At 33.0% G+C, this 72,089-nt stretch overlaps 1 protein-coding gene across 2 annotated transcripts; it reads right to left on the reverse strand.

The window, feature by feature from the left end:
• Positions 1 to 522: 522 nt before the first annotated feature.
• On the reverse strand, positions 523 to 53,328 carry LOC143237421 (transmembrane protein 272-like). Of its 2 annotated transcripts, XM_076476658.1 has the most exons (5): positions 53,262 to 53,312; positions 52,201 to 52,585; positions 11,056 to 11,221; positions 2,196 to 2,255; positions 523 to 1,241 (listed from the first exon to the last, which is right to left on the reverse strand). In XM_076476658.1, the coding sequence occupies exons 2-5, from the start codon at positions 52,564 to 52,566 to the stop codon at positions 799 to 801; spliced, it is 1,035 nt and encodes a 344-aa protein (XP_076332773.1). In that variant the 5' UTR covers positions 52,567 to 52,585; positions 53,262 to 53,312; the 3' UTR covers positions 523 to 798. The 2 variants fall into 2 exon arrangements, with proteins under 2 accessions (XP_076332773.1, XP_076332772.1); XM_076476657.1 differs by having other exon boundaries at positions 52,201 to 53,328.
• Positions 53,329 to 72,089: the final 18,761 nt, after the last annotated feature.

Below are 72,089 nucleotides of genomic sequence, written 5' to 3' on the forward strand. Positions count from 1 at the left end.
AAATATTCGGTTACTATAAAACATCTAAAAAATCCACTGTTGTCTGAGTTGGAAATTAAACCAAAGAGTTTGGGATGAGAGTATAAAAGGGTAGGGGACTGTCCCTAAGACATGTGTCCGGCAAAGGTCAGTTGAAAACTCTCTCTTTGTTAACCTGAAGATGACCCAGGAAGGTCGAAACGTTGTTCTCTGCTTATCAATAAAAATGTTAATATCCATACCAGCCGTTCTGAGATACGTTTTTATTTCAAGTGGGTTTCTTGTTATCAAGAATTTCTTTGTTGTGTTCTTTTAACCTGTTTAACTGTATATATATATATATATGTATACATACATATAAAATAACTTAGCGTGTTCACAAAATATAAGGAATAACATATAGTTATTGCTAGATAAAGGAAACTTTGTGTTGTACATTAAACATAATATAAACACATACCTGTATAAACGAATTAATTAAGTTAAATCAAGTATTTGTGCTTTGGAATATAAAAACTTTTACTTAAAAAATACACATTTTACCAGAGACAAAATGACTTTTTATTAATCTTATTCAATTTACAATGACCAAAAATATTGAAATAATTCTGTTTTTATAGCAGAAAATAGTAAATCGGCTATTTCCATTTGATTTTCGCACGTTAAGTATTAGGATGTTGCATCTTTCTCTCTACTAGGATGTTACTCTTTTCTCTCGATATAAACAAAAAAAAAAACGTAATTTATGTACTTCAACATTATATCCTAGTTGCACAAAATATACTTAAAAAGTTACATCTGCACTTCAAATGTAGAATGTCACACTTTTTGATCACACACACCACAGGTACGTATGCACAGAAACAAAACAGAGAATAATGTGATCAACAGCGCCACCGCACCATACGAGACGTATAAATGAATAACTGAAAATAAATATACGGATTTTGCACACCAGTTGTTGGGATCATGAAGCAAAGGCTCATAACGTGGCTTGTAAATACTAAGGATCCAGTAATTTCCCATAATAAACCAAACCAGAAGAAAAATACTTAGAGCGTAATCAGTGATCTTCAAAGATGTCGTCGGCAAAACCTCGTCTACGTCACCATCAGTTAGCGCTTCGGATGGCGGTTCGAAATGACGCCCCTTTGTTTGTCGCCACCCTGTGGAAATTAGTTTAATCAACCCGAAAGCGCCACCTACTAGTAGATAAACTGGTATGTTGGGTTGTTTTGGACAATCTTGGAGATACTTAATTCCTAAAATATTGACAAAAAAATTGTTTCAAGTTTTATAAAACTCGTAGTTCCAAAAATTTGGTCTAATAAAAATTTAGCTATTTAGTTAATGTCTAAAAATATTTTAAAGACAAGCGGAAATTGTAGGTTAAAAATAGCTTAAAATATTAGGACAAGAAAAAGTGCATTTAAAAACTAAAGTACATAAAGAGCGCATTTAAAAACTAAAGTACATAAAGAGTGCATTTATAAACTAAAGTACATAAAGAGCGCATTTAAAAACTAAAGTACATAAAGAGTGCATTTATAAACTAAAGTACATAAAGCGTACATTTAAAAACTAAAGTACATAAAAAGTGCATTTAAAAACTAAAGTACATAAAGAGTGCATTTAAAAACTAAAGTACGTAAAGAGTGCATTTATAAACTAAAGTAATAAAGAATACATTTAAAAACTAAAGTACATAAAGAGTGCATTTAAAAACTAAAGTACATAAAGAGTGCATTTAAAAACTCAAGTACTCATATAATAAAAAATGAATTTCTATTTAATTTGTAGTGTCTAAAAACAGTATGTATGTTTTATTATGTTTGTCCTGATTTCTGTATTGTACTGGGAAAATAACATTTTTAGTGCATATACGGACAGTTTTAATGTATCATGTAACACCTATAATATCTATTAAACAGTGATATCGTCTTGGTAGGGATATGACTTCCTTACATAGACGGTAAAATGTGTCTATCAAAAAGTATACAATGTTATTTTTAATCTCTATTTTTAACTATATACATCTATAGAAACATCTGTATCTTACGATTATCAATATACCATATAAAGTAATTAATTTTAAAATATCCATGGTGGAATATGATTTGTAATTAAATATACTGACAGTAATTATCGTTTTTAAACAATTTTAAGTAAGAATGTTCATTAAGAACCAGATAAAAACGTGGTTTAAAATATCTTACCAAATATCATCATTAGCACAGGAAGGACCGAGAAACACGCGAGGAACGCTGTGAGAAGAGCTAAAATACATTGAAGAACACAGAAGTTAATTTAAATAATATTAATTATAAGACTACGTGAACCAACAGCAAAAAATAAATATAAAATAATGTGATGAAAGTGAGCATACAGGAGAGTTGATCTCAGGGTTTATTTTTAGTATTATTCTGTATGAATCTGCATCAAACATATTTTTGAATTACGTAATTTAAACGTAGTTGATACTAGCATCTTGCTTACTTATCAGTTTGTTAAAGATATGACGTTTGTATAAAGCAAATATCGCATATTGCTTCTATTAATGTGCCTCGTTTGTAAAACAAACAAAGCCATATTTTGAAATGTAATCGATTCCCACAAGATTATATTAAAACTTCAGTATTTTGATTGTATTATACAGTAAATCTGACGTGCTCTTTTGGGTTTTATATAGTTTGGAAATAGTTGGCCGATAAATAAAAGATGTATAACAAACAGTTTTGAGCACATTTTAAAAAATAAAAACTGATTCATTATAAAGGCAAACTTAATCTTTTTAAAGTAATATAAGTGTTAGGTTTTACATTTTGTTTGTTAAGTATGAAGCTACACGTTGCAATATCTGTACTATGCCCACCACCAATATCGTTGGCCAGATGGTTAAGACACTCGACTCGTTATCCGAGGATCGCTGGTTTGAATCTCCATCACACCAAACACGTTCGCCCTTTCAGCCGTGGGGGCGTTATAATATGAAGGTTAATCCTGTTATTCATTGATAAAAGAGTTGCCCAAGAGTTGGCGGTGGGTGGTGATGAATAGCTGCCTTCCTTTTAGTCTTGCGCTGTAAAATTAGGGACGGCTAACGCAGAAAGCCCTCGAGTAGCTTTGCGCGAAATTCAAAACAAACCAAACCACCAATACAGCAACTCGATCTGAAGTGTTATAAAGTCCCCAGACTTACTACTGGGCAATAAATGCCCAATAAATGTAATGTTATTAAAATAAAATATTATTAAGGTGGGCCTGGCATGACCTAGCGCGTTAAGGCGTGTGCTTCGTAATCTGAGAGTCGCGGGTTCGCGCCCGAGTTGCGCCAAACATGCTCGCCCTCCCAGCCGTGAGGGCGTTATAATGTTCGGTCAATCCCACTTTTCGTTGGTAAAAGAGTATCCCAAGAGTTGGCTGTGGGTGGTGATGACTAGCTGCCTTCCCTCTAGTCTTACACTGCTAAATTAGGGACGGCTAGCACTGATAGCCCTCGAGTAGCTTTGTGCGAAATTCCAAAACAAACAAACAAACAATTATTAAGAATCGTAGTTTTCATGCATTTCGCACATACTGTAACTCTTCACACTCGGAAGCCATTTTCAGATTTGTTCTATTCAACAAAGGCGCTAGTTTGTTTGTTTTTTATACAGATTGTCCACACTGTGTTTCAATATTATTGACTGTTTTGTTTCAAGTCAACAATATTATTAAGGAAATTCAAACATAACTTTACCATGTCAAATATTTCAACAAAAATGGAGAAGAAAAAAAATTATTTTGGAAGGTGAACTCAGATTTAATATTATCTTAGATGTGTATGCATTGACATGTTGCGCTTTTACGGCATGATTCTAACAAGAAGTAAACGTATAAGACAAGAAAGCTATTTCTGTTCTGTGTCTGGTGCAGTAATTACGTAACGTAGGTGCATGATGCGAACACCATTGCAACAAATACAATCCCAGCAATCTATAAGTTATTTTTAGATAGCTAAACATATATGAAGAAATACGATCTGGTAATGCGTACTGCAATGCGTATACTACACAATATAAAACACTATTTTGCACTGGCATTTTGGACTTGAAATATCACGTCACATGTTAAATATAAATATAGTTCTCATAGATTTTACTCACATTCAATGAGAAAAACAAATATATTTCTCTTATTTCTTTCGTTGATTTTCTTGAGATATAAGAAACGATACCACATTATATAAACTAACATAATTCATATGATTCAAAATCTTTGCAATTGTCCTTAATTTTAAAAGGTCTACTCAAAAGGTAAGCCTGTTCTTTGGATTTTGCAAAGAAAGTCTAATCTAATAAAATTGGAAGCAAAACTTTTAACTATAATAATAGCACTGATTTATATATTATTTTTTCTTCTCAATACTGGTAGTTTACTTCATTGTAATATGGAATAATAAACCTGGAACTTCTGGTCTTAGTGGAATGCTCCACAAATGTCGTATGATAACAGAATAATAAAAAAGATCAAATGTAATAACGAAAAGTCTGTCTTGTTCGAACCCTTCTAGAACAGACTAGTGCAGATCGATTTCATGACCAATGACGTCATATTACTACTGTCAGGTTCACACTCTCAAAATACCCACAGGATCATATTGGGATAGAAAACAATATGTGTCGAGAAAACGTCAGAAACTGACTATCGACTCAATACAGGTAATATAATCACTCAAAACCCGGTTCATATACTTAAAGTGTCGTTTGTGAAGTATTTCAACGAAGTAATATAGTTGAATGCACAAACCTCTAAATCAAATAGTTTGAAGAACGCTATATTTTCTTGACGATATTGCTATACTTAAAACTACTTGATTACAGAGATATTCGTATTGTATTATATTTTTTTATGTTATTGAGGTATGCTTCTCTCTCAAACCTGGATTAGGTCGGAAAGATTATGTCGTGCTTTTTAAACATTTTCAGAAAATATTCTAGTGATCGAAATAAAATGGATAAGTATAGGAAGAAAAATATTTCTCTTTATGGTTCTTTGTTGTATTTTTAATTTTAACAAGAGAATACTTTTTTTTTCTTGGGTAGAAATATCAAGATATTGCATGATTATAGGGACTGTTTTGCAGTTAAGTGCGACATATGTTATAAATAGTATGGCTTATAAAGGCTAAGTTGAAAAGGGATGTTAAGGATATCATGTAAATGCAAATGCCACATTTTAAAGATAATGGCAGACGGGCGCTACAATGTCCTATTGTCTGACTAATCATAACATCTGTTCAAAATGTGCTACTTTAAGTCTAGAATGTGTCGCATGCTCTGTGATATTGGACATTATAACATTATAGCATACGTCATCTGATATTTTGGCCAATTCTCACGCAATTGTATCTTTGAGGTATGGAATTGTATGAGACTTTCATAATACATACATGACTTAAGGTACCTCGTATCCAGAAACTGGCTGATGTTAGGTCCGATGAACAAGAGGGCCATTCACATAGAAAACGACGCGAAATTATTATAGTGTAACTTTCCTCCTGCAAAGAGGAAATGTTACAAGTGGATTAGTTTTTAATCAAGTAATGCAGTTGTGCATGTTGAAACTTTCAGGAAGAACGAATGGTGGTTCATACTCCAACAACATTGGCAAGCCATTCGTCATTCGGCTTCTAGTCTTTCCAAGAATGGTAACACAAAATAAACACGTCGGGCTACATACGTCTCCTTCATTTATTTAACACGATGCAGTTTGTACAGAATTATTCGCAAAATATATTGACCAAAGAGCTTTACAAACAATTAAAATTGGCAAAACCAGACACCGGGCAACATACTTTGCACTTATGCTGACTTGTTCTGCTGCGACATACCACATGGGTAACTTACCTGTATGTGGTTAATTACAACTGCAATTTTGTTTCCTCAAATTCCTAAATGTGGGCAAAATAATTTTGTAACAAGTCCCTCTGCATGTGCTGTAAACTTTAAAGTGTTTTCTGACAGCTGGTTAGGCATTGCGTCCTTTAGTGTAAGAACATTTCACTAGTTCACACCTCCATAGAACTTTCAGTTTCATGCTGGTTGAATTAGTTGCAGTGCGATCTACAGGCCTATTTTCCTAAAAAGAAATAGGTAAAGCATAAGACAATTATGGCACCTGCATTTGAATTATATCCTTAACATCTTCCTATTCCATACTAATTGATATGATGCTCTGAGTTGCAAAACTTTAATGACAACCACCCCATATTTGCTTTCAAATTTAAGTTTCAAATATGTAACGTAACCTTTTGGTTACGTTATATATTTGAAACTTAAATTAAGAAAAATCAGTTGTACGTTGTTTACTTTGCTAAATAAAGTTGTGTTGCATTTAAGCTTACCATAGGTTTCCGACACCCTTAGTTAATTAATGTATAAAAGTTTTAAAACTTCTGTTCATATTAATTATGAATTCTTAATATGGCAAGTTAGTCAAGGAAGCCACCAAGTTTCTCTCACCCTACCTACTTATGGAACTAGATTAGCCAACAAAGGTGTTACATGTACTTTCTCGAGAGAAAGTCAGTTGTATTGTCAAACACACTGTATAGAAATCAACAGTGAACTTTTCCACCAACAAGTTGGGTGATGCCTCTAGGATGCAACATCCCTTGCTTGGTAACAAGGATGATTGTCAGTCACGTGGGTAGCGCGTGCGTCCTAAGAAGAATTACATTGTTGTTATTAGCTTAAAATACCTGTTCGCTCAGTTTTTGAGAATAAAAACTAGAACTACAACTAATACATTAAAAATGGCAACACTTCTGAGAACTTCTAAATACTTTTAGTTATAACTCACATTAAAGTAAAGGTGCACACTTTACACACGTTTTTAAATTTGATTATTGTTTTATCATACGCTGAAAAAAACCCATAATTTTACAATGTGCAGCTGGTATATACTTTTTTAGTTCTCTCAATAACTCAGTCAAGTTCAGAGAAAGTTAAGAGTTATGTTCCACAATACATTTTCTGGTGAACCTCCAATTATACTTCAGTTTCTACCTAATTATTCAATGGAAACTCAATGAAACTGAAAACACTACATACTTTTACTTCGAAAACACACATTTTCAGATTAAATTAAGAGGCGAGAGCTAAATAGGTTTAAAGCTACATTACTTATATCCAGTTATAATATAAAACACTGTAATATAAACTACTGTTTTCAGTTATGTTTCGACTCTTTGTTAATGTGGTTATTATTAGGGGGCTACAAGCTTGTTATACAAGCAAAAAACTTGTCATGTAGCATTTTAATGAGCACATGCAACACAAGCGGTTTTTTTGTATTTTGAATAAAAGATCTGATTAACTGTTTGTGGTTACTTAATGTACAATGATTTATATTGTTATTATTGAGTGAGCAGAAAGCATAATACAACTTTGATTAAACAATGTATTTATTTATAATATTTTTATTAAAACGTTCACATTTTTGTTGAGTAATTTGATTATTTTTCCGTGTATTCATCTAGAAAGATGAGACTCACAGTTTTATTTTGTTATTTTGTTTAGAAAAATCACTCACATGAAATGCTGTGTATGATTAAAAAAGCGGGTAAAATGGAATCTAATTAATATTTACAGCTTGATAATAAAAAAGGAAGAAAAACAAGGCATATTGAATAAGTCGTAGCTATGGTTTTAGATTAAAAAGAAAAATGTTTTCTTTATAATTATTGCTACACATTATGTTATACAAATTAATATAGTTCTGAAGTTAAATTTCCTTTGTCCCGGAAGATGCTAATTTATTTATTTTAATGCATACCATTTGCTTTAGCAGTTTCGCTCCCTCTCAGGGCAATTTGTATTTTATAACTAATTCGAATTCGTAACACATCTGTCCCTTTTTTGCCTATGCTGATTTTCCCATTGTTACATTTTTTTTTCTTTATAAAAGAGGAAAATCCAATGGCTAACATATTTATGCAGCTACTGTCATCTCGAAATTCATTCTGTAGGCCCTCACTGGTAGATGTTTCCAAACAAGTATATTTTTTTTAATGTTACCATGGGTACGAGATTGTCTTTTACTGAATACCGTTGAGGAAACAGGTAAAACACAAATCGTGCATTAGTGACACCAAACGATGTGCGCAGATGAAAATCTCGGGCACCTTAAAGATTGAGCAAAGACTTGTTTTATTCAGCTAGACAAACCGCAGGCAGCTAGACGTGTAAATCGATCGATGGTTGGCCAGGTAACGGGAATGAGTAGAAACTCCTGGTCTGAAAAGGAGCAAGTTTTCCTACCATATTTATTTGAGTTACTAACTCAATCAATAATCAGTATTTTGGCCAAGCGATCATTTTATCGTAATTCACTTTCAGGATCATAAATTGTATCATAAAAAACTACAATATCAATAAGTCTGTCGTGTAATGCCAGAAACACTGAGTGCTAAATGAACATGCAAACAATACATTTAAGAACCTGACAAGAGCTAGTTGTTTTTCTGTTAAGAAACGCTCCCTGATTTCTGTATAAAAATGTGTTTATTATTTATGTAATCTATAATTGGAACATTACAGATAATTTGAGAACAATCGCACCAGTGATCGCAACGTCCCAAAAATATTCTTCCGTACAGTAAAAGCTGTAACTTGTGATAAAATAAGAGTTATAATAAATAAATAAAGTGGAAAGGAAACTATTAACTAAAAATACAGTTATATACAAGATATTGTTCTCCAATAGAATGGTAAAATGTATTGTAAAAAAATTTGCTTGTGCTTATTTATATAGAAATATAAGTAGTTTCATATTCATGAGCGTATTTTGGACTTCGTTCCTTGCGAGGCGCAGTATTTGTGTTAATAAATGTTTTCTAATTTAGTTTTAAAATAAAAATAAAGATTAGACGAGCAACATAATAACTTAAATAGCAGTAGTGATTAAGAACATATGTAAATTCATTTTACAAATGAAAACATTTGATAAGTTTCTTTGTCTGCTTTAATACTTCGGTTACTGTTTTAAATCTGATATCACTTTACGTTATCTTAAACATTACAATAGTTGCACTTAAATATATCATTAGTAAGTCTTGATATTTATTATGTTTACTTCAGTTGACATGAGTAATGCAGCAAGAGATAATGTTTTCATTGTAGGTGGGTGTAATTCATGACAAAAATGAAGAAACTGTCGAAGGTTGTTAACGTTTCTAAAATACGACAGCTTTTCCACCAAGCGTTCGATTCTACAGAATTCCCGAGTGCACAGTAAGCATTCAACTAATCAAATCTATCTTGTGCTTAATATTCACAAGATAAACAACCAAGAAGAGATAAATTACTTTTTATATATAAAAAGGACGTTTGACCTTTGAGATCACAGAAGTTGTTAACGTTCTATCAAAAAGTCCATGGAAGTACAAAAGATTTGTTTTCTAAAAATTGAAAGTATGACTGTTTTCAGGTATCCTGCTTGTAAAGTTATAAGAGCACCAGGAAGATTAATTGTTTGAAGTTAGAGAATTGTCAGATTACTAATATTACAACAATACTTATGACTAGAAAAAAAAAGATTTTATCATGCTCGCCAATAAAGATTTTACAACGAAAATCTCTTTTTAGTTGAAATTGTGAAATCGATAAAGAAATTTTCAACAGTTAATTTTACTGTATGAAATATAAGTTAGCCCTTAAGTTACTGACACTATGCGGTAATAAAATCCTTTCGTTTGTGTATTATCTTATAGCAAGTTCCACCGAAGGGAATCGAATCCCTCATTGTAGCGTTGTAAATCCGTATACTTACAGATCTACCAGTGGGAGAACTCTTGGTTTTAAAGTCAAAATGAAAATTATTAATAAAAGTTCGATTCATAACATTCGACATTTTTTACTAGAGTTTCGCTTAAACATATAAAATGTTTGTGTTTCTGGTAATTGAACATGCTCGTTCTTCGATTACCATAACTGAAGAACTTATTTATTCTTGCAGTATAATTTCATGCAAAATATGTTGAAATTATTTCCAAATTTGATTTGCATTAACTAGTTTGATAGGTAGTCCATAAGCTCTAATCTGATTGGTCACCTAAGTAATTTTTCTTTATATGCATACACACCAGTTATTTTATTATAAAATTTCAAGAAACTTATTTTGTTTTTAGTGTCTTAAGTCCCACCGAAGAATAAATTCGTTGTGCATAAAGGTTTAGAGATTCGTACAGAAATTCTGTAAATGTTTAATTTGCAAATGCAAATAATTCCGATCTTAATTATCTTCACATATACATAACCATTACAAGATGCGTAATTACATTTCTTTGGTTTGCTGATTCAGACTTCGTTGGTGTTTTTTGAATAATCGAAACTATAGTCCACAGAAGAAGATGCAGCAAACCAATGAATGCCCTCTACGTCATACTTTATATTTTCAATTTTAATTTTTATGAAAAGGAAAGAAGTATGTATTATAATAATTAAACAGTTGGTCCACTAAATAACATCCAGTAATAAATTAAGAGCAATGCTATAATGTTATTCACATATCTAAATTAAATTATTCACAATATGATGAGTTAAAAAGGCCTAAAAAGCCATATTCCAAGCTCTTTATTGTTGTAATATTATACTGTTCTGAATTTTGTTGCATGTATTTATTTTGCTATAAAACTGCTTTTGCCAAAATAGTCTATCTACTGGCCTTATCTTTGGAAAATGTCATTTTATCGGATATCGAAACGGTATGTTTTTCATGTACCCAAGAAAAAAATCACTTAAAATTAAAGATTCACTTTACATATTTGTCAAGATTGTCTATATATATTATAAAACCAGTGTAAAGAATCTTGGTAATAATTATTATACATTTATAATAATTTTTTTCAGTAATTAATCTCATTCTACACTGTTCTGATGCTGCAACTTGAGGGTTCTACAAAAAGATTTAATTTACAAGTAATATATATATATTTCTTTCAATACAAGTTTAGCTTGTAGAGCAGTTAGAACTGATTGATCGTGGCGAAAAAATATTTAGATTAGATTTTTAAAAATGCAACACAGAACTCACCGGATGAACAAATAACTGTTAGGACTCTGCAGATAAAATCCACAGATCCTGTAGCTTCATGGTTGGCCTCTTGTAGCTGGTAAGATATAGATCCGTAAGAAGTGTATTTCAGGGATTCTTCGTGTACTGACTTTAAGTATAGTCGTCTTCTGTCATCTATCGATATCTGCAGAAAGTTAAAACTGTTTTAAGATGATTAGATGATATTAACCAATTAAGTTTTGTGGTTGTATGTTTGACCATTACTTGACCGGTTATTCAGAAGTTCATTGATAAGCAAGTAATCCAGATATAAAGAAGTATAAGAAAATAACTGTTAATGGTGAAATTAAGAGTTATACGTATACTTTATAATAATATTACTGAAATAATTTAAAGGCAACCTTAAGGCCATGTTCTTCGAAACTTTTATTAATATGCGTCATACGTTAAAAGTGTCAACTGATAATGTGTGGGCAGAAAGACATGACACACTAAAACACCAAAATACGTTAAAATACGAATGTAGATCAGGTAAACGCTCTAACAGTATAATTAAATATGGCAAACAATAAATAGGTTATTTGCAAACAACGAACTTCTGAATCTCTCTCTTTATATAGACACTTCTAGGCAACAAATTTGTTTTATGAAGCCTCAAAAACAATATGATTATGAAATGGGATATAAACTAAGGCTTATGTGAATTTTCAGTTAAAAATATATTGCACAGGGTGTACAGAATCACTGTCCAGGTTGTACAGAATCACTGTCCAGGGTGTACAGAATCACTGTCCAGGTTGTACAGAATCACTGTCCAGGGTGTACAGAATCACTGTCCAGGTTCTACAGAATCACTGTCCAGGTTCTACAGAATCACTGTTCAGGGTGTACAAAATTACTGTCCAGGTTCTACAGAATCACTGTTCAGGGTGTACAGAATTACTGTCCAGGTTCTACAGAATCACTGTTCAGGGTGTACAGAATTACTGTCCAGGTTCTACAGAATCACTGTTCAGGTTGTACAGAATTACTGTCCAGGTTGTACAGAATTACTGTCCAGGTTGTACAGAATAACTGTCCAGGTTGTAAAGCATCACGCGCTCAGTAAACTGATAAAATCAAACCTTATTACAAAAATAAGCTAAACTGTTGGGTTACCACCATAATTAGAAAGTACTTTGATGTTCATTATAAAAACTGTCGCTTGTTCAAGAACAAAGTGAAACAAATGTTACAAGAAAAGAAGTTCAATAAATACGTAACGATACATATACAATTAAATTTCTTTTTGTTAGAGAATATTACGGTGGTCTCTGTTGTGTCAGATTATTAAATTTGACTCTGTGATGTTTCCAAACTTGAAGACTAATTTATGGACATTATTTAAGTATCTTAATAAAATTAAGATTTCATTCGAAGTATATCTCGTTTATCCATCTTGCAAAAGATTACGCCTTCGTTCTACTATATCTGCATTAAATATTAGACCATCACAAATAAAGCGCTCGGGTTATAAGGGTTTCAGTTTCAGTTTTATCAAGACTTTTTGGACCTACATGTTTTTAGCACATCATGAATAATAGAACAAAAGTAAACTAACAATTTTTTATTCGTTTATTGCTGCAATTATAAGTAAACTGCACAAATCTTCTATTTATATTTTAGGCAGAAAGCGAAAGCTGTTTATAAATATAACATCTCTTTTGTAGGCGTAGCTAACACACAATATATGTACACTAACAGAAAAAAATATATGTATTTAAACTTTTCACGACAGTAAACTGTTCTTAAAAATATCATGAAGCTCAATGTTTTAACACCCCCGGAAATTCAGTTTCATCGGTAGAATTCCGTTTTATACCAGGAAGCTAACATCATAAGAGTGACTTTATTTTTTACCTCATGATCATAAGTAATCTTTATGGTCGATATTTCGTGTGAAAATGACGAGAAATTTAAATAGTCTTCCAATAACACTTATTCAAAATAAAACCCCATGACAGATATCCCGAAGAATCTCGTGGGAATAATAACAATACATATACCAATGGTATAGATTTTGTAAAAACAGCTATTCAATTTATCATGGCAAGTAATCCAGGTAACCGAGTCAAGAGGAAAGCCTATGGAATATTTTATTCAAATAAATTCTTACGTTACGTTGCGAGTCTATTTCTTGTAAATAATGTTGTTTTGCAGGATTCATTAGTTTAACGATGAAAAATTCACATGCAAAGTACTTTAATTATTCATAAAATAACATAATATATCTCAAGAAATTTGCCTCAAAGATTAAACACGTATTAAGTGGGAGAAATAAATATTTACTGAGCATAAAGCCGAACCATAGCAGACAATAGAAGAAGAATTAATGAGGCATATTGAATTTAGTCAGGTAGGCCTAACTCTTTTACTCATCGTGACAAACTAATTTACTGGGATTAAGAATTATTAGTTTTTCTTCTTATTCCCCAAACTTCCCAATAATATTCATTATTATTTTTTATAGCCGTTTATCATGAAGTATGAAAGTGAACAATTTCTATGTACAACTCTTACAACATAAAATAAGTTTGAAGACTTTTAACGAAAGAGACAGCAGCGCTACATAGTGGCAAATGTGTTTGATATGACAACTATTTCAAAATATTATTTAAACAGTAGTTTGTTTGTTTTTAAATTTCGCGCGAAGCTACTCGAGAGCTATCTGCTCTAGCCGTTCTTAATTTAGCAGTGTAAGAAAAGAGGGAAGACAGCTAGTCTTCACCGCCCACCGCCAACGGATAGTGGGATGGACTGTAACATTATAACGCCCCCATGGATGAAAGGGCAAAAAAAATATGGTGCGACAGGGATTTGAACCTGCGCTGCTTAGAGTGCTACTCCAGCGCCTTAACTAACCGGCCATGTGTAGCTCAAGTGTTTTTTTTGTTTTGTTTTTGTTTTTTTACAGCAAAGCCACATCGAGCTATCTGCTGAGTCCACCTAGGGTAGTCGAACTCCTGATTTTTACGTTGTATGAGCAGGGTACCAGTAGTTTATTAGGTAACGATTGTTGTCTATAGCATTTTGACTAAAATAGTCAGAAGTTTAATTCATGTTTTTTTTTCTTTGTCAAATAACCATTATGTGAATTATTGGACGTGAGATAAAACTGTCTTAAAAATTCCCTATCGTAAATTTATAAAATATTATTATGATAGATGAGCGACGTCAATCTCACATGAAAATAAACGAATGCTATGTTTAAAACAAGGAAATGGGAATCAGTGGTTTAAATTATTCAGTAAGAATAAATTTTTGTTGTTATACATGCACAGCTGAGGTCAGTGTTATTACTCAAAACACTCAAACGGTTTCCGTATGGCAGCGTTAATGGTACTTCAACATTAATAACTATAATATTATATTCCTTGTGTTTCATCGATACAAAATAAGACTTTCTTTATTATTTTTCGTATAAAATAAACAAAAACCCTACTTTCGTTTCTTTAAAAACAATAAGCAAGACTTATACTTCAGGGCTTCTGATATTTAAATCAGGACAACTTACAAATATGACTTGAAATTATGAAAACAGACTATAACGTAAATAGACTCTTAAACCCTAACTTATTTTTAATTAACGTTATGTCTGCAACTTTCAACGCTGTAAACCGGGTTTCGATATCCATGGTAAAGAAAGCACAGATAGCCAACTGTGTAGGTTTGTGCTTACTTTCAACCAAACAAATCAAATTAATCACGTTTGTTTCTTACACTGGTCCTCAATTATTTTGATTCTTTAAAGGATAAATGTATCCTTAAGCTAGCCATAAATGACAGAAACTACTAAATTATTCTGAGTAACTGTACCATTAAAATATTTTATAAATAATTATTTTTTCCACAAGAACAGCAGTGACAAAGCGATTTCCTTATTTTTCATTTATAAATTCGTCCCAAATCAGTCACAGCTATATAATTGCGTTAACGTTATTTAAAATTAGACTAATTTGTTTTTCGTGTAAAAAGAAAATAATAATAATGTCATTAACCTATAATTACTAGACCTAAAGCTTCTAACTTGAGCTGAATATTCTAAATTTTAAGTAAGGGAAATTAATTCCTTGTTTGCTTTTTTGTTTTGGAGTCTCGCGCAAAGCTACACGAGGGCTATCTGCGCTAGCCGTCCCTAATTTAGCAGTGAGGAACTAGAGGGAAAGCAGCTAGTCATCGCCACCTACCGCCAACTCTTGGGCTACTCTTTTATCAACGAATAGTGGGATTGACCGTCACATTATAACGCCTCCACGGCTGAAAGGAATCTAATTGCATTTCAACTAGTATTCAATGAATTGTGAGCAATAATGTTTTTAAGCATTATTCAGAAATAATTTAAATTGATTAAAAGTCAGAGCGTTGGTATCAGTGAATGATTCTAGTTGAGATTAAGCGTTTGTGGCTTTTTCACGTATTTTAAAGTTATGAAACACTTTACGTTTTTAGCTTACTTGTTTTTAAGGTGTACGATGCTACATCCCTTGCCGAGGATGTATTTCCTGGTAAGAAAATGCATATATATTTTATTTTAGCCAATTACAACCTTTCACAAGCAGAATTTCTTTAAATAACACAAAATGACTGAAAGAACTATTAAACTTTTGGCTTCTGTTCGGGTCGAGCACATATATTTCTCCTGTAGTTCTGTTTACAATACTACATGCAGTCAAATTAAATAAATGGGGCAGTGAGTGAATAAAAATACTAAATATAAAATCTGAGAAGAAGGTTAACCGTATATATCTCATTTTTCAGGTTTCCATTTCTGTTCTATCTATACTGTGCATGAATAATTACATGCAAACATAGACAGACACAGAAATGTACTTTATGAAAGACTTAGGATCTCAAGTGACTACATGTGATTGTGATAAGGAAAGGAAACTGTTTTATTTCAGAAAGAAAAGACAAAAAGACAAGTGGAATCAAAGTATCATAAAGTGGTAAATGTTACGATGTGAAGAAAGAGATAATAAAGAAAAGTTTACCTGAGGTTCGGAATTCAAGTGTCACGAACAGTACTTTATGCGTGAGAGGTTTTTCTTTAGCTTGCATCTAAGGCCAATAATGGCATAATCTTATATAGCTTTGGATTACTTCTGTGAAACGATAGAGAAATCAAAAGGGTAGCTATACGTTTCGTATATCATAGTATGTACAGTGTAATAAATAATATTTCGCATTTATGGAAACTACCTAGCCTATGTTCATTAAGTATAAGTTTATTTTAAATAATTGCACGTTAGTATAGTTTACGTTAGTTGAGAATAAACAATAACTGACTGATTATGAGTGCAACAAATGTTTTTATTTTAACCCTCTTCTGTTTCTAGTCTTACGAAACTCTTAAAGCTTTTTTTTTAATTTCGCACAAAGCTACTCAAGGGTTATCTGCGATAGCCGTCCATAATTTTGCAGTGTAAGCCTAGAGGGAAGGCAGCTAGTCATCACCACCCACCGCCAACTCTTAGGCTACTCTTTTATCAACGAATAGTGGGATTGATCGTACATTATAACGCTCCCATGGCTGAAAGGGCGAGAATGTTTGGTGCGATCAAGATTCAAACCCGCGACCATCAGACTCTTGAAGCTTAACACTTTAATGAAGATTCTGATCTTACCTTAAGAATAAGTAATATATCAATAAGATTTGGAAATTATATAATTTTTCAAAATATACTATAGCATACCGATAACCATGTAGAATACGCACTTGTCTAACATCAGCATAACTTTCTCCTAAAATGCTGGCGAAATTTCCAACGTTGTTCGTGATGAGACCCAAACAAGTCATTGTGTTTTTGCTGTGCTGCAAGAAAATTTCGCGTACAATTTATGCATGCATTGCAACAGTCTTCACAACCGGGCAACATTGGTGCGATCCGTTGATCGACTTTTCAAGGCAACATTTGAAGTGGGTCAGGTCATGTGATGAACTCTCGGCCAAACACGGTAAATAATTCATATTAAGGGTGTATAATAATACTTTTAAAACATGTACATTTTGCTATAGCAGTCTACTTCTTGCGTATTTAGGGCGGCCGTGGTTATTAGTTATCGTGATGTCCAACGTTCGTCATCACTGCTGAGAAACACATTTTCAGCTTTCAGTGTCTTATAAGTATAATCGTCAGTTCCGACAAAGCCGCCAAGCATGGCCAGGTGATTAAGGCACTCGACTCGTAATCTGAGGCTCGCGGGTTTGAATCCCCGTCACACCAAACATGCTCGCCCTTTCAGCCGTGGGGGCGTTATAATGTGATGGTTGATCCAACCATTCGTTGGTAAAAGGTTAGCCCAAGAGTTGGCGGTGGGTGGTGATGACTAGCTGCATTCCCTTTAGTCTTACATTGCAAAATTAGGGACGGCTAGCGCAGATAGCTCTCGTGTAGCTTTGCACGAAATTAAAAACAAACCAAATCGACAAAGCCATTATGGAGGAGAGTACAAGTGGCTGTTTATTCCCCCCATTCAACACCTCAGAATTCAACGGCTATTCCTCAACAGTGAGGATAACTTACCAGAAGAGGGTTTTGTTCAGGTTGCAAGTATTGCTGTCAATAGTTTCATGTTCAAAGCACATAATGTTTCACTTCACTACGTAACGGGCTAAGACTAAACTACATACTGCGTAAAAATTAATGGGTACTCATTAAGTCTTACTTTACACTTGACACTAAACACAAAATGTAAATAACTATTACCTTATTTGTTAAGATTAAATAGTATACAAGCACTGTTTATAACTAATTAACTACTTATTAACTTGCTTGATTTACTAAGTTTCTGCGCACACATCAAACTAATATAGCCTAACAATGTGTTTGTGAGTTTTCTATAATATTGTACTAATTATCTCAGGCCCAATTACATTCTTAAGAGAAAAAAACACACAAAAAAGATGGAAAAACATGACAGAAATACAATATATCGGTCACACTTGTAACATAACAATAAAGTATTACTAAAATCAATAATTTTCATAAAATGAAACATGCTTCTCAGTGGGCTAGTCATAAGTCTTATAACACTAAAAACCAAGCTTAGAAACGTTTTATCAAACGTATTCATAATATCATACTCTCGTATAGTTTGTTTTTGAATTTCGAGCAAAGCCACACGAGGGTTATCTGTGCTAGCCGTCCTACATTTATCAGTAAAAGACTAAAGTGAAGGCAGCTAGTCATCACCACTCACGATCAACTCTTGAACTACTCTTTTATCAACGAATAGTGGGATTGACCGTCACTTTATAACGCCCTCACAGATAAAATGGCGCGCATGTTTGGGGTAACGGGGATTCGAACCCGCGATCCTCAGATCCTGGCCATGTTGGGTTGCTACCATACAGAGATATATGCATCACATATTTTTCATGCAGGTTAATCACTTCATACTTACAAGACTTTCATTTGTATGGTAACTTAGAAACATATTTATGATAGTTTTCTCTAATAAAGGCCCTTAAGCTTAACATTTATTTAAATATACTTATCTATTCACAAGTTCACACACTCAACTATGATAACGATACTTTGCATTCCGTGTGAGAAGAGTAAGTGTTAATGCACATATTTAAGTGATAATGATCAACACGTAGGTACTTCTTTCTGAACTGGATAAAAACTGTTTTAAAAATGTTGTTCATTAAACAAAATGAATAGGAAAATGTATGCAAATAAGTGAGGCATACATGAGAGCTGTTCAAATATTTTAGGATTTAGAGAAAAAGACAACTGAGTTTCAAACAATAAATAGAATTAAGTTTAAGAAAACATAGAACATTGAAATAAGAAACAACAGTGACAGATAAGTATAGTTTTATATAGATATAGGAACTTTCTTCACACGTGTAAAGGTAGTTTATTATTGTCTGCAGTGTTTGTTATCATGCATAATGCCCTCCCCCCCCAGTGGCTCAGCGGTATGTCTGCGGAATTATAACGCTAAAAGCCGGGTTTCGATACCCGTGGTGGGCAGAGTACAGATAGCTCATTGAGTAGCTTAATTCCAAAGAACAACAACATCATGCATAATGATTAAACCTAACATAGAAGACAAACATCTGCAGCTCACTTGGATTTGGAGATAGCAGAAAAGTAGGAGTCATGAAGTTCAACGTTACTTTTATATAGTTCGGTTTTTGTGATCTCTATTTAAGTTGCTGATACATGTATTAAAAAGACTGCTTACACTTAAAAACAAAAACATAACTTAGTGCGGAGTGTACTAAATAAATGAACGTAAGTATTTTCAAATACACGTAGATCTTTGACACTCGTGATCCACAATTGTACAATAACTACTCTTATTTGTGACTATGAAGATAATTTACAGAAGATCAGAACTACAGAAATATGAAACATAATGAATTTTAATGTCATTTCTTTAGTCTGTGTTATAACCGAAAATAAAAATGGATTACAAATGAAAATGATTGGGAATATAAATATTTACTTAATCCATTCTATATAATGATTTCGAATTTTAAAATATTTTTGTTAGTCGTTTATGTTTTGTGGACATTAAAACATATCTTATTTAATGTACTTCGAGTTTCGAATACAAATTATTCATTTTTCATTGTGTTACAGTATTAAGCGTAATTGCAATTATATTTATTTGAACGCATGCGTACACTTGATAAAATACACTGCTTAGCGTGCTAAAGAAGTTTCAAGTGTCAGCTAAATAAAAATGAAAATTGTGAAAATAAAGCGAACGTTATTCATAACAAACCGTATGCAAACGTCGGATTTTATATATTTCCCCAGATGAAAACGATGCCTTACATGAAAAATAAAAATAAAAAAACATATAATATTAAAAATCGAGGACTTTATTTTTCTTTCATACCTTTAACGGATTCAGAATGTTTCTTTTCATATGAATTGTTTGAATATTTCAATTGGAACATTTTAAACAAGGATGTGACGGCACCTCACTTTCATCTTCACTTCAAAAACACGAATTCATGAATGAATGAACTACTAGTTTATTAAGTGGTATCAAATCTTTATCTTCAGAAGTAATAAAAATTATTTGGTTTGTTCAGTAAAGATGCAGTACCTGCTGTTCTTGATATAGTGAAGTTACGGAAACTAATAAAAGTTCGTGTCTCTGATGTTATAGCTGGAAGAATACAACTGTCTGGAAAGAAGAAATTTAAAGCCATGCTTAGTTGCTTAATCATCCAATCAGAATACTTAATTTTATTATAATTACAAGGCTCGGCATGGCCAAGCGTGTCAAGGCGTTCGACTAGGGACTCGGATTCGAATCCCGCTCGCACCAAACATGCTCGTCCTTTCCGCTGTGAGGGCGTTATAATGTGATGGTCAATCCCACTATTCGTTGGTAAAAGAGTAGCCCAAGAGTTGACGGTGGGTGGTGATGACTAGCTACTTTCCCTCTAGTCTTACACTGCTATGTCAGGGACGGCGAGCGCAGATAGCCCTCTAGTAGCTTTGCGCTAAATTCAAAACAAACAATTTTAATTACAACATCTGCACATTTAGGTGCGTAAATCATAAAATGTATACGAAAAATGAAAAGTAAGAAAGTCATTGAAATATTTTTAGCCATTATCAGAAAAATAGACAGTAGACTGAAGTACTTGAGTGAGCAGGAAAATCCGAAACTTTCCAAACAAGACAGAAAAATAACATTTTGACATGAACACGGTTTTCGTTAAAATATTACAAAAAAGTGCAAGAAAGACCCGCCTTAATCAAAAGTGAAGGCGTATAAAAAATCATATAGTTGCCATATAACTATTTAATAACTTTTAATCTAACACGCACTTGCAGAAAAGTGATCGATTTGTAAATCCATCATTTTGATGAGATTTATTATGAAATAAGCATTAAGTATTTATCCACATATTTTGCAGTAGTCCATGTATTTTGGAACAATGAGTAATATAAGGGTAGTTTAATCACAATCACGTTTGAAGTTGGACTAATGTTCGTGAAGCATTTATAATGGCCATGAAAGCCCGAAAGACAGTTTCATATTTATATGCTTCTGTTGAATAAGTATGGGTTGAATTCAACCTTATTAGCAGGCTTTAATAAGCGAGAAGTAAAGCTCACAAGAAGTGAAATTAACAAGTAATTTAATAGCAGTGCAGAGAAATAAGAACAGTACCTTTATGGTAAAGAGGAGGAAACCCCTTGGTCAAGGAGAAGGTTGCTCTTGTCTGAAGGCTTAACCTAGTAGAGAATTTATGGGGTAACGCTAGGGTGGCGAACTGCCATCCCTAAAACCGCTTCTGTCATTTCGAAACCCTCTTCTAGCGAATAAATTAAATAATTCTGTGCTTAAAAAAACGATAAAACAAAAGAAATCACACAGTATATAACTTATGGTGAGTTTCGTTTGCCCTTCTTACTTGGTTGGTTTTCCTGCTTCTTAAGAGTAAGTGATAAAACGAGTAATTGTTAACTCAGTGTAGTAGTTACACATACTACTATTTTCAAGCCAAATATTCGAAACATTTTCTTGCAAAAATGTGAAAAAAAGTGTTCCTGTGTATAAAAAATAGACATTAATTAATTTTTGTAATCCTGAGTTAAGCACCTGACTGAGAAAAGTCATGGTTGACGTGGAATTTTGATTAAATAAATATTAATAAACCAACCGTGATGGTATATTAGTGAAGAATATTATAGAATTTTGCGTAGTGTATCCGATCAAGTTACATAATACGTATGAATTAGAAGATACAGTCTAAAGTAATCAAATGGTTTTTAGTGATACGTAGAATAATATTAGTAATAATTTAGACTTGTTATATCAAAATACATAAAATAGATGCCAGTCTAAATAACATTAAATAACTAGAGTTCTAGGTTACTGCAGTTTAGCCTCAAACTGTTATTTTCTAAATTGAATTTGAGATCATTTTTATTTCCATCTAACCTTTGTGTTTGAGTGAGACTGAAAGTTAGCTTTATTCTAATCCTACTTATTTTGATATACTTTTCCCGTTTTAAAAGTGTAAGAAGTAATGCTACATCAAGCTGCCTGTTCGGAATTATAAGGCCTCATAGAAATAAAATGGTACAAGTTAATTATAGTTATTATTACTTCTGTGACCTATCTCTGAGGCCCGGCATGGCCAGGTGGTTAAGACACTCGTAATCTGAGGATCGCGAGTTCGAATCCCCGTCACACCAAACATGTTCGCCCTTTCATCCGTGAGGGCGTTATAATATGACGAGCAATCCAACTATTGAGTTGGCTGTGGGTGGTGATGGCTAGCTGCCTTCCCTCTAGTCATACACTGCTAAATTAGGGACAGCTATTGAAGATAGCTCTCGTGTAGCTTTGCGCGAAATTCAAAAACAAACAAACAAAACCTATCTCTGAATAACAAACTTTCCTGTTGAAAAATCTAGAAAATAGCAATTACTATTAGTAAAATTCTACGTATAGAGACATTAATGAACATTTGTGAATCATTCAGCAGGTTGAAAGGCAGAAGCCACGTTATAAAACGAGAAATGTAATTTAATATTGCGAGGTATTTTCAAAACGCGATCATAAATTGAGCAAAGTTAGGAAAAAGAATAAACAGCAGTTGAAAAATAACTGTTAAAAATTACTGAAGTATGAAAGAGTAGTTTTGAATAAAGAAAAAACTATTTTGTTATGAGTGACAGCACAAGTTTGGTTTGTTTTGAGTTTCGCGCAAAGCTACAAGAGAGCTGTCTGCACTAGTTGTCCATAATTTAGCAGTATAAGACTAGAAGGAAGGCAGATAGTTATCACCACCAACTGCTAACTTTTAGGCTGCTCTTTTAGAAACGAATAGTGAGATTGACTGTCACATTCTAACGCCCCAACGGCTGAAAGGGCGAACATGTTTGGTGTGACGGAGATTCGAACCTGCGACCTTCGAATTACGAGTCGAGTGTCTTAACCACCTGGCCATGCCGGACCTCGCATAAGTTCCAGAGTAGTTAAACACATTTAAAAGACAGACATATCTTGACTGATATTTATTGAATAGAGCATAACGAAAAATTTTAATAGAAGAGTTCAATGTATTTGCAATGAATTTACAATTAAATATATATTTTCCTAAACATCTCCAGACCAGTATGAAGAAATTTGTCGACGAGGGAAGCTATATAGTAAACCATGTACCCCTAATGCTTTTCGAAATATCAATGTAGTGACTATTCGTGTAAGTTGAAGCACCCAACCGATGTCTCAATGCACACTAGCGTTTATAAAATGTATTTTTCTTGTAGTTTAATGACGTTTATTTCTTCCGAGGGATGGAAGTAATGTTATATATATATATATATACTTTAAATTATCTCGTTCAATTACGAGGGCATCTCAATAGTGCGTGGAGAAAATCTGACATGAAAAAGGATTATGGATTTTTGCTCAACTATTTTTGAAATCTAGTGGTAAAATTAAGAGTGAAATCAAAATTTTATAAATATGTACATTTATATGTTGCAAAAATTAGCAATTAGAGCTATTTTAGAACGATTAGTAGTTTTGGATAGTGGGAAATTAAAACGTTAATATGGCATCTCGAATACTTAACATCTCACTTTATAACGGTCTTACGATCGCCATATTGAAATATAAATACGTTATTATGTCATTTCAAAAATATATTAACATTTTATTTTCGAAAACTAAACCCTCTTCATATATATATATATATATCATTTTTATAGCTTTAATGTATGTGTGGTGTGTTTTCTTATAGCAAAGCCACATCGGGCTATCTGCTGAGCCCACCGAGGGGGATCGAACCTCTGATTTTAGCCTTGTAAATCCGAAGACATACCGCTGCACTAGCAGCGTGCCAGTATAGTTGTAATACCACACCATCCAAAATGAGTCAGCATTTTGAAGTATTTCTTAAGCTAGTTTATTTAATTCGGTTAATAACGAGATCAACTGCTGCTCTTACACAAAAGTAATTGAAATTTCTGCTATTAGATTTCTAAAATAATTGCAGCAACACAAATAGAAGCATTTTGTCTCTGCCACAGTGGTAATTTTTATTGATATATTTCCATGAATGAGTTCGATATTCAAATAGCAATAAGAATAACCTTACATATTTCCAGTTAGTTTTTATACTAGATTGTCTTTATGAAGGTATATGTTATTACCTACATAGTGTTTTCAATTATTTTATCTCAATCTTTATAGTTTGCCAACTTTTAATTACCAATTCTTAATAATCATTAAATTAGTTTTAAAACGTTAAACTAGGTATGTTTATTTCTTTATTTGTTTTCAGAGATTTCAGTTAATTTCTGTTAATAACGACGGTTTCGCACATTTTTGAATAAACCTTTCTTTGAACATGTTGCGTAGTTAACTCACTCTTACTAAAGCGTGGTCTGCATAGACAATCTCATAAATTTTATAAATTACTGGTTTCCAAAAACTATTCCCACACTACTACTCTGTTAATTTCTATTATGTTACCGTTACATATAGCATGTCTGTTTTCCTGTCCTTTAAATGTAATTAGAATGTAAGGTAGAATAATGGTTACTGTGTGAAAAGCTTTGTGTAAGTAAGCCTATTGAGTCTAATGTTGCAGGGATTCATTGAACTAACAGGTATTCAAGAATTCGTCCGCTTAGGAATGATCAAATTGGAAGTTACAAGTCATATAAGTAGATTAGTGAGAAAGAGTGTAATTTCAATAGCAATTATACATTAATTTCTCACATTTTGTTTATAAAATACACTGTGAAATACTTTATTTATTTATTATAAACATATTTCGTTATCTTAGTGTATAATCGTCTTTAAAGAATAAATACAAATGTAAAAAACTTCCTCGTACAACTGAAAATAAGTATTATTTTCATAGCTATAATTCAATTTAATATTAAATATTGTTCTATCATTATTGAGTCGTTAACCTAAGGAAATAAAAAAGACATATTTGTTCCTGCTTTATGAAATTTATCATGCAATTATTAAATCAACATATCAAATTTTATCAAATCTTTATTTCTTAAGGCACTGTAGAACATGCATGTTGCTTACAGCTCAAATTACTAATTTTGTGTGTGAGTGATGCAAAACTGTGTGTTTCCTATTTTACTTAAAGTAAGCACATCAGAAGTTTTATTGAACTTTACTTGTAGCGAAAATAAAGTTTATAAAATTGATTTGCAAATACTGCAATTTAATTCTTCTATAATAATTAAATTGTAAATCATGAAAACTCTCCCCAGTTTTCAAACTTTAGTACAATTTTGTTCTTTTCTGCTTTAAAATTTACTTGTTTTCAATGATTTGCTAATTTTTTTAGAAAAAAAAGGTCGTAAATATAATCATTCAATCCAAAATGCACTACATACTGACATTTTTTTTTATTATTTATTTAATTACATAGTGCCCACCAGTGGCACAGCGGTGTGTCTGTGTACTTACAACGTTAAAACCGGATTTCAATACCTATGGCTAGCAGAACACAAATAGCTCATTGTGTAGCTTTGTGCTTATTTTTAAACAAATGTAATTATTATGAAAAAAATTGTAGAAAATTACAAATGAGAGTGAAAAATAAACATTTTCCAATGTTGCTTCAAATATGACTGACAAATTTAATTTTTAATGTATTATAAAATATGCTTACTGATTTATATTTTTTCTTATAAATTGTTAATGATTTTGAATCTTTTTAAATTTTATTATTATCTCATATGTTATGTGGTAAGTAATTTTTATTCGTTACAGTAAATAAAGTACAGTTCATTTAGTTACTGAGAGATTCTGATATGTTATTCTAAAAATATTTGTTGGTTGCTTTTCTAAGTTCTAAACTTCAAATGTTAGTTTGTAACATCTGACATAATGCATTACCTACTAAGTCTTGCTTAATTTTTCTGTCAATTTGCTTAAAATATATTTCTTTATCCATTTATTTCAAGATTGCAGAAAATGCTCACGTGATTCATTTCAAATTATCCTTTCTTATAATTCAAAATCATATTTACTTTTAACTTTTGTTCCCCTTTGTTTAACGACAATAATGATTAAGGAAGTAATTAGGAACTGTTTATATTTTGATGTGGTATACGTAACAAAATTCTGTCACATCTTTCCCTCCATTCAGTATTCCAAATAACTATGGAAACGGCTAGTGAAAGAAAAACGATTCAAGAGAAAAGCACTATAGGAATGTTATATCTTTACCTCATGTAAAATGAATTACTCCATAATAGAGTCACGTGCTATTAGTTTACACTGTGATTGGTTGTCATTCACCTAATCAGAAAGTGTCATACCAGTGTAAGGCCAATAAAACTACAAAGAACCTCTGCCCACCATTTGCCTTTTCCAACTACGTCTGGATGTTTGACGATTCTTGTGACCGGATCCTCCAATTAGCAACAACTAAAAACCACAGACATTCTAAGCATTAAATCGCCATAGCACATCTGCGTGCGGAGCAAAAGAGGATAACCCTATCCCTGAACACCTTGGTTGGAGAAAGTGAAAAACCACAAAAACTAAATACCTGCCATGTTGTTGTTGTTTTCCACTAACACTTGTGATGTAAATTCAACCATAGCTCCTAGGACTAAAATTTTCATATGAAAAGCGTGTAGAATATAAAGTTTTGTCTGGAGAGGATACTCCATGCAAACAAATTTGTAGTAAGATTCTATATTTCAGTAAGAATGGTATGCAAGATTCTTGCATGCATACTCCATGCAAACAAATTTGTAGTAAGATTCTATATTTCAGTAAGAATGGTATGCACGATTCTTGCATGGATACTCCATGCAAACAAATTTGTAGTAAGATTCTATATTTCAGTAAGAATGGTATGCAAGATTCTGAATACATGATACTAACATTCTTATTAATAGAAGTGATCGAGGTGTAAAAATTGAAATTATACAAAAGTTGTGTTAAGTATCTCAGAGCATTTTCTTTATGAGATAGACAACGGTTTAGTACAGATCCCTCTGACGATCTGTCTGCAAATAAAGGCGTGAATTTTACCTCGGGAACAGTACCATATATTATTACGAAGAATCCTCGATAGAAGTATAGCTCGACAATCTCTACTAGAATAAGATATCCACACTAGAAAAGTGAAATGGGCATCGGTCCACAAATGTTGGAATAATCAGAGCTGATGACTCCAAATTCACACCTTTCGGTGATAATTCGACAGCAGAGATAAGAATGGTATCATAATTAATGTACATCAGAGGAATATGTTTTTTTTTCATTTCACTCTTAAAAGAAATACTAAACAGAAACTACTGGGTTTTGCAAATAGTCGAAAATTAAACAAGATTCAGTCTCTTCAAACAACGTATTATTCATTTAAAGTTTTTCCTTTAAACAGTTTAAAAAAAAATCAACCAGGTCTGGCTAGAAAGCTGAGTTCAAGTCCAAACACAATATTCTAAATATTGAGAGTCAACTCCTTAATGTAGATAGTACATGATAGGGTACTCCTGGTTGACTGCCTTCTCTATAAGCTAAAAATTAGGGATTGAGGCAGGTATCCTAATAGTTTTATCTTAAATACATAATACAAATTATTTTATTATATTTCGCGCAAAACTGCATTTTAAGTAGTATTAACCGATCTTAATTTTTCAAGTGATAAACTAAGTGAAATGTTACTAGTAAATATCGTTCACTGTCAATTCTCAGGTTACTCTTGTTAGACTGAATAGAGAGATTTAATCGTAATTGTTTTATTACACCAAATTAAAACCCCAAATTAAGAGTACGAGTTTAATTGGGTTTACTTTTGATAGGAACAGGAGTGGAGCTGCGAACCTCACCTTCACAGTCTAATATGCTAAGCTAACTGGCTCACATTAGGCCTAAGAAAAAATGAATTAAATTATAAAAAACGTATTAGAAAGCTTGTTTGATTATGATATCTGCAATTCTAATATAAGCAAAACTACTTGGATTATTTCCGTGCAACCGAGTGTGTGTGTAATGGTAGATACAGGTTCATTGACACGTGCTAAATCTTGACTGTTCAAAATTGGACTCTGAGATTTAATCTCTCATTTTCACAACTAAAATGAACAACATCAATGAACCAGCGGGAATACAACTTATACTGACAGATGAATAAGTCACTGTACTGAGTTGGTTTTTACGCAATCTCTCACCTCATTAGATATTTATTCGTGATATAGCACGTTTACTCAAGTTTTCCTTAGTTACTACCGATCACTGAAATAATTCTGAGACAGGTTTATTATTTACAGTTTCTAAAATAATAGCTCAGACAGTGCTACATTTTTTTACTTTGGTAATTTTTATATTGACTGCAAACAAAAAGTTATTCGTACTAAGTATGCATAAAATATATCATGGCAACTTGTAAATAAACTTAAAATATTTTTGTGTTAAAATAATTATTTTAAATAAACGTTTTTGCATGATATGGTCAAAGTATGATTCAGGCATCTAAACGTTAAATGAAGATTGTATTTTATCATGTATTTATATTTTATTATTTAGTGACACTTACGTTTGCTTTAATAACAACTTGCAATATTTTTCTCCTATTATCCACCATCTTCTTCCAAACGTCAGGTTCAATGTTGCATATTTTCGCATAATTTATTCTTACATTTAACAGCTCTTACATTTATCCTACAATCTAGTTCATTCCATCAATGCTCAATAGAACTGAGATATGTTGACTGAGGAGGCCAGTTTGTCTTCCAGTAGTTCACTTTGTTTTCACCAACTGACAGTGATGGACAGAGCTTCTGACTTCCTGGAGTATTTTTTAGAAAAACCTAATCCAATCTTTTATTTTTGTTGACTGGTTTGAAAAAAAGACTTACTTCTACTAACCCTATTATTGAATTCCTCTACTCTTATTCTATTTGTACGGACACTTTAACATCATAGTTTTCACCTATTTCTTAAATAATATCTGAAGCACTCTTTTGTATGTTTCTTCCAACCATCGTAACAATAGTTTCATCGCTCTGTGTCGATTTCCTTCGTCTCTTTGTGTTCAAATTGGTTTTGCTGTTGTTTAGTTCGTACTTACGTACTACAGAGTTCGTCGTTTGATGTTACATATGTAAGTCTTCCTCTCTCTCTTTTAGATGTAATTTTTACTATTAGTTTACAGACAGCATCAGAGTTTCTACTTTTTTAACTACTTAGAAGTAAAATAACAAATTATTGTGAAAGCAAATGCTCTTATGTTAACCTGTGTGATTTTAATTTACATAATTTTACTTAACACCTCGTAAAGTTATTTCTGGCATATCTATTCTGGATTGTACATCCTCTTAATGGTTTGTTTTAAAAATGTCTGAATAACTGTTTGTAAACATCTAGCAAAAGTCTTTACTTATACGTCTGTCACAGAAGGAGAGCAGTTTAACATTTATTTACAAGTTATGTAAATATAATATATGTATATTCGAAACATTAAAATTCAATATAAAAAGAAATAAAAATGAATGTGGCACCGCCAGAGTAATTGTCTAACTTATCAGTTGATGTAGACACAGCGTGTATAACTTATCAGTTCTAGAAATTTCAAATTATTCACGTGAATATTATGCTCAACCACATGAAAAGTGATATCGTCTGATGTTTTTATTTATATGAAGTTTAGAATTCTGTTATTTTCTTTACGAGGTGCATCAGTTTTGTGTATACAACAAACCTGTAACATAAAGTGTTTTATTTTGTGTATACAACAAACCTGTAACATAAAGTGTTTTATTTTGTGTATACAACAAACCTGTAACATGAAGTTTTTTATTTTGTGTACATCATAAACCTGTAACATAAAGTTTTTATTTTATGTATACAACAAACCTGTAACATAAAGTTTTTAAACTTTCACATATATTTTGTTTCTTATCTTTAGCAAAACCTAGATACATGTATGCTTTCAAACTTATTTAAAACAAAGCGAAGTTTCGTTTTATGTACATCTCTTTAGTCCCATAATAACGTATTACGCCCAACACAAAAGAAAGGCACAGTAATATTGTAAAACATCGTCAAAAATGGGGCATACAAGAGTTCAGAATCTATTAAAAAGATGAAAGGCGATGTTGGAATAAGCCAGACTAATTTTATGATATTAAAATAAACCAGACTAATCTTATGATATTAAAATAAGCCAGACTAATATTATCTCTCTCACACACACTCACAAATATTCAATAATAACAATAATAAAATTATCGACGAGTGAAAGATATTCAAGGGTATCATTAACGGTTTATCTTTTCTTCTATCAGAAATAACTTTTAGTTATATATAAGACTTTAAGAAGATTTGTAGATGTCTTTCAGCCGTATATTGAACGGACATAATACATATATATATATATGATTATATCTTTATTTTTGAAGATAATCGCGTTTTTGTTTTTCATTTGTTTGGAAAGCCAGCAAAATAAAGTAGTCTAACAATCCGAACAATGACTTTTCTACTTGGAATTGTTTTAAACGTCGTCAGGCAACTCATTCTTCCAAATGATTATATTTTACACCACCATCTTGAAGTGACATAATAATGCTTGCGAATGTCATTCCAGCCCTGAGGAAAGCAAGAGGCAATACATTTCTCCACTATATGTCTCTCAGTTACCGAATTCAATTTCTATGTTGTTTTTCGTGCCAAGAGAAAAGGGGATATTTTATTTACTTTTTATTTATTTGTAAAACAAAATTTATTGTCAACATTCTTACTCTCGGCCACCAATCAGACATGCTCGAACATATATTAGGTCGAGATATAAGGCATTAGTTTTATTTAAGATGAAATCAATGTTTTTTAGATAAAAGCTAATGATTATAAGCACGAGCGATATTACTAAACAGAAGTCAACCCTTACAAAATCAGTTATGTAAGTGAAAAAAATTTATATTTCAAAGTCTTTTGTAAGTTCTTAACATTATTCTTTTTATGAACAGATGTTTTATATTATTATCAAAACGAAAATTGAAATAGGAACAAAACAAAAGAGAAATACCACTTCTTATGTTATTATGGGACAAACTTATGAAGATTTTTAGAAACGATGGTTTGAGGACAAGAAAATGTCAAAGACTCAAGACCATATTTGTACACGACGAACAGCGATAATAAAATATAGATAATTATTCAAGACTCGAGCACACAGTCTCGGCACAGCTAATCAACATGGTGCTTTTGGACATACATCAACTAAAACGAAGGATGGTAATCGATCAGTGCTTTCTTAGTATGATGTAAAACCGCATATAAAGCCTTATATACACTTTAATTAAAGAGGCTTATTTCAAAAGCATGCACTTTCTCATTTTTATCATTACCTAGTATACGAACGCAGTGACTGCAGTGGTACTTAGTGCAGTATTCTTGATTTTGTAATTTTTTAATTAGGGTTAACGAGTTCTTGTGAAAATCTACACGAGGGATATCTATATATACCCATCCCTAACTTTGAGCTGATTTACTATGGGGAAGACAGATACAGCATCCACTGCTTATTCTTAGGCTACTAGTTTGGATCTGAGCGTCACCATCACAGCGCACCCATGAATCTAAAGTGCAAAATGCATTTCTTTTGTGTGTGTGTGTGAAACGTGACGAGTACTACTTGACTACTCTCAGTCCACAGTAAATGCGTAACAAGCAAAGGTAAAAAGTATAAATTTCATGTTATCAGAATGTGGTTTTTATTGACTAATGTCGGTCACTGTTTCTGTAATGATGACTATAAAAGGAAGCACTTAAGTTAACTAATATGTATATATATATACTTTCCTTATAAGCTTCTTCCCTAAATCTTCATTCAAGAGAGAAATAGAAATACGAAAGGAATTCAGGCTTGTGGTATTACCTAAATTTCAAACATCAGTATGAGTTGGGTTTAACAGAAAAATGGAAGATATAGTAATTAGCTAACTGAATTTCTGTTGCCAAGTTCTTTAGGAAACAAGCACACATGGTTTACAGGTTTCAATCCCTCGATAGTCCTTTTCATCATAGCTCTTTTCATAAACCAGTTTCAATCGCATCACCCATCATCTTATGACATTTATTCATCTATGCCATTGCTATAACGTTTTTTTAAAAGTAAGTTATCAAACAATACGAAAAAATACAAGTGTTTCCAAATAATAAAGTGTTTTTCAGTAAAAACCCTAATTTTCCATTTCATGCCACGAAAGTTTATTCCTGAAACTTTGAGAAAAAACTGACAATTTGTAAACAAAGGATATGAATTTTCATAGGAGATGAATCACAGTGAGATCCTGTAAAGTCAGTTCATTAACTATAATTAAGAAAGGAGGTATTTTAGCCTTGGATGCGAGTGAAGAATGTGATACGACTAAAACTGCATTTAGCCACTGAAAAAAGGTCTCCTTATATTTTTGATTTACCCTATATAGTGCTATTAATGACAATAAAAATGCTTCCAAATCCCTAACTGGGTGATATATAGCGGAAGAGATAACGCTTCATTTTTCGATCATAAAATTGCACAATTTTTGAGATAAGAAATGAAACTGAAAAATTCTGAAGTTACACTGTTTTTTATACACATGAAACAACTGTTTTACATCAATAATTTCAAAGACAGTTGTTTCAAGTACACCGGGAAACTACGTACATGAACCTGTTCAAACTTAATGTTGGATTTTCAATTGTTATGCCAAATTTTTTAAAAATTAATTTCTTTGTTTCTTTCTGTTAAGCGCAAAACTACCCAATGGGCTATCTATATTATATCTATAACCGGTATCGAAAACCTGGTTTCCTTAGTCATATAAACCTTCATTTTTACTCCTCTTCCATTGAAGACATAAACGTATTTACCAGATTTTGTTTTTGTGTATATTGCAGTTTTCTTAATGGTTAAATTGAAGTAATCCTTTAGCCGATATAAACACTGAGATTAAATAACTGAGCTGACAAGGAAGGCATTTTAGCCAAATTGAAAACTGAAACTCAGCGAGGTTTTACCTCAGTGTATTCCTTATCAGACACGTGTTTTAATCAACTTGAAACTAAGATTTAGGATGACTTAAACAGACTATCTACTAACGAGCTAGGTTGCTGGTTCTCGAGTATTAGCGATTTAAGTTTGAAACTCATTGGATACTACGAATAGGGTTTTAATATGTAGAATGAAAGAAGTTGGTCAGTAAAAAAATCAAACATTTTCCACACTCAGAATTATGGGTGAATAATTCTCTAACTTCAATAACTGATTTATAAAATAATACGCATTATATATAGTTTTTAATATTCACTGAGAATAAAGGTTTATGCTCCATATCATCAGAGATCTATCATTTGGTCTTTTATAATTAAAAACTATGGCAAAAACTACTTACGCAATTTTTTCTTTTAATATTTTGGATTATATTATTATAATATTTTAAAAATATGGATTTCGAAGCATTTCTTTGTAGAACCTTAAATAGGGTTATAATCAGAACAAATGTCCAGAGAATACTTAGACATTATGAATAACTGAAAATTTAAAAGGGTTTGGTATCCAGTATGATTTTTCACTTCCTAAGTAATGATTTTAATTATTGATGAGTTAGTACAGACCTGGTGACAACCACTTGGACCTTTCACTACAAAAGAAACAAAGTCTAGTTGGACAAAATCAGTTTAGCCAGAACTAGCAATTATTATCGACTTAGTAGCAGTGTTTAGACTATACCTATCTTAAAGATGTCACATTAGAAATATTGAACAAAGGATGTTTCGTTGCCTCTGCACATGATGCTCTTCTGGTAAGATATTTTTTAAGAAGTATTTATAGAACATCAGTGTTGATCTTGCTTTAAGTGTTTAATATTATTAGCTTGTAAACGAATTGGGAACTGTGAGAATCGTGAGGAATGTGCTTTAACGCAAGGGATGTAATTAAAGGACTCTTTTGATGAAGGGCACCGGACTTTCAGAAGATAAAGAAGGTTTGAATGGATAATGAAATAAATGTTATTAACAAATGTAACCACATAAGCTTGTCGAAATGTTGTATATTTGACAATAAGTCTTCTTTCACTGCTCATTTAAGCTATCTCCAAACCTCACATGAAGGACTGTTACAGTAGGATGCTTCACTCGAATTACATTCAGAGCACTGAGTCCAATCACAACAGATAGCAGTATTATGTGCAAAGAAATAATAATGAATGTCCTGTACTGGACTGTTTATGTAATGTCTTACAAAGGAGTATTCAAAACCTATATTAATGTGACTGAGCAAAATGTTCCGTTTAAAATTGACAATAGCATCACAAGTACCGATTAAACCTTTTTTCTCTCTGCAATTTGATTGTTTAACATTCAGAATCTGGTAACCTGGGTTACATAGGTTCTCTTGCACAAGCTTCTAGTGGCACTACAGTAACTACTGAGGGACGTTATATATTCAGTCTTAGCACTTGGACAGTCACAGACCATTTACCAAGTTAAGACGTTTGAAACAAGGTTGGGGCAGAAGATAGTGTTTGTAGTTAAACACAAAGCAACACAATGGGGTATCTATGCTCTGCCCACTATGGGTATCAAAACCTGGATTCTGGCGTTGTAAGTCCACAGACATACCGCTGTGCCACTGGAGGGGGCGGGCAGAAAAGAAGGACTTCACTTTCACTACTGCATCTTTTTCAGCAAATTTTAGTATTTTTTTAATTTTAAAGACAGGAGTCCTCTCTACAAAGCTCGAACCAAGATCATTTGACTGAATGTCCTATACTTAATGGAGTAAAGTGTAATAGTGGAACTTTCTTATTATGGACTGATTATTGGTATTACTGTCATAAAGATAATTATTTTGAAATTTCACTGGAGATGATTCTAAAATAACTAGTTTCTTTTAGTGTAATGTCTGGAACCTTTGTTAGCAGAATGATAACGTACTTGAGAACAATGGCTAAATAAATAAATTCTCATGAATGCCACCCGTTCCATAATATTAACTACAGCAGTTTCATAACGAGTCGGCGTAGATAGGATTAGATTATTAATATAAAGTAACTAATCCTGGTCTAAATAAATGAATTAGTAAAAAAATGAAGTTTGCTCTTTTAGGCTTTCTTCCTAGAACGTTTCTCGCTCTCTTTCTGACGTCAAATAAGTGACGAGAAGTATTTTATTTATATTCTAATAAGCTCATTATATATAATTTTGGTGCGATGGCGCTTTGCAACTTGCGGAATATTTGTTTTTGTGACTTTAACTGGCCCGCCATGGCCAGGTGGGTTAAGGCGTTCGACTCTTAATCTGAGGATCGCGGGTTCGAATCCCCGTCGCACCAAACCAGCTCGCCCTTTCAGCCGTGGGGGCGTTATAACATGACGATCAATCCCACTATTCGTTGGTATAAGAGTAGTCCAAGAGTTGGCGGTGGGTGGTGATGACTAGCTGCCTTCCCTCTAATCTTACACTGCTAAATTAGGGACAGCTATCGCAGATAGCCCGTGAGTGGTTTTACGCGAAATTCAAAAACAAAACAAACAAACAAACTTTAGTTACGATTTAGATCTGGATTTTAGAGTATAAATCCGCAAACGTATCTGATCCACCGGGAGACGCATGAACTGTGCAGTTTAAGTTGTCAGAAGTTTTCTTAAAACACTCAATTTTCTCAATCCTTTCATAAAAGGTTTTTTTTTCAGAGCTATAGCATCTGCCTGTTGAGTTAAATGTTATTAATGAGACATAAACTTCAAGTGATAATTTCACCAGCCATAATCTTGTTTTTTTTTAATTTCCAAAATACAGCAAACATCAATTCGCGAAAATTCTAATTTTAAAAGAAAAATGCACATTAAAAAGAAGCTGTTCTAAAACCAAATATAAAACAAAAATCTTTTTCACAAAAGGTAATCAAATTTTTGGAGAAATCGATGTGAAATTTACGAAATTCTATGGAAAGAATATGTGTTTGTAATGATGGCAGAGTGCTAGGCTGTCAGTTCGCGTACTTCAGTTTGAACTATTAAACAGAGGGAAGGCAGCCAATCAGCAGCATTCCACAGTTCGTCAATCCCATATCAGTATTGACGGACACACTTATAACTCACCCAAGGCTAAAGAGCGAAGAATGCTTTGTGATATTTCATGGATTAGAATACAAATCGCCAGGGCTGAAATGCAGGATGCTACTACAAGGGTGTTATTTTATGTGTTATTAAAATGGTAATCTGTATGTCTTATCAGAAAATTTTTCAAGTACTACAACGACAGAATGTATAGAAGTTACAAAAAATGGAACTGTAGTTAATGCGTGTTAAACATCTGGCTAAATGCCATTCATTGGCATATAACCTAAGCATTTTGTTAAATTTACGACAACAATGATCTATAGTTTCAGTATAAATCGCAAATACATTTATTAAAACTGCAGATAATTTCGTAGGCATTCTATATAATATATATTGCCAATAAGTTTAAATATACTGGTAGTGTTAATTTATTTTTAGCATTTTAGTTAAAGTTTATACCGCTGCCATTCATAATTTAAATTTGCGGTAAATGCTAATAAAAAAGCGAAAGCTTACATTTAGTCTTCAAATACGGTAAGTTCAGGTTTTTAGAAGAAAATAAAGACCACTTCAACTACCTTGTGAATAAAACGTACACTTCACCAACGTACTCTAGTTCACACTGAAACTGTTATGACTCAAGATGTTTGCTTATATAAACAACGTTTCAACTATAACTATACCTATTAGGGTGCGTCAAAAAACAAAAAGTTGTGACACTCAGTCGCTCGCTTATAATTTGATTCCATTCAATGAAAAAAATATTTTAGCGTAAAAATCAATCCAATACATTAATATTTAGGGGTTGCGCAATGCGCACAAAATAACAACGTGCTTCCGGAACCAAACGAAAAGTTGGCATTAGTGAAAGGCTAGCTTCGGCTTTAAACAGAACCCAGATCAGTGACCGAAAAGCCGCGCAAATTTTGCTTCCTTTTGCAGCTCATATTGGACATAATATCGAGGATCTTGCCATTAGCCCAAGTTCCATAAGGAAGAAACGAATTACTAACCGTACTCTTCTAGCAGCTGAATTGAAGAAAAGTTTTCTCCAAACGTTCCTTTGACATTACATTGGGATGGTAAGCTGATGCCTGACTTGGTTGGCAGAGAGAAGATCGAACGTTTGGCAATTTTAGTTTCAGGTGAAGGTGTAGAGAAGATTCTTTCAGTGCCCAAGATTGATAGTGGGGATGCAAATTCAGTAGCTTCTGAGATCGGATCAGTTTTAGTAGAATGGAATGTAAAAGACAGAATTAAATCGCTTTGCTTTGACACCACGGCGACCAATACAGGATCCAAATCTGGCGTTTGTCTGAGGATTGAAATGTTACTTGAACGTGAGCTCTTGCACCTTGCCTGCAGACATCACATTTTGGAGATTCTTCTAAGCGCTGTATTCTCTACTCTCGTGACAGAGACATCAAAAAGTCCAGATATTACTTTGTTTTTAAACTTTAGAGATTGTTGGCCTAAAATTAATAAAACTAAGTACATAACAGCAGTAGAAGCAATGCCACTCCGAATACAGCCTTGAAAGGATGATATTATTCAATATTGTCAGAATCTCCTTCAATCTCATCAACCACGGGACGATTATAAAGAGCTCTTGGAATTAGCTGTCATTTTTCTTGAATCTCTTCCACACGGACGTTCTTCAGTTTCTTTCCGTACTTCTGGTGCTGTAAATCGTGCACGATGGATGGCTCGAGCAATATATTCTCTAAAAATTTGGATGTTCCAAGAGGAGTTTGGTAGACTGCAACCACGGCCTGCTTCATCTCGTGTTTCATTTGACGCACATTTATACAGCAAACTTGGCGATTTGTGTGTCTTTATAACTAAACATTACTTGCTCTCATGGTTTACAGCGAAGGATGCTTCCGTGGCAGCTCGAACGGACCTTACACTACTCAAGGAACTTGCATTGCATGAAAATCATATGATTAAGGAAGTTGATACAAAGGCAATGAATCGGCATTTATGGTATTTATCTGAGGTTGCAGTTGGGCTTGCGCTCTTTGATGATGGTGTAACGAATAGCGACAAGCTCAAGATGGTCTCAAATATGAATACCGTGAAAGGATCTCCTAGGCCAACTCCACGTTTAACAGTTGATGCTGCAAGCAATGCTGTTTCCAGAAAACTTCCAGATTTTTTTACTTCGGCAAATAAGAAAATTTTCTACCATCTGGATATTAGTAGCGCATTTTTATCATTACCACCGAAAGAGTGGAGCGCCTTCGAAGAGTACTAACAAGGAAAGGACAGAGTAAAGAAACTTTTTGTGACAAATGACGCAGCTGAAAGAGGAGTAGCTTTAATTCAACAGTTTACGGCAAAGGGCCGCACCAAGAACGAAGATCAATTTCAGTATATGATTCAGGTGGCAAAAGAACATCGGCGAACATAATGCGAAGGGGGCAGGCAAGATAAAACTTCAATGAAATAAATTTTTCTTTCAAGTTTTTATGTTTTTGCTAATTGTATAATCAATAAATATTAAATAATTTCTTTAAATAATTTAATTACCATTAACAATGTAATGTAGGGTAAATTTAAGGAAAATAGTGAACTTTGCGAGGGATGCGCGACCCCTAAATACTTCGCGATTGAAATGAAACTTTGTCTATGTTCTTTTCTCATGCAGTGGCACAACTGAGCAACTGAGCAAAAAAATTGGGACATTTTAATTTTTATCCTTTATCCGCTGACGCATCCTAATACCTATAGTATCCCAGACGGCCTGAAGAGAAGCCCTATGGACACCAGATACAGCAGACATGGTGTTGTATTTGTTATATTATTGTAAACTCTTCGTTAATTGATCTTAAAAGTTCTTAATCATATACTGCGTATTAGATGAAATTATACATGCTAAATATTTAAGTAATATTATATTAAACATTGTGTTGGGAATTTTCCTTTTATTAATATACGCAATCAGTTTAAACAGATTAAAAACACAAATTTAATTACCGTTGTGCAAAGTGTTAATTACAACACCCTAGGATAAACATATATACATAAATACTGGGATGATCTTTCGTTCTATTGTTTCTGACAAATAGGATATTTTATATAATTATTATTCCTGTTAGATAAAAGGTTTTCACTTTTGCCGAAACGACATATTACACTTCATTCAGGTAATTCATCTGCACATATACATATTTTGCACAATCATTGACAAAGGAATGAAACTCAGCAGTGAATGCAAAACTATCATCAGCTAATAAAAGAAACTACGGCCCGGCATGGCCAGGTGGTTAAGGAACTCGACTCATAATCCCAGAGTCGCGAGTTTGAATCCCGTCACACCAAACACCCTCGCCCTTTCAGCCGTGGGGGCGTTATAATGTGACGGTTAATTTCCCTTTTTTTGGTAAAAGAGTAGCCCAAAAGTTGGCGGTGGGTGGTGATGACTAGCTGTCTTCCCTCTAGTCTTACACTGCTAAATTAGGGACGGCTAGTTCAGATAGCCCTCAGTAGCTTTGTGCGAAATTCAAAACCAACCAAACAAAAGAAACATATATAACACTGCTTGGTATTTACATTGCCGGTAGAAAACAATAAGAAGGTATTATGTAAACAAACAAACAAAACTCAACAAAGTTCCAATAACCGTTGAAAACTTTCCATCAACCTTTGATTTTACATGCATAAACGCAATGCCCAAGTTTGTTTATCTATAGTTACAGAATACGAAATTAATTTCTGTTTATTTGTAATTTCTTTACAATCATATTAATTTGAAACGCTTTTATATAATGTTTTCCACTCCAGTTATACGTTTTTAAAGAGGTGTATTATATAACATTTTATCCTCTGCAGATCTAATAGCAGAATATAAAAAATAATCTAATTTTATCACATGTAAGTCAGCTAAAACGTGTGACTGTAGCAAAACAAAAGCGATGGCATCCACCGAAATGGCGAACCACTTAGTGTATAGTTCAATTTCACTAGATACCCCGTCTAGTCTGTTGTGTAGTCACAACGAGTGATAGGTAAAAATCTACAATAAAGATAACACCAGATTGACAAGTTTCCATGGTAACGAGAATGCTAAGTAGCATTCTTAAAGAAAAAAAAAAGTTTTCATAATGATTATTTTACGTGAAACATTGTCCCACCAAGAACGAGTAAATCAATATAAGTCTTAAATGTTCACCAAAAAAACATTTATTCTAAAATAGTACAACTACCGGTATCCCTTATATAAATCTAGGACCGTACTACTAACCTCGATTTTTTTAAAGATCTATGCTCAAACCCAGTGTTTTTAGCAATGCATAGTTGTAAAGTATATTTAAATACGTTTATTATCGACAGAGAAGTCAGATATAAGGTTCACGATAAAAATGGAGAAGAATATGACTATAATATACAATATCCAGTTTCTGAAGAAAGTTTCACAAAATTTTATCAGTTAGCCAAAGTCGAGATAAAAGCAGGACAAAATAAAAATACATATTGTGTGCTGTTGCTTGTGGTAGGACTAATAGGATTTTAGGTTATATCTACAAAAATATTTTATACAAGTCTAAAGATGTTATAATCTCATTGTATAGGTCGCTTGTTAGACCATATTTAGAATATATGCTTCTTACCCTTAGAAAGACATCGAATTATTGGAAATGGTTCAGAGAAGAATTAATAGAGGGGTGCCTGGGATGGAGGATTGTCATATGGGGAGTTGTAGAAATCTCTCAAACTGTTTTCTCTTGAAAAAAGGAAGAGTTATAAAGGATCTGATTGAGGTGTTTAAGATTGTAAAGGAAATTGATAGTGTTGATCCACCATTCTTTCATAGTTAACAGTGAGAATAGTAGGAAAAGGGACAATAGTATAAATATTGCAAGGTAGGAATCATTTTTAGTTAAGTTATTTTTCTAAGAGGGTGGTTGGCTTTTTTGAATGGGTTGCCTTGAGATGTTATAGAACAATAAATTTAAATAAATTTCACGAAAAGGTTCATAAGTATATGAATGATAAGGACTGGCTTCAGCTTTGTTTTTTCAAGTTAATTAGTTTAGAGTGTGGAACAGCCGAGATGGACCAGTAGGTCCCATGTTGTCCCAAAATCTTATGTTATGCAATATGTTATGAATTAAATGAGTGTAACGGATGTATTATTATTCATTTGAATTTATATTTATGTTTGTTTCAGTTTTATCTTGTTGGCTTGGTGCAGTTGGTATTCTATAAGCCTCGGAAGCTACAAGTGTAATTAACGCTTATTAATCGAGAAACTACAGACCAGTCAGTTGGAAAAACGTCAGCTTGTAAGCGGAGTGAGGCCAGCCAAAAACAGAGAACTAGCTAACTTAAACGAAGTGTAACAATATTAACTCAAAATTAATTCGTTCATCATGAATTGTCGATAAAATATTCAGTTCCTGACCAGATAGAAGACTCAGTATTGTTTGTAAAACTTTTAAATATACATTATTATTTGAAATAACCGTTACCCTAAATTGTATTATTGTGTTGTTTCTGCATTAAAATATATTTGTGTTAAGAAAGAAAATTGTGTGTATCAATCTTGTTGGCAAATATCATAAATTTGATACATATCGAGTTTCAATTAATTTTTATATTAAAACTAAAATTTCCGGGAATTTGAAATCGTAATACATAGAATGATAAATCGGAAATTTGTCCGAGATAAACTATAACACGTAACATAACACAAGTAACTCTTGATATATTACGAACTTATAGTTCTACTATGGTGATGGTTTTGAAAAGTGTTCTTTACAAATTACTACTAAAAATTAAAAAAAACACACTGAATTCGAAAATCACTTACTTTGAGACACACGTACGATTATTTGAATAAAATCTAAATCTTCAAAGCTACTCAGGCAAGGAAGTGATAACCACCATTTTGTCGCACATAAACACGGTGCAAGAACTAACATCAATAGTGAAACCGTATAAAAATACTGGCATACGCCATTAGACATAGCTCGAATATCTAAGCTCTTCTACGGCCATCATCTTTCATAACGAAAATTACATAACTAATGGAAATAAATAAAATATAAAACAAATAAAAACATAGCATAAAATAAGAAACCAGAGAGAATAAGGTCATTAAACTTTCATTAATGTTGCTTGTTTATTCTTGGCGCAAAACTACACAAGAGCCATTTGCGCTAGCTGTCCCTAATTTAGAAGTGTATTGTTTTTGAATTTCGCGCAAAGCTACTCGAGGGCTATCTGCGCTAGCCATCCCTAATTTAACAGTGTAAGACCAGATGGAAGGCAGCTAGTCATCACCACCCACCGCCAACTCTTGGGCTGCTCTTTTTCTAAAGAATAGTGGGATTGACCGTGACATTATAACGCCTCCACGCTTCAAAGGGCTAGCATGTTTAGTACGACGAGGATTCGAACCTAAGACCCTAAGATTACGAGTTGGGTGCCTTAACCACCTAGCCATGCCGGATTCATTAATATTAAAATGAAAAGTTAATGCTTGTAAATTTTCTTCTGTATTCCACTCTTACCAGTTTTGTACTTTATTTAGCTTCGACATTTATGGGTTGCCTCCAGAATTTCAAGTATTTCATAGGTATATTAATCCTGGATGAAAATTCAAAATCATGACAAATTACTCTTTCGTACTAACAATAATTATTCATTTCCGTGCAGCGTATTTTTGACGCAGATAGATTTTAAATTTAATAAAACATCACGAATTATTGTATATATTTTAAACCATTTTGTTTCAAAGGATAAAATCCCTAATCAAATATAGTTTATGTAGGTGATCATATCTTTCGTTTCATTTGTTGAAGACTTGCTTTACCAATAATTGCATTAACTGAGATATCATAATTAAATACCGAACTAAATTTCACTGTCAAGTTAGAAATAAATAAATATCAATATTTCTTTTGTTCAAGGCTTTAACTTTGTTGTTGTTTTGAATTAAGCACAAAGCTACGCAATGGGCTATCTGTGCTCTGCCCACCACGGGTATCGAAACCCGGTTTTTTAGCTTTGTAAATCCGCAGACATACCGCTGAACAACTGGAGGGCTTTAACTTTGAAAAAAGCAAATAGAGTAATATAATTTTTCAAGTTACAGCTATATTTGACTTCGATCTTTCTAACAAGATGATATCAGAGTTAACGTAAAACCTAGTTACGAAAGTTAGTGTCAAAACAATTTATTTTTATATTTGTTATTGTGATTGACCTTTGAACTTTCTAAATATCAAATATCAATTTGTTTTTCAGTTATTAATTTAAGTATCAACTCTATAGCAATTAAAACATAACGTTACATGGTATCACTTACAATATTATGTCTTATGCTAATTTATCTAAATTTGTGTTTGTTGCTTTAAATTAAGACCCGTAGTCGCTAAAAACACGATATTGTGCTGAACATCTGACTGAATACGTATTATTAAATACACAGAGTGTTCGGAAAGTCACTGTGCAGTTTTGTAATCATATGTCTATTCAGTCTATTTCAAGCTAGCAACTGATAGCGGTGTTTAGAAACAAAATAAGAAGGATTCAGGCCTGTATTGAAGCCAACGGGGGTCACTTTCAACATTGTTTATAACTGTCGTTTATATTTACCTCCTGTATTCTATATTGAAACATGTCTGTTAATAAATATATAAATGCACAGTGACTTTCCAAACACCATGTATAATCGCAAATGGGCATAAACGCAACAATAACTAATAGTAAACTGTTCAGTTACATCAGTTGAGCTGATTTCAACACAACATGTCGATTTTCAATATGATATCTGGAAGTATGAAAACTGTAGCAACTGGCAGAGTATGTGGTGAATACAAAACATTAAACAAAGGAACATGCAACATTGGTCATGTCTGTCGTCTTTGTAATCCCTAATCCTCGTACACTGTACCTACGATGCATATTAACTACAGTAACTACGGTAGAAAGGGTAAAAGTCGCCATTTGTCAAACTAGTAGCAGTTACAATACAAAGGGCCGACATTTTTCAAGGAGCCGGGTTTTAAAATACAACACTGCTCATAGATATCATAAGAGTAACCAAACTTCCAGTCCACCCCGCCCCAGGGAGAGTTTGGTTAGCGGTAAATTATATATTTACAATGCTAAATTCCTGAGCTTGGTTTACCGCGATAGATAAGAGTACAAAGGAAGCAATTTTGTAACTTTGTACTAACAACAACCAAAATTTCAAATTTAGGAACATTTGTTGAACATTATATAATATGCCTGGCATGGCCAGATGATTAAGGCATTCAACTCGTGTTCCGATAGTCGCGGGTTATAACCCCCGTCGCACTAAACATGTTCGCCATTTTAGCCGTGGGGGCGTTATGCAGTTACAATCAATCCCACTATTCGTTGGTAAAAGAGCAGCCCAAGAGCTGGCGGTGGGTAGTGATGACTAGCTGCCTTCCCTCTAGTCTTACACTCCTAAATTAGGGACGGCTAGCGCAGACAGCCCTCGTGTAGCTTTGCGCGAAATTGAAAACAAACAAACATACATTATATAATAACACTATCCGAGAGATACCAGTAACATTGTTTAGTTAGATTTACTATTGATGTTAAACGAAGACAATTTTTAATATTTAAATCAACGGTCAGTTCATCGAAAGTCAATTTATCACATTATGTATTACAGTTGAATGTATATGATCGGTAGCGTTAGAGGTTTTCTACGTCAATTTATATTTTAATGGTGATGTGTTTTATTATTATTAAAATGATGTTATACATAAAGTAAAATGCTTTCATAGTTTTTTGAAATCTCTCACGTATTGGAAGCAATTAATCAGCTATCTCATCTAAAAGCTCACGTTATCAGAACTAGTTTTAGTTTACTTTCGTTCTCGTTTATCACATGAAAAATCGTAAGAATTATTATTGTTAATAACATCATTATAACTTTTGAGTTATTCGAAATAATCTACAAATTTGTAAAAGAAACATACCTCTGAATCACAGAAAGTATATTAAATAGTTAATTGAACAACAGCAATCGAGTTCATATATACTGAAATATATATATTACAAAGTAATTATTTCTCTTAAATACATATAAATCATCTTTCAGACTAAAACAGAAAACTTCTAAAATAAGAAAACCCTTTTAAACTGAAATATTCAAAAATCCTGATTTTAAATTGTACATTTATTTGTTTTAGTTATATCTGAGTCATTTTAATAAACCTTTGAATCATTAACACTCAGATATTTGATTGTTTAGAATTAAGCACAAAGCCATACAAGAGGCTATCAGTGCTCTGCCCACCACGGGTATCGAAACCCAGCATTTAGCGGTGTGAGGTCGCAGACATGCCGCTGCGCTGCTGACTGGGGCGACAGGTAGAGAAAGAAGTTTCTATATCTTAAAAATATATGACATCAGAATACATATAGATCGCAGTAGCTATTGAGAACGGATTTGTTTTTATAGATAAATAATTAAATATAGAAGAAACTTTATACTGTTCATCAAATGTTAACAAAATAACACTATATCACAGGAACTTGCAGATAAATCTATCAAAATAGTGACTGAAAGATTAGAAATTCGTTTTCCTCTTCGATGGTTTCAAAGAAATTGTTTTTATTAAACTTTTTCTATTCTTGAACATAGTGGCTGGGAAAATAAATAATCATTCTTCACGTTAAAATAGGAACTCTAAGAAGTTTTGAAAATCTAAAAAACAAACAAACAACAGAAATGTGTTATTACTGATAACTGAAAGCCAAATATTAATCCAATCATTTTGTTATCAGTTAGTTTACAGGAAATAATTTTGTCTAGTGACGTGAGCACATTAGTGTGCTAGAAGAAAATTTATTTTTTAAATGAGTGACTTTAATACAATGACGTTGTTACACATGGTTACGAACATGTGCATTGAACTGTGATATACACATTTAAATTGCATACTGGTTTATTTCTTATAATTATTCTCTCTTTTCTTTCCATACATACATATATATCTGTGCGTGTTTGTACATTATACATAAACCAAGTGTTTGACGACCAAGTTTGAAATTAAAGATGAAAAACAAATTGCGCATAATGGTAATAACGTATAACCAAACTGATTGACTTTTGTGGTAAATTGTACTTAAATAACGATCTTATCAATACTCAGAATGCTTGTTGGATGATTAATGAAAGTATTTGCATTAGGGTTAAGTTCAGCTCCAATCGAAACTTTCGTTACAACAAACAGTTGGTTTCGAACAATAACAATGAATCTAATGATGTTAAAAACCTTTTTTGGAAACATAAATATTTCAACGAGACTCTTTCTTTCTCATTAATCAATTAATTTATCAACATGATTAAGACTCAAATAATAAAAGATTATTGTATATTTCATTTCCTGATATAAATGAAACGTCTTACTATGCACATATGGTTAAAGTAGTTCTATTATGTATTCACTGCACGAATCTCCATATCTATGCAAATATAATAGTATTCTCTGTTGTTTATAAATCTATATAAATATATTAGTACTTTCTGTTGTGTGTTCATGTAACTAGTTCGCTGGATTTTCCACAAAATTGTTATGGAGGCTTACTGGGAGGGATACATACAAACTTTCAGTTTTGCATTTTCTGCAACTACTTTGCTTCCTGTTTATGGATCTTCACCAAATTTGACATGAAGATATGATGAGTCTGTGCAGAGATACATGCGAACTTGCGTTTCCACATTTTGTGTTTTGTTCGTTTTTATGGGCGTTTTTGACAATTACATATAAGGGAAGCAACTTTTCATGCTCTAAGATAACCTTTCATTATCATGAATTTAGGTACCTTCCGTCCAGGAGACGGGTACTTCACCTAGTACCTTTTTGATAATATTTTTTTTACTGTAATCTAAAGAAAGTACTTCATATTTTTCATGAAATATGTTGCCATTATCAGATAATTCAATTGTTATTCAATGATATGTTTTAAAGTTTTAAAAATTTATTAGAAATTTCATAGCATACTAAACTTACGACAACAACTGTAAGTAGATAGAACACTTGTACCCCTGATATTCAGACTATTTCCCCACATACATGTATATATATATACATATATAATATTTTTTATGAAATAAGATAAGTATCGTATAACGTTTTTCATACACATCCCTATTAAACGTTTTATTTTACCTTTTCAAGTGGGAGAAATTTGCATTAGTAATTAATATTTTCTTGTATGTATCAGTATCTTTGGTTATACGTATATATTGATTAAATTTTAAATCAATGAGCAATTATTAATTTGGTCGTTGTTATGTTTAGTAGAACAGGTTCATCAATCATTAATTAGTATTTTTTAATAATGAAATTAATAACTGGCTTAACTTAATACGTTTCGGCTCCTAACCTCCAGGGACAAAGCCGTTTTGGTGATGATAGTGGCTAGGATATGTTTATTTTGTAAGTAAAGTCAACAACGATGGTATAACTTTTGATGTTAATAAAGCCAACAGTGGAAGTCTTGAGAAGGAAAATGAGTGGAATAGTAGTGACTTGGATTAACACACAGGTATTTTCATAGAAAGTTTGGTGTGTTATACACTTGTCAAAAAAAATGTTTGTGGTGTTAGTATCTAGAATTCGTTTGTTTGTTTGTGGAATTTCGCGTAAATCTAATTGAGGGTTATCCGCACTTGCTATCTCTAATTTAAAAGTTATACATTGTAAGAAAAGGACCAAGTAAGCATCCTTACTTATCGCCTACTCTTATGCTATTGTTTTATCAACAAAAAGTGGGATTGATTATCACATTATAACAATTTCATGACTGATAGGTGAAGTATGTTTGGTTTCAAGATTCGATCTCGAGTTGAGTTCCCCAGCTACCAGACGATACCTAGTCGAAGCTAGAATTCGATTCTAAATTTCATATCTAAAATGGCTGGTGTATTATCCACTCATGATAACGATTAATAACCAATCGCCTCGACCTTTCTGCAACCATTTTATTCATTTGAAATTGATCAATCTTAAACATAGCTTTAGAAACTGAACTCTGATCTATTTTATCTTACATCGGATATTGCACATAGGAAATTAGTACGTGCTATTCATATCCTATCTCAGAAATTAACTTGGCATTCCTCATCGAACTCCTTGTTATTAACTCACTTGTATTATACCTCGTGAAAATACTTCTAGTAGTTTTGAAACACATAGTGCTAAACATGATTATCTTCAAAAATGAAAATTTATTCTTTTATTATTATACATCAAATAAAAAACAACTGAGATTAAAAATGTCGTTAATTGTATCACTATCTATATAAGTTCATCCAACATTTTAACAAAGTTAAAGGTGGTAATCTAGGATTACTTTCTAACTACATCTACAGTTGGAACACCATGTCTTGCTAGTAAGTCAGCAGTGAATACACATTTTTAGGTCACGTTAGTAAAGTCAACATTGGTGAAACAGCTTTATGTCATATTTATAAGGTCAAAATTGTTTAAATAGCTTGATTTTATGTTAGTAAAGCCAAAAACGATGATTTTATTTCATGTTTTGTTAGTAAAGCCAATACTGGTCAAACAGCTGTATGCCATCTTAGTAAAATGAACATTGGTGAAATAGCTTTATGTGATGATAGTAAAGCAAACAGTGATATAGCTTTATATCATGTTAGTAAAGTCAACATCGATGAAACAGCTTTATATTATGCTAATAAATACATCAGCGATGAAATTGCTTTATGTTATCTTGCTATAATGGACGTAACGTGTATGTCTATATATATGTACGAAACTAACACCTCTGTACCATATACTGAATAACTCTACGAAGAAAAATCCATAAATAAACTTCAAATTCTGGGTATTCAGTATTAAGGTACTTAGAAAGATAACTGTGATATATAAAACAACAGTTTCTTTATCGTATATCATAAATCTAAATAAAAGTACTCACCGCACAACAAGCACATAACTTTCACTAGATTTGTACGTGAAGGTTTGATTATGTATATATATATTTATTGATGTAGTGCTGAAAAACTTTCGTTCTTAAAAAATATTATTTATTATTCGGTCTCACGTTTAATATATAAAACATTACAGTATAATGCCTGAAGATTTTGAGCTCTGAACATTGAGTCATTTCGATGTATTGAGTTACTTATGACTAAAGAACACAGTACGAACGTATTTCCTATGAAGTACTTCCCTAAAAAAAACAAACTTTTTTCAGAAAATGTTCATTTTTTCTAATTTTTTTTTCATTGAGGTATGAATACCACGATTAGTAATTACTAGCACAAAAAGTAGCTCGTAGGGCTACGTTTCTTCTGGTATTATAATGCCACTAACAGTGAAATAGCTCTAGGTTATGGTAGTGAAGCCAGCAGTGATGGTTCAGCTTCATGTCATGTTAGTAAACTAACAGTAGTGACATAGCTTTATGTCATATAAATAAAGCTAAGAGTAATGAGGTAACTTTAAGGTCATGTTAGTAAAGCTAACAAGGGTGAAAAAGTTTTATGTTAGTGATTGTTGTTGTTTTGAATTAAGCACAAAGCAACACAATGGGCTACCAGTGCTTTGCCCACCGCGGGTATCGAAACTCAGATTTTAGCGTTTAAGTCCGCAGACATACTGTTGAGCCACTGGGGGCTTATGTTAGTGAAACCAACATCTGTGAAATAATTTTATGTATTGTGAGTAAAACTAACAGTGGTGATATAGCTCAATGTCATATAAGCAAAGTCATCAGTAGAAATGTATCATTAGGTAGTGTTAGTAAAGCTAACACTGATGATATAGCTTTAAATCATGTTAGTAAAGCCAACAATGGTGAAATATATTTATGTTCTATAAATAAAGGCAACAGTGATGATGTAGCTTTAGATCATTTTAGTAAATCTAACAATATTGATACAGCTTTGGGTCGTGTTATTATAGCGAAAAGTGAGGATATAGATTTATGTTAACAAAGTTAACAGTGGTGACATAGATTTATGTTAACAAAGTTAACAGTGATGATATAGATTTATGTTAACAAAGTTAAAATGGTAACATAGATTTATGTTAATAAAGTTAAAAGTGGTAATATAGATTTCTGTTAACAAAGTTAACAGTGATGATATAGATTTATGTTAACAAAGTTAAAAGTGGTAATATAGATTTATGTTAACAAAGTTAACAGTGATGATATAGAATTATATTAACAAAGTTAAAAGTGGTAATATAGATTTATGTCAACAAAGTTAACAGTGATGATATAGATTTATGCTAACAAAGTTAAAAGTGGTAATATAGATTTATGTTAAGAAAGTTAACAGTGGTGATATAGATTTATGTTAACAAGGTTAACAGTGATGATATAGATTTATGTTAATAAAGTTAACAGTGGTGACATAGAGTTATGTTAACAAAGTTAACGGTGATCATTTAGATTTATGTTTTTTGTTTGTTTTGTTTTTGAATTTCGCGCAAAGCTACACGAGGGATATCTGCTCTAGCCATCCCTAATTTAGCATTGTAAGACTAAAGGGAAGGCAGCTAGTCATCACCACCCACCGCCAACTCTTGGGTTCTTCTTTTACCAACGAACAGTGGGATTGACCGTCACATTATAACGTCCCCACAGCTTAAAGAACAAGCATATTTGGTGTGTTGGAGATTCGAACCCGCAACCATCAGATTACGAGCTGAGCGCCTTAACCACCTGGCCATGTCGAGATTTGTGTTAACAAAGTTAACAGTGATAATATAGTTTTATATTTTGTACTTTCATTGCTGTTTTGTAGCCCATGTTAAGCTAAAAACCATGTTAAGTGGTGATATAACTCCATTTCTTATTTTCATCACTGTCTAGTTAGTCCACGATATATTAATACAATCATTATCAATGATACACCTTTGATTCAATTTTATTGTTATATGCTAGCAGATCGTTTTATCGAGAAAAAATTAATATACTATATTGTATGTTGTACAGTTTTGTATTTATTATACAAATGGCAGATGGTGTTTTTCCAAATGAAATTTTCAATGGTCGCTGTTTGGTAGATGGTTTAATGCTGTCATTCTGTTACACTATAACAGCCCTCACCTAGTACAGTGGTATGTCTACCGATTTACAACGCTAAAATCAGGGGTTCGATTTCCCTCGGTGGGCTCGGCAGACAGCCCAATGTATCTTTGCTATAAGAAAATACAAACACATATACTATAACATTACATTTCTTCTGCAAGTTTGTCTCCCGATGTCTTACAATTTACGATGCTAAAAACAGGGGTAAAGAGTCCCCTTGATGGACACAGCAAAGAGTTCGATATGGTTCTGCTATAAAAATCACACACACACATCTGTGAAAGTTTTTAACAAGGAATAAAATGGCAATCATTATGGATCATCTGAAAGGCAGTTTGTGTTCTTGACTGCTTTATAGTACTTTCTATCGGTCATAAAATCGATTTCACAATTTCACTAAGTATAAACGGTTTTAGCATATTACATATATGTAGATATGTTTCTATATATGCAGGAATTTACAAAATTTAATACACAGATATTAAAGATTAGAAACGTCCTCAAACCTAATAACAATAGTCCATGTGTCATTGAAAACGATGTCCTCTAAACGTTTGTTTGTTTGACACGTCTTTTAGAAATATCAGAATCCAGGAAATGGTGATATTATTTGTTATTATAAGAACGTGGGAGTGAAAAATTCAGAAAAAATGTGATATATCAACCATAATATATCTAGTGTTGACGAGAGTTTTCGTTCAATACCAGAGTTCCTCAGGTCAACTGAGATACAACAGATATAGTTTTAGTCGAGACGCTATTTATTTCAATTTCTTGAACAACTGTTTCGGTACAAACTAAATTAAGCTAGTGAACAATAATTAATTTGTTCAAGAGCAACCGAGTTCTGGACATTGAGGTAGAGCTAGAACAACAGTTTAAGTTTCCATATGGTCTGAGTTATGTTTAAAAGTTATAAAATGTGCACACATCACTATAGAAATTTTACGGACTAAGTGAGTTTCGTTACGAAATAACTGGATCATTTTCTATAGCTAAAAATAAGACAATATAAACTCACAGTAACACTTCCTGCTGATTTTCTGTTTTCTCCCTCTTGAAGTGAATACCTTGGTGTGGATTTGGTAGAGGAACGAGGAGATCCACCTTCCAACGGTTTAGCGACTCCTGGTCCAAGCGGCTGAGCCTGTTCTAATGTGACACTGGCCCGACGAGTAGATTTCAAGCTGGTTCGTGGGCTATTTTCACGATTGACGCTGGTGAGACTCAGGGAATGTGACCTTTGTCCAACACCGGTTGTTAGCGTTATAGATCTCCGGGGTGTTGAGGGAATGCTGACTAAACTAGCACGTCGCATGGCAGGTTGGGAAGCCCGACGGGTACTTTTACGATGCACCATGGTTCCTTTTCTCGCCAACATGGACATGACTTTGGTTTTGTTATACCTGTAATTAAGTACTTTTATTAGTGAAGATCAGAGGTGCACGTCACTATATCAGACTTTCAGTGATAATACTGGTATACCACATTTACCAGGAAGAAGTAATGTAGTGTCATATTGCCATTTGGCAACAACAGTGTTTTTCAAGATATTATATAACTGATTCACTAAGCTACGAATGTCTAGACTATTTCTCTATAAACAGTTGTCATTAATAGTTGTTGTTCCTAAGACTGACTCATTCTTGTGGCATTTTCGTCATTGCACTAGGATCAATGAGTTAGTATTTCACTTGTTAGTTTTCTACTGTCCTTAGAGATGAGAAATCCAGCAAATGTTTCTTCTTCTAAAAATGATCTTTTCATAGGTTTGCTTTAGTTGATAGTTACAAACTTAAATATGCCCATTCTTGATTGTTGAAACTCGTTCTGTTATTTATTTTGTGTTAATGATAATTCTTTACTTCTGTTTATCTTCTTTTATTAATCTGAAGTAGAGCGCTGGAGTTCCTCGGAATTCTCCTTTTCTCAAACGAGCGTTAAATTTTGAAATGCATTTTTTCCCCTTTCGCATATCTGTCTAGATATCTTTTTTCATCGTAACAAACAAAAAAGCAAGCTAAGTAATCGCAAGTTTACCTCTCAAAGGTAATAGAAATGGATGAGCCGCAATCAACCTACCTCGACTAACTTCTAAATCAACACACCTGAGTCACACAGTCGATTCTCTCGCAACTAGTGGCTCCAAGAGACTGTGAGATCACGTGGATACTTTCCACCAAATTGTGATTGAGACTGCGCTGCGCATGATTTTTTTTATTCTGAAGTGAGTGTTAGAGTTGTAACCTTAGTAACGAGAACTACGCTGGTCGAAAGGGAAAATTAACGTAAATTGCAAAGCATAGGCCTCTAACTGTCATCGTTTAGCAGTATCAACCTTGTCAGTTTGTTTCGTTAGAATGGCTTGACTAAGTCCTCTTTGTATCGATTCATTTGTGCGATATATTTTTTTTACCTTGAATTAGATAAATCAAACTTTCTCAAAGCATTGATTTTTTCTGCGTTCCTTCTTGTTTCTATTTTCCACATCTTGTATCTCACTTTAACTTTATGTATTAGCTCTTCATATTATTACTACCTTGTGGTTCCATGGTGGTTCAACAGTGTGTTTACGAATTTACTATGCTAAAATCACAGGTTCAATTCCTCGCGAACGAAGAAGCGCAGATAACCCATTTTGTAGTTTTGCGCAGAAATAAACGAACTTGATCATTTTTGCTTATTTTGTAACTGTCTAACTCGTCTTTTTCATGTGATAATTTCTTGTTTTCATCACTTTTGCTTACCTCATTCATCAAAATTTATCAGTTCGGATTTTGTTTTTTCTTTAACGAATTTTTTAAATCTTTTCTTTCTGTATTTTTTCTTGTTTTCTCATTCTATCTTTGCTTTTAAATATTATTTTTCCTTCAGTTAGTTTTCTCATAAAAAATCAAATGCGTTTTGCTTCCTTGTAAGTAGATATTGAACAATAACCAGACTATAAGATTTTTGTTTTAATTAGTTTGTTTAAATCTTGATAGAAATGCTATATTAATTCATTTCACAGCTTTATATGTATACATGTAAACCTAATTAACTACTACAGTTCTGGATATAGCAGGATTGAAGTTGGTAGGCGGAATCATGGTTCCCCTAATTATACAGCGCAGTCCAATTTCAGGCGGGTTTAAATGTCCTGGAATGTCACTCAGACAAGATGTGATCTAATAGTAGATTTACATGAATTTGGCATCGGATTTCGTGTTCCTGGTCTTTCTCAAGACTAGAGGTGTCAATTTTAGCTTTGTACGTATCTCTGAATCATTTTCCAGGTAATTTCTCACACAGCTTTCAAGCCAGCAGTGTCAAAGCGTTAAGTGGATTCAGGATGGCCTGGGTGTGTGTGTCTTTGCATAGTTATTTACAAAGAGAAGTCACGAAGGTTTCATCGCGCTTGGAAAGTCACACATGCATGATGGATACCTAATAGTAGGTTTTCAATCATTAAATCTGAATTTGGTACACAATGTTGTGTTTCTGGCACTCTTTGAGATGAAACTGCTGTCATATCCTCCTCATTCATAAACGAGTGGAACTGAATTGGGCACTAATACAAACGGGTGTCTTAACGGGTTTTCTTTTCGGCATGGGCCCCACTTTGTGGTAGCTACAGAAGAACTTTGGGGTAATGTAGAATCGTGGTCGATACACTTGTGTCTTTGTAAGTGATCAGAAAACTTCTGAACTCTGCATCGAACTTCGTGTATTGTAAGCTAGTAAGATAATGGCAGCTCGTTGTTTATATTGTATTTACATTTAGGTTTTACTTTCATTATCGGTTTCAAGGGGCGACACTGACAACGATGTAATATTTTTAACTCCAAAGAAAAATGGAAAGAAAAACTGATAAAACAGTTTTAAATCAACTGCAGCGCAAATACTTTTGTTTTTAAAAGTGCAACTCAATAGAAAGATATCTTTCAATTTTACAATAGAAGAATGTCACGTAGCGTCTATATTCTGAATTGATATGGATACGGGGTGTTATAGTGTATTTTATACGATTGTTAGATTTTGAACAAATTTTCATACATAAATAATCTTCATTACAGGAATCGTCTAAAAATAAATAAATACAAAAACTGAGAAATATCTGACATCTCAAGCATATAACTTACTATAATAGGGCGTGTTTAATATTTTTTTAAACTTACATTTGAATGAATACTACTCAACAACTTATTCTAAACACATTATATCATTCCATTATTCCTATAAATTTCTGATGATACAGTAATGTATCAATGTTTAATGTAGTAAGAGTTTTATTAAAGAGATGCATTATTAAATGAAATGAAAATACTTTAATGAATCTTGAATAAGTCTAAGCAAACTTTGGGCAGATTTTAACTTTTTTCATTTGTATTTTTTTCCAGACTGAATAGCTAAATACCAGAAAGGTTCCTTTAAAATGTCATTGGAAGTGACGCTCTTGCATATTAATGAATACACTACCGCCTGTCGTATTTAATGCACACAAGTTTCAGCAACTTCTTTGAAAATTTGCATATTGCATGTTTCTTTCTCTTTTGTTATCTTGATTCATACTCTGACTAAACTAGCACAAGTTGTAGACACGAAACAGAAACGTTAAAATCGCAAATAATGAACTGCAAAACAGTCCAAAAACGTTCCATGCGTTCATAAATACACGTCTCCATGACACACGTGTTGTTATAGAAATTAATTACCGTGTTAGCTTCTCACAATACGGATACGCAATAATAAGCACGAGAACTCACATAAATAAAATATATTTGGCGCGAATGTACAACTCATTGTTACGCAGACTAGAAATTTAGTGTTCATTAATCCTGTAAAACGGCTGCAGTGAATCCAGTAATTAAGTATAACATTTCAGTGAAAGATATCTGTACGATATGCACAGTTTAAAAATAAAAGATCCATGTGGTAATTAAACATGTAAAATAAGTCACTTTTATATCATCTAAATACATAATGAATGGTATCTTAATTGCTTTTGTTTGTACATATGAAAGTATTAGAGACCTTCATCAAAAACCTTCGTTACAATCGTTAGAGAAATAACTAAATACACTAATGAAATATTCACATTTTTTTCCGACAATTCAACATCCCGTGGTGTCGATATTAATTTACTTTAAATTTCTGGCTATTTTGAAATAAAATAAAAAATTGTTGATAATATAAAGAAACACTTGAGTATCGACAGTTTCATCACATGAAACACAAAACCTGCATATTGTCACTTATAGAATATTAACGTAAATTGATAAAAAAAACTTAGTAATTCAACATGATTTGAAAACATTCCATGATTGAGAGATTTACCTTTAATCGTATTTCATTGAAATATACATTTTTGCTCGATTCAATTTTTTCCCAAAACTTTAATGTTTTGATTATTCTATCTAAGATTATTGTATTTGTCTTCTCTTTTACAGCTTCACTAACCTCATAAGAATAAGCTTTCTTATATTATGTTAAAAGTAATTTTTAATACGAAATTACCTTGTACCTAAACAGAAGCCTTCTTCCGTATATCTCACACTTGACAGAACATGATATCAATATTTTACGTAATTTTTTCATGAAACTTGAAATACAGAAACTTGCTAAGCGTTTTAGTAGTTTGTTCTTTTACTATTTTGTTTATAAATGTATTTATAACATCTTTCTTCGATTGTATCGAGTCTTATTATTTCAGTTGTAAGGATTTGTAAATTTTTAGAGAGACATTGCCAACACGTGTTTCGCACGTTTCGCCCTCCATTTTTTAACAGGTCATCGCAGACACTTCTATCAGAAAAACGCCCTTCCCAGAGAGACATTGCCAACATGCTGAACATATCCCATATTTCACAGAGAAAGTGAAGAAATATTTTTAGTTGGGCTTTATTGTTGACAAGGGTTTCCCATATAATGGGAAAATAAACTTCATGAAGTACGTATTAAAGCCGGTAAGCTATTGTTGCTCTCAGAAGAGCATGTTGACATCTCTTATACGTGATGTATTTTTTTACAGTGTGTAATCAGGTCAGGAAGAATGCACGGGCATTGCTGTATTAGGAATTCACACGTCTACGTCCACAGCGTAGATTCTAAGAAATATGGAGAACAAATCGATGTTCATGTTGTCCACTTATTTGATACAAATAACTGTGAAATCGTGCACTTCTATACATTTGATTTATCGATTCAAGACATATTGGTTAATATGATCATTAGAATTGGAACATTTAATAATAAAGTAGTTCCAAAGGAAACTCGGAACCGAGAACATGATTCTTATAAATATGATTAACGCTGCGTAACAGTAGAAGTTTGTTTACTTGAAGTTAAACACAAAGCTACACAATAGGCAATCTGTACTCAACCCACCATACCTGGTTTCTAGCATTGTAAGTCTGCAGACATGCCGCTGTGCTACTGTGTATGTGTGTGTGTGGGGGGGATAACAGTAAAAGAAGGTCCGAATCAAGATGTCATTACAAGACAAAAATTGTTTAATATAAGATTTTATTGGTAAGTGCACTCTTTTTTTAGGTAACATTTGTGTCGGTTGTGCTATAAGCATTTTCATTACTTGTTTCATTAGCTAGAAAACGTATCTTTATCACAAAACAAAATATGAACGTAAAAGCACAAAGCATGTTTATTAACAAGAATTTCAGCATAAGTAATTTACAGAAATAAGAAAATGCATTTCCTGAAAATAAAACTGTTTACTACTTATAAAAGTTTAAGGATCTAAAAATGGCTGCAGACGAAGATTAAATTTATAAAATCAGTTGTAAGTGTAGTGAAATGTGAACAGGATAAACAAGAAGGAAATGAAAAACGAGATTGACAGAACATCAGCATGACATAAGGCACGGCAACACCGTTCTCTTCTAGCTGAAAATTTATGGACAGTGAAGGTAATTACGGTTGGAAAATGTAAAAATCCTAAGAAATGTACAAATAAACAGAGAAAGAAACTTAGGAGAAAGTATCTACTTAATTAAAAACAGATGATGATGCACAAGTTATCGTGTTCTATTTCTCTGAAATATTCCTTTATCAACTATTTTCTAATCAACCGTCCTTTATCTCTTAACAAAAGTATTTTGTTTATCTTAAAGTATAGCACCTCAATGTGACTGAAAATAATTTACTCGGCTTTAAATTCTATTGACAAGTAACGAACCAAGTGTTCTCACGACGACAGAGTAACAAATTAACCTCGGTCTCAGTGGAGAATCCTTTGCAGCAACATCTGTTTATTCGAAAGAAGTACTGTTGAAAAGGAAATGTGAATTTTTGTGGAAAGTTGCAACATATGTCTGAGGTCAGCTTCACCCAGTTCGTTAACTTACCTAATGGGGAATATTGACGAACAAAGAAACTAACGTAGAATCTAATACGTACGTGCTCTTTAACGAGGAAATTTTAATTTCGCAAGCGAAGTGAAATGAGTCAGGTGTTGAATATTCATTGGCAGCGAGAGACTTTAGTTATTGATTGTGAATATTCAGTAGCTGAGTTGTTACATGAGGTAACTTGGAGTGTGAAGTATCAAGTAGTTTTACTGCCTTATTCTTTAATTTATAAATCCCGGAGTTGATTTGATTTGTTTGTTTGTAGTTAAATACAAATCTAACAAAAGGCTGTCTGTGCTCTGCCCACCACCGGTATGGAAATCCGATTTGCAGCGTTTTAATTTCACCGACATACCGCTGTCCTACCAGGGACATATATTTAGTCTGGAACTCTCTTGTGCAAGCATTTCATTTTTTTAAAGTAAGGAAGGTTTGCAGAGAAACAAGTACATCATATTATTTTCCTTTTATAGAAGGGTCCGGCATGGCAAGATAGTTAGGGCGCTCGAGTCGTAATCTGAGGATCGCGGTTTCATATCCTCGTCACATCAAATACGCTCGCTCTTTCAGCTGTAGGGGCGTTACTATGTAAGGTGTCAATTCCACTATTCGTTGGTAAAATAGTAGTTCAAGAGTTGGCGGTGGGTGGTTATGACTCTCTAGCCTTACACTATTAAATTAGAGACAGCTAGCGTAAATAGCCCTCTTGTAACTTTGCACGAAATTGAAAAACAAACAAACCTTTTATAGAAAATGACAAAAACAAATAATGGCGTCTAGTGCACTTCCGTTTCCTTAAGTTTTGCTCTTTTTTGTTGCTATATATTCTTACCATGAAACTGTCCGAACTGAACGGAGCATAAATGCCATTGAGCCATGGGAACATTATAACTGATTGGTAAAGAGTATTTAAAGGGTCGGCGGCGGGTGCTGTTTGTCGGTCATATCAATTTTGGTAGTAATTGTTTCATTAATATGACCTTTGATTTCACAATATCTTTATCATTAACCTAGTGTTGAATATCACAACTGTACGAATATTCTTTTTAATATTCATTTTATATTAATATACATTTAATGTTATATTGATATTACGTAAGTTAAGTTTCATATCTAGTCATAAAGAATGTTGCTATATGTACTTTATGTAAAAAGCACTGCCTTTAACAATGTAATATTTAACTGTTATAAGAGAATAGCTTTTACTATATTTCAGATATGTTGATATTGTAGAATACAATGGAATAAATTAAGAAAAAGAGCGTGTTTATATAATATAAAGCTTTCCGTTGGTACAGTGGTAAGTTTATAGAGTTACAACGCTAAAATCAAGGGCTCGTTTCCTTTCGGTGGACTCAGCAGATAGCCCCATGTGGCTTTGTTATAAGAAAACACACATATGTTATAAAATATTAGTAAAATAGCTCTGCAGGTTTCTGAGTAGTATTACACAAAACTAAATTCCCGGCATCAGCAGAAAAATAACCAACATTTGGCAAAAACTAGTAACAAAATGTGACATTCCAGTTAATAACAAATGTATTCAAAAACCAGGCACAAAACTAAGGTCTATACAATGTAGAAACTACACTGACAAACACCACACCAACATTATTTATAAAATACAATGTGATAACTGCCACGACTTCTATATTGGAGAAACGAGTAGAAAAATGGAAACCAGATTCAAAGAACATAAAAAGCTACCTTCACGCGTTTTCGAACACTGCAAGTCAAATAAACACAACATAGCCATAAAAAACACCAAAATACTAAATAAAGAAACAAATATAAACAAGCACAAAATTAAAGAAGCCTTACTTATACAACAACTTAAACCCAAAATAAACCAATATAAAGGAACACCTTTATACCTATATCAATAAATATAATCAAAAATCTAAGCACGCCCCCTACATTCCTACACTCAGTTACACAACCCCCATCAAACATGTGGTCAGCTATCGGTCAGTTACCTATTTTTTACTTTGTTGAACCTGAAGATGACCGTAGAAGGTCGATACGTTGTTCGCTCCTCTACATAAAAAATTTTCTCAACCCATACCAGCCGTTTTTACATGCATAAAACTGATCAACATTTCACTCATAAGGTACCGTTTTATTTTGTAGTTGTTATTGATGTGAAAATAAGGTGTTGTCCGTGTCATCATGTTGAGCTGTTTACGGTGAAGTTATATAACAAAACCACAGAACTAAAGTTTATTCATGTCTTTCAGATGATTTGATTTTCAGTCTTTTTTATTAATGAAAAACACTAAAACCTCTTTGAAACCTAAAAGTGAATTTAAGCATTTAATTTAAAATAAAAAAGCTTGGATATTAATAACATAATTAAAAATTATAAAAAATCTGTATTCTCAAAACATCTTTTGTTTCTTGTTCATCATAGTTTTTACATTTTATTTCAACATCATTTAAATCTCGTTTGCTCTGAAGTTCGAATCGAATATCTGTCAGTGTTTGGGTAAGAAAAGTTCATACCCTGGATGGTCAGGTTCTCTATAACCTCTTCCTCCTCCCCGTACTTATGTTCTTGACGGATTGGTATTTATAATTGTAGAACTGAATATTATTTTGATCGTTTTCAGGGCAATGTCCATGTATTGTGGCTCATATATAGTGATTATTTTATTCTATTAGCAGAATGTCAAGTTTATTGGTGGCAATTTTTTTATTTAATACATATATATATATATGTATGTATATATATTTATTATTTTTATTATTATTTAATATATATTTTTTATTTATTTTTATATTTAAAATATAAGTTAACTGGGGAGAGATATTTAGGACTAGCTTCATCACGTATGATGTACCTGTCTAGTTCGCATAGTAATTCGTTTTTCATCCAATTCTTGTTAAAGTACATAATTGTAATATGTAGGAGTCTATCTTGTGTGGTTGGTATGTTCGAGTATTTGTGAATGAACTGAGATGATACAGTTCTTGGAACTCTGTATGCAGTTGTGAGGAGTGTGTTTTGGATTGTTTGTAGTTTGGTTTTAATTATTTTATTGCTTACAGTTATCCATGCTGGAGCTGCATAATCTATTACAGGCCTAATATATGTTTTATAGATTTTTAGTATGTTATCTGTAGATGCTCCACTGTTTTTACCAGTTAGACTCCTAGCATAGTTAGTTCTTCGCCAGACTTTATTTTTAATTTCGTACACATGATTGATCCAAGTTAGTTTTGAATCATAGGTCAGACCTAAAAATTTTGCCGATGGGGCAATCTGGAGTAGTGTGCTATTCATATATAATTCTGGCTGTTGTTGTTTTGTGTTTTGTCAATTTCGTAAAGACTACAAGTTGTGTTTTTGCTGTGTTTATTTTTATTCTATATTTTTGCCAGTATTCACTTATTCTATTTAATTGCGGTTGTATGTTAGTGGCTGCTATCGTGGGTGTTGCGGCACTTTTCCAGACTGCCACATCATCTGCGAATTGTGAAGAGAATCCATAATTTGTATCCCACAGTGGCATATTGTTTACATACATGATGAAGAGTGTAGGGCTAACCACACTCTCCCTGAGGGACACCAGCTTGTGGAGTAAAGTATTCAGAAAAAGTACCCTCAACATTTGCTCTACATTTTCTATTTTCCAAAGAGTTAGATAACCAGCGAGTAATTCCTCGCGGTAGTTCCATTTCATTCATACGGAACCTTAGACCATCGTGTCGAATGCTTTCTCGATATCAAGGAAGCAAGCGACAGTACATTCTTTTTTATTGAAGCTATCTATTATGGTTTCAGTTAATCTGATTAGGTGGTTTATCGTTTGTTTAAATTTCCTGAATCCATTTTGTTCTTTTGGTAATTTTGATGTTATCTCCAAGAATGTGGAGAGTCTATTACTGATTATTCTTTCAAGAATTTTGCCTACACAGCTGGTCAGGCTGATTGGTCGGTAGCTATTAGGTTTATTTGCTGGCTTTCCTTCCTTATGGAACATAAACATATTTGCAAGCTTCCAAGAAACTGGGATGTATCATGAGGATAGAGATAGGTTACAAAGTGAATTTAGGTGGTCAAACAATTTCGGAGTGCCTTTTTTTTAGAAGAATAGCTTGTATTTCATCTTTACCTGGTGCTTTGTTTTTGTGTTTTTTATTGCTTCGAATAGTTTTTGAAGGGATATTTCATTTGTTAGTAACGTGCTTGCATAATCTGTGTCGGAACTTGTATTTGTATCAGTTATGTTTATTGGAAAAATTGATTCAAATTGATATTTATTGTTTAAAATGTAATTAGTGACTTTATTGTAGAAATATGTATCCATATCTGGATCAGTGTGAGTTTTAAAAGTATTTTGAAGTTGATCTTTGAAAGCTTCGGCTATTTCTTTATTTGTGTGTGCTATAATATTATTAGGAAAAAGTGAAGGATATTTCTTTGTGTCTGTATTTTCATTGGTGAGTCTTTTAAGATGTGACCAGAATTTTTTCGGGTCAGTTTTATTATTTAGTTTTGAGCAGTCTTTTATAACTTTGTTAGATAATAGATTGTCTTATTCCTGTTTGTAATTTTGCCAGTCTGCTTTTCTGTAATTAAATTTTTCTGCTCTGAATTAAAATGTTGTTTGTATTTTTTTGAATTTCGCGCAAAGCTACTCGAGGGCTATCTGCGCTAGCCGTCCCTAATATAGTAGTGTAAGACTAGAGAGAAGGCAGCTAGTCATCACCACCCACCGCCAACTCTTGGGCTACTCTTTTACCAATGAATAGTGAGATTGGCCGCACATTATAACGCCCCCACGGCTGAAGGGGCGAGCATGTTTGGTGCGACCCTCGGATTACGAGTCGAACGCCTTAACACACTTGGCCATGCCGTGCGCGTTGTGTTTGTATCTATTAACTTTCCACATCCTAAATAAAAGTTGTCCTTCTTTAGCAGGAAATTTTTATTACATACCATTGTGAAGAACACAAAATTTTGGTTATTTGATTAAAACAATTTAAACTTAACACCTTATTTTCCTTATTAAACAAATCTTGTCAAACTTTACTTTTTGTTAACTATACTTCATTGCGCAAATTTCTGTTTTTATTACACAACTCAGTAGTACGTTTTCTCCACGTACTCAATCTCGAGCCCGGCATGGCCTGGTTATTGAGGCACGCGACTTGTAATCCGAGGGTCGCGGGTTCGAATCCCCGTCGTACCAAACATGCTCGCCTTTTCAGCCGTGGGGGTGTTATAATTTGACGGTCAATCTCACTATTCGTTGGTAAAAGAGTAGCTCAAAAGTTGGCGGTGGGTGGTGATGACTAGCTGCCTTCCCTCTAGTTTTACACTACTAAAATAGGGACGGCTAGCACAGATAGCTCTCCTGTAGCTTTGTGCGAAATTCAAAACAAACAAACAAACATTATCAGATATACTAGTAACATTGTTTTGTTAGATTTATTATTGATGTTAAACGAAGACAATTTTTAATATTTAAATCAACGGTCAGTCCATTGAAAGTCAATTTATCACATGTATTACAGTTGAATGTATATGATCGTTAGCGTTAGAGGTTTTCTAGCTCTGCGCGAAATTAAAGAAAACAACAAATAAACGCATTCAATCACAGTTACGAAAAAAATTTTAATTTTTTCTGGGTGTATTTTTTGTGAAAAGGCTTACAAACTAAAACAGCATAAACCAAAATTATGTGCGATTGGATTCATTGAAACAACATACAGTGTGTAAAGAAATAACTGAAACTAATGAAATAGAAACAGATGACAGCAGTTTTCACTTTCTCAAAAGAAAACAAAGTAGTTATCATCTGTCCAGATAAGAGTGGTCTGATGGTTTGATATGAAAGGTGCTTTTTTTTTTATCGTTGATTAGTTTTGAACAAAGAACTTATAGGAGATCCGATTATTTTGTAAGTACAAACTCTCTGTTCTTTTTAACTCTCAAATTACGAGAAACCAATCGTTCTAGTATCTATTGGAACTTGAATTGTTTGTACAAATAGCTTTTTATTCGCTTAAACCTAATCTTAGCATTAAAATATAGTAGTTATACAAAGTTTGTTAAGTTCTTTAACACTTATTTAAACAGGATGTTTGTTTCTATTTCAGTGAAACAGAATAAATTGAGAAACATTTCCTATAAATTTTGAACCTACAGACAGAACGAAATTTTGAATTAAAGTACAGTTGGCTGGCTTAATTTGATTTAAGATTGCAGGAAAAGAGAAGTAATAAGCCACTTGATACCACTCAGCATTAGGTCCTCCAGTAATCCTACGCTCACACATGCATACTCCCCATGTAAATGAGTAAAATAGAAGTACAACATTACTGAGAACTTCCAATTACACATTAAATAATTTGATTACAGCAGAAAATGGGCATTTTTGTGTAAGTATATAAAAAGGGAATCGATATCTCTATAAAGTACCATAAATAATAATAATAACAATAAATAATCGTCTAATTTATTACCATGTAATTTGCTTATTTTACATGAAGATGTTCGAACTACATTGTAAAGAAATCAAAATATATAAATAGATTAAATAGAACATTAGGAAGTAGGAATGGGATAACCAAAAAGTGAGGAAACAAGGTAGGAATGGGTAAAATAACATTGCAATACTTGATGATTTTTGACACAGAGCAACTTCAAAGTGGATGTGGCCTTTACAGAAACATTAGTCAGTCAGATTGATCAATTTGTGTTTTTGCATTTTTTTTGTTTACTTTTCCGACTTTATCATGGGTTCTAGTGGCTTGTTACCCTGAAGTTAATTTGTTTGCTACTCAACAGTGTGTGTAAAGTGCAAATAAATGTTTCTTTGCATGCTGCTTGCAATGTGTTTAAGATTTTAATTTGTATTGCACACTGGGCCTATTCTTACTATAATTCTACTGTAGTTATAATATTAAACTACTAGGTACAGGGACTAAACAACAGCAGTTATAGAAACTACAACATTGATGTTTCTTAAGTAGCTCAGCTAAACGTTGCAGTTATTATTGGTATTTGACATTTCTTTGGTCTGTAATTAGCGTTTCTTATGTTATTAGTGTCCACATTGATAGCATATTGAGCAAAAATTAGTATTTTAGCCCTGAACATGTAGTACAACTTCTTTTTTCTGTATTTCTCACTCGCTGTTACCGCTTAATTAAGGTTATTTTGTAACTCGCCGAACATTCAAATGTTCTAGAAAAATGTTAATAAAAATTGACATTATAAACTGTTTTTTACAATTGAAATATTTCATTTCCATTGTCTTTCTTTTGTTTTCTGTGGATAAATTGGAAATGATAATAATAATAAACGTAACTAGGTATTTTAATTCACTGCCCAGTCTTATCTATCTTTCTTGTTCGGTATATTTAAAGTTATATTTCAAAATTACATTTCTCCAAAGTTCTTAAATTCACAGTTCATGTTTGACTGATTTCTGTTTGAAAAATTATATTTGTTAGATACATCGTTCTTTTTCGCAAAAATAACATTATTTTTCAATCCATCAAAAAGGGTCTGTCTGGGTCTAAGATGCGATAAAGCCTCCCGGTGGGATATCAGTAAAAGAAATAGTGAGGCTTTTTTGGTGCTAGAGATTGGTTGTTTCTTATCTTTGAACATGCTTAAGAACATTATACCTAGAAACGGTGTCTCCAGATCAATTCAATTTAACTATAACCGGAAGGTTATAGGTTATATTCAGTTAGCCATATTCATCGGTGGGCTAATTTTTAGTTCTGAATTGCAGGTAACTTGTTTTTATCAAAAGTTATTGATAATTACTTGTCAACATTTTAAATACTGCTAGAAAATGTTTCGTGTAAGCATCAAAAATTACTGAAAAAAATACACTTTTTACTCATTACTTTCCTATGCTGAAGAAACCCTACGTTTTCACTTAAAAGCTATGTGAGAATTTGAAGGTCCGTTCGTTATACAGTCGGTTAACCACCATGTAAATATTGGATCAATTCCAACAGAAAAATAAAACGAAACTTTAAGCTTCCCGAACTTTCATGATTTTTATGCTCAGAAACGTTGTTTCGATGCAACGAGTTGAAAAATGTTTGCCTTTTTTTTTAATATAAAATTACCAGTTGATAGTCCCTCGGCTTTAGGTATGAATAGCTTTAAAATTATGACGACTACCGAGTAAGTCTTTCAACAAACGACATGATTTTCTTTCTTCTTTCTCGAGCCAGGCATGGCCAAGCGTGTTAAGGCGTGCGAGTCGTAATCTGAGGGTCGCGGGTTCGCATTCCCGTCGCGCCAAACATGCTCACCCTTTCAGCCATGGGGGCGTTATAATGTGACGGTCAGTCCCACTATTCGTTGGTAAAAGAGTAGCCCAAGAGTTGGCGGTGGGTGGTGATGACTAGCTGCCTTCCCTCTAGTCTTACAGTGCTAAATTAGGGACGGCTAGCACAGATAGCCCTCGAGTAGCTTTGTGCGAAATTCAAAAACAAACAAACAAACAAAATTCTTCGCAACGTAATGCATATAAATGTCTTGCATTAGGTAAAAAGCTTCACTGTAGTGTTCTCATATAAATTCATTTCACTCTAATAAGGTTTACTGTATTTATTATTTTACCTGATTAGTTAATTCATTTTAAACGTGAAGGATTCGAGCTTAGTTTTGACGTTTGTTTTTAAATTCCACATCAAGATTCTTTAATCAAAATGTAATTATCATGTTCAATAAATGCTTTCATCCGATTTGCTCGGCAGTCATAAAATTTATGCTTTAGATAAAACAAATGTTGATAAATGAGAGTTCCTAAAATTCATTTTATAAATTGTATTTACACAATTTTAAGACAGTATATAAACATATAAATAGTTAAATTATAGCCGGAATGTTTGGTTTGTTTTGAATTTTGCGCAAAAACACATGAGGGCTATCTGCGCTAACCGTCCCTTTTTTATCAGTGTAAGTCTAGAGGGAAGGCAGCTAGTCACCACCACCCACCGCCAACTTTTGAGGTACTCTTTTATTAACGAATATTGGGATTGACCGTCACTTTATAACGCCGCCACGGCTGGTAAAGTGAGCACATTTGGTGTTACAAAGAATCGAATCCGCGACCCTCAAATTACGAGTCGAGTGCTATAACTACCTGGCCATGCCCAGAGGAAGCGAGCACACATTGGAAAAACGCTTCTTCGTTAGTTTAACCTGTTGAATGCCAAGTATTTCAGCTGCTACGGCAACTCCGAACCAAGTTCAAAATATAACTTTAATGCTTCTTCATTTTGTAACTTTTTCACGACGCCATTTTGGATCGAAAGTGAAACAATTTGTAAGTAGGTCAAATGCATGTATGATGCTGACATTTAGCGTTGAAATTAGGTATTATTGAGAACGAATTAACTCGTCCGTGGCACTGTGTTACCGATCGGCTTGGACGAGTTATCTCCTCTACGTCACTGAACAAGTTAATAGATTTTGAAATTTTTTATAATACTTCATCTGTAGAACTGAAAGTGGCATGACGAAGCTGTCAAGAGGTTTCTTAGATCTTCTCATGTTTGCTGAGGACCTATGCTGTATTGAGACCTATTGTATTTTAAAACTACCCTTATTAGTAAATTTTTAAAGGCAATAGTTTTCAGTAGGATATGAATAGTTATTTCCCAGACGTATTTCGCTATTTCTGCCTTTAGTGCTGTTATGAAAATAGCTCTTTACGACACCATACCTAATTTTAGAGAATGTCAGAATTCTATTATCTTTTGTCGATAAATATTTCAACCATAGACGTATACCCAGTGGATGCATGTGAAAGTTCATTAAACATTTAGAATAGTGCCCCCCGTCACGCATGCAAAATAATCTTATTATCTTTTCACAACCGAGAGCTTAAAGTACATCCTGCAAGGTTTTTGAAACGCCCACATAAAGTGTCACTTAAAACTAAATAATATATTTAACTTTATATTGGTTTACGTAAATGAAGTGTAATTATAATCACCATAGGTGTTAGTAAAACAAGCAAATATGTGAAGTTACAGTGCAATTTGACACATTTTACATAGAGATTTTGAGAAATTAGTGAGAGCGTTTAAAGTTAACAACATTACTGTATATTGGTTTAAGATGAAAGAACTAGTTATCACGTAAAGTGATCAGTACTTATAATTCGCCTTCTATCTAGCCGAATAATTTAATTGCATGTGAAACAAGAGTGTAGAACGTGGTGGAAAATGATTTTGGTAAGTGGTTCAGTCACGGGGAATCTGTTGCTTGATGGCCCGGTAATTAAGGTACTCGACTTATAATCCGAGGATTGTGGGTTCGAATCCACGGCGCACCAAATATGCTTTTCCTTTCAGCCGTGGGGACGTTGTAATGTGACGGTCAATCCTACTATTTGTTGGTAAAAGAGTAGCCCAACAGTTGGTGGTGGGTGGTGATGACTAGCTGCCTCCCCTCTAGTCTTACCTTACTAAATTAGGGACGGCTAGCGCATATAGCCCTCGTGTGGCTTTGCGCGAAATTCAAAAACAAACAAACAAAACAAACTGTTGCTTGAAATTTCTAAAAATATACCAAGAAAGTAGACCGAGTCAATGTCGTGAATTTTTTTGATACACTTTTAATGTATTTATTAATATAGAATTATATTGTTATGTAATTCTAGTGTAGTTTTAAGTATGATTTATATCGTGCAATTCAAATTCTATTCATAGGCAAATAATTCACAAATGAAAAGGGGCGTAGAAAACTTTTTTTTAGTATGAAATGAGAGAATAAGTACTGTGGGCTTTCCTCGTTTAGTAACTATTAAGGTTATGCAAGGTCAACCTCAAGATTGGGTCATTTAAAACGTTTACCAATATGCACCATGCAACAAAAATATTAATTGTATATACATATATATATATATATATACAATAGGAAATAAAGCATTTTAAACCAAACATTACCTAAATCACCTAACAAATAATAACAACTGTCATAGATATAAATGCAGACAAGAAAACATTATAACAGTATTACGAAATAGAGCAAACAGTCGATAGCTATGTTCAAAGTGGGATAATTACTAAAATGGAAGCTTCATTGACAATAATAGTTGCTATCTGACCGTAATTTGGCACAAAACCTGGCTGACCGTATTTTGGCACACAACCTGGCTGACCGTATTTTGGCATACAACCTGGCAGCAGATGGGGTCTTTTGATAACACTCTTAATAGAGTGAGACTGTGTAAAACTGTTTTTAAATTAAATGCTGTGGCATTGTTTAGGTGATTTGGAAAAGGTTGCAGGACTCATTTTCTTTGCCACTTAAGGAAAGGCAAGTGTTTATAATTAGCTTAATCTTTTGGTTCTTTCATAGGTGCAATAACTTACTTGTTCAAAAGTCCTCAACTTGTACCTCAAATATAGGTTTGTTTAACAGCCTTTGATATGGTCGGATTTCGATTTTCTATGAAAAACTGTACGTGCATGACAGACTACATTTGTACCTATAATCTTGGTTATTGAAGAATAATATACGTAATATTTGTTAATATAACATCTGTTAGTGAATTTTGTGTGAAAGAATATAATTTTAGAAATGACTTTAAATACCTTTAAATGACCCCAGTAAACTTTTCACACAGTAGGCTCACAATTCCTTATTCTTTTCCGAAAATAAGTACTTCCTATAACTGTCTATTTTGGAATTACTGGCCTATCAACTGACTTCTGAATTTAAAATGACTTTAATTTGGTATGTACAGAAGAAAACTCACAATGTCAAGTTTGTAAAATTTACCAACTATAAAAGGTTAAGAACTAGGAGATTGTTAGTCATACTGACTTCTAATTTCTTCTTTATTTTATACATGAAGTATCTATCGAACAGTGTTGTTCATACGCGCTTTATCAGATGTTATCTATATAATAGCTTGTTCGTAGATATCTTGTAACGGTTTTTGTACTCAGACATTTCTGTCCATGTGATAATTATAATAAATTTGTATTCGAGAGTGTTTGTGCTTCGCATTTTGGAACCAAAAGTTCTCGATGGGAGTGGCAGTCAAAGACCTCTATTCGACTGGAGTAGAGTCAAAGTTGGCGGTGAGAGCTGTTCACTATCCGCCCTTCCTTCAGTCTATGAGCTCAAAATTAGGTCCAGCTAGTGCAGATAGCCTTTATGTAGCTTTTCGCGAAATTTCGAAACAATTAATCAACCTATCCCGATATTTTGTCTGTACGATTTGTACAATAGTTTTGTTTTCGGAAATTCTCTTTGTGTAATTCAAACAGCAGTGTTGTTCTAAGACATTTTTATGTACGATCTGTGCAACAGTCTTAAAACCATAAAGTTACTCTACGTGGTCCGAACAATAGCTGTTAACCATACTATATAAACAGTAGTTTGTACTGTAACCTGCTTAGATTAGTTTTGTCAAAGAGACCCTTAGAACAGTCCTGCTTTTGAACATTTTGCTCATGTGATACCAGAGAAGTTGTTTTCTTAATCATTATTATGTCTGTGTCATACACAGAACAGTCTTATGTTCAGACATTATAATGTATACATGATTTACTCGGTAGTTTTATTCCCAGACATTATAATGCACACATGATTCACATAGTAGTTTTATTTCCAGACATTATAATATATACATGAATCATAAACCAGTCTTGTTCCCAGGCATTATAATGTACACATGATTCATACACTAGTCTTGTTCCCAGATATTATAATGTATACATGATTCACACAGTAGTCTTATTCCCAGACATTATAATGTATACATGGTTTCCACAGTAGTCTTATTTCCAGACATTATAATGTATACATGGTTTACAGAGTAGTCTTATTTCTCGAACTGTTATGTCTATGTGATCCAACACACATAATTATGTCTGTGTGATTGACACAGTAGTCCTGTTTTCGAATTATTGTACATGCCCTTTAAACAATTCTTGGTAGATTTTTTTTTTATAAACACCTGTTGACCACATGTATATCTCGCTGCAGTTAGAAACCTGCGCTAGGACTCGGAGCTCAGGCTTGAATGGGACATGAAAACCACATAATCATAACTGTTGGATTCTTGCATTGCGGTCTATGTGAGATATGCTCTTTATAAGATTTTTAACTCAGTCCAGAATGGATATATATCTAAAACATTCTGTTTTTAGTAGTTTAGGAAATCATAATATGCATATTTTCAATTTCTTTTATACAAATTCAGTATTCTATGTTTATACGAAATAAAATGTAAAACGCAAAAAACGATTTATATTTCAAATTTAGTTTCACAGATTGCTACTTCATACACTGTATAAGTGTATTTATGATACTAGTTTGTGATTCTTAAAGGTATACTTCTGGCAGCAGGCCCTAAAACTACAGTTGGGTCCTCTCCATTCTATTTATACGGTGTTGAGTTAAAGGTCTGAGTCATTGTTTTCCAAAGAATGGAGACTACTGAACTCGTACATACACACACTGATAAAAAAAAGTCTCCAACATTTCGAAAAATGACAATAAAAGGAACTTTATGTAACCTACAAGTTGTATAAAGAAAGCCTGGTACGAACAACTCGCCCCCAA

Source organism: Tachypleus tridentatus, chromosome 13, assembly GCF_004210375.1.
Source record: "Tachypleus tridentatus isolate NWPU-2018 chromosome 13, ASM421037v1, whole genome shotgun sequence".
NCBI classification, from domain to species: domain Eukaryota; kingdom Metazoa; phylum Arthropoda; class Merostomata; order Xiphosura; family Limulidae; genus Tachypleus; species Tachypleus tridentatus.

Bases quoted from the DNA above. Each gene is read 5' to 3' on its own strand.
- LOC143237421 (XM_076476657.1), bottom strand. From the start codon at position 52,566: ATGTCCATGTTGGCGAGAAAAGGAACCATGGTGCATCGTAAAAGTACC. The intron at 11,222-52,200 runs GTGAGTTTATAT...AACTTTCTGCAG, and splicing joins AATCAGCAGGAAGTGTTACT to ATATCGATAGATGACAGAAG. The intron at 1,242-2,195 runs GTAAGATATTTT...TCAATATTTTAG, and splicing joins TGTGCTAATGATGATATTTG to GAATTAAGTATCTCCAAGAT.